The 72089-nt window shown below is 43.3% G+C and overlaps 1 long non-coding RNA gene across 1 annotated transcript; it reads right to left on the minus strand.

Annotated features, from left to right (window-relative positions):
- Positions 1–16878: 16878 nt before the first annotated feature.
- Positions 16879–30973, minus strand: LOC104656148. Its single transcript, XR_747075.2, has 3 exons — positions 30828–30973; positions 18882–19202; positions 16879–17241 (listed from the first exon to the last, which is right to left on the minus strand). It is a non-coding gene; the product is annotated as an uncharacterized LOC104656148 (long non-coding RNA).
- Positions 30974–72089: the final 41116 nt, after the last annotated feature.

A 72089-nucleotide genomic window follows, 5' to 3' on the forward strand; every position in this document is an offset into this window, starting at 1 on the left:
TCAGTGCAAGGATTAGGTCAGTGTTTCATGGGAATAAAGTTCCAAAGCTTCCAGTGGAGGCCGACAACTGGCTTGTGGATGGGCATGGCTTTTGCCCAGCATGACAACTCAGACTGTGTGGATTTTTCAGACTCCTTAGTCTGGCAGGCCGTAAGTCCCGGATGAGGTCTGTGGCTCCTGGCTCAAGAGTTTGAAACACAAACCATGGTTGCAGACCCTGTGCCTGAAAAGGCTGGTGACTGAGCCAGCAGGGCAGAAGAGTGGCTGACACCAAGTATGTTCATCTCCATGCCTGCAAGAGAGGTCACAGTGTGGGCCACCTGCAACAGATCATTCCCACACCTACAAACGGTGCAATTTTCTTCAAAATAGGTCAAAATCAGCTATAATGGGTTCTGTGTGAATTTATTTTCCTGAGATATTTTCCTGCACTGATGCTGCCCTGGTCTACACTCTAGTAGCTGGTCTGGAGCCGTAAGAGTGCATTGTCCATAAACCACCCGAGCATTTTCTGGAGCCATGTCAGGATAAATTGGAAGGATCCCCCACTACAAGGATCTTGTAGCTCCCAGCCGTGAGCAGCTCAGTGATGGGACTGAATGCCCAGAGGACAAGAGAGGAAATCAACAAACAGGGCTTTTAAACCTGTCCTGAGACCAGGGACAGAACTGTGCACCATCTGCCCCTCCACAGAGCCAGCGTTTGGAGAAATGACAGACCTCTCTGTGGGCTCCGAAACCAATGGAGCCAGATGAGAAACTGGAGCCTGGGGGAGTCTGCCTGGGTGGTCTCTCATCAGCTGTGTCTGACCCACTGGAGACGGTGTCCTGTGTCCTCTGGAAGAGGCAGTGACCCTTCCACATAAGAATGACACAGCCACACCAAGATCCCACAGACAAGCATGGACCCCAGGTTTTCCAAATGGCAGTGCTTTCTTGGTTCATTACTTGAAATGAACTGATTATCCATCCCCAGCTTGAATTACCAGGTAAACCGTGTTTTCCTGCTGAGTGTACATTTGTGATGCTGTCCATTTCATCCTGCATAACAGCAATACATTCCAGGGGCTTCAGCACCTATTCTTTACTCTCTATAGATGGGTGCGTGGGTGTGCTGATTGCATTTTAAAAACAAGAGTTTGTATATCTGCTGGATCTGGAAATAATCAGTAACTAAGGTAGCGGAGGAGAAAAAAAAATCCAGCTCTTGATGAGTAATTTAAAAACTGTGAATACTTCACAGCTTGATGTATTCCTGGGGAAGGAGTCCTTCACTCACAGTGCAGCCCGAAGTGCAACTTTTTTTGGAGACCCTGGGAACCTGGTAGGCATCATGGTACCGGGAGAGGAGGCTCTTCTGCCTCCCATCAGCCTTGTGATTTCAGAGGAGCCATTATGCTGTGGTCTGAATGGAGCGGCTCCTCTAAAATTCAGGTGTTTTGGCCAATGTGATATTACTAACAGGTGGAGCTTTTAAGAGGTGATTAGGCCATGAGGGCAACTCTCTCTCTCTCTTTTGTTTTCAGAAACAGGGTCTTTCTCTGCTGCCCAGGCTGGAGTGCAAAGGTGTGGTCATAGCTCACTGTCGTCTCAAACTCCTAGGCTCAAGTGATCTTCCTACCCTGGCCTCCGAAGTAGACGGGACTACAGGTGCATACCACTCTAACAGGCTAATGTTTTAAATTTTTTGCAGAGATGGGGTCTCACTATATTGCTCAGGCTGGTCTCAAACTCCTAGGCTCAAGCGACCTCCTGCCTTGGACTCTGAAAGTGCTGAGATTACAGGCATGAGCCACTGAGCCTGGCTACTCCTTTCTTGTGAGTAGGATTAAGGCCTTTATGAAAAAGGCTTTATGTAATATTCAACCGGCTCATCCTTCTACCTTCTGCCACATGAGGACATGGTTCTTCCCTCCAGAGGATGGAGCAGCAAGGCACCATCTTGGAGATAGACAGCACCTTCAGCAGAAAACTGAACCTGCTGGCACCTTGATCTTGGACTTCCCAACCTCCAGAAAGGTGAGAAAATAAATTTCTGTTTTTTATGAATTTCCCAGTCTCGGGTATCATTATGGTAGCACAAATGGGCGAAGACACCTTATATGTTTATCAGTCAATCTGTGAACTTATGATAGATTCCATAAACCTTGACTAAGATAGACTCCCTTAGAGAGTCTCCAAAGGTCTCAAAAAAAAAAAAAAAAAAAGACTCTATAAGTGAGTTTATCTTAGTCAAGGCTTTTGCAAGAAGCCCACGTCAGATGGGCTTGTCAAACCACAGATGAACGTGGCTCCTGTAACTAAAATTCCCAGGGGGTAGAGCTTCAGGTGTAGCTGGATCCAGGGGCAAGAATGCTGTCAGCAGGCTTCAGCTCTGGTGTTCTCTGCCTTAACCCCATTTTCAGGCAGCTTGGAGTCTCTCTTTGTGGTGGCAAGATGGCTGTGAGCAGCACCAGACATTCATCTATCTTCTCTGGAACTTCAGTGAAAAGATTCTCTTTTTACACAAAGACCTGTTATTGAGTCGGGCTGTTCTGTATTAGTTTCTATCCCAAACCGTGAGCCAATCATGGTGGCCCGTGGGATATGATGCCCTCATTGTCCTGGTCTGGGTCACTTGCCTGTCCCTGGAGCTGGGGGTGGGTTCAGCTCCACCTAAGACCACATGGATCGAGCATGGGGGAGGAGTGATTCCTCAAGGAAAATCGGGATGCTATTTCCAGTAAAAGGAGAAAAGCGGCTGGGCAGGCAAAAACAACAGATGTCCACCCCAACAGCTTTTTAGCTAACTACTCACAGACGTCCAGGAGCAAGTTATATCCAGAGAACAGAAAAGGAGGCTGATTCTACGGATTTAACTATTTATATTTTCTCAGTGAGAGGCTGGCCACAGGCTTGGGTTTCCCTTTAGACGGAGGCTGGTCACTTTCACCCTTTATTTGCAAGCTCGTAACATCTGCTGGGCTCACCTGAGAGAACTCCCAGCTTCTCTGGCTGGAGACTGAAGGGAAAGGAAACCCTCTTTTGTCACTGCCTAGGATCAGGTCTGCTGCCTTCACGGCTCTTTCTGCTCCAGCGTCTGAGTGTCAAATGCCTGCTTATGGAGTCAGAGACCAGGCTCTACAAGGGGTCCTCCCAGAGGACCATCATGTTTTCTAGTGTTCTTTTTCTGAGCCACAGCTGCACTCCCCTGTCCCTACAACCTGGATGTTGGCTCCTAGGCTGTTGTCTGGAACACATGACTCACACAGTGGTGATGGAGTCAGTCTCTCCTCCTCTAGCTCTTGCAGATTTAGCCATTTCAGGCCCCGGAAATGCTGGAGAAAGCCACACACAGCATCTCTCTCCATTCAGGGGCTGAGGCAGCTACAGATGGGAGACTTTGTTTTGTCTCTGTCTTCCTTCCTCTCTTCCCTTGCTCTTTCTCCCTCCCTCGTCTCCTTCTCTTCTCACCCTTCCCTTCCTCCTCTCCTTAATCTCCTCCCTGTGATGGATCCTGGAGGGAATCGCTGGTGCCCTCTGGGCCTCTTGGTTTCTAAGTTATGTCTTTCCATTTTCTCTGGATGGGAGTGTAGGGTCTGAGAAGGTGGAGACGAGAGAGCTGGGAGAAGCAGGTTGGAGGCTGCCCTCCTGGTATTTGAACTCCACGTCCCCCCACAGCCTCCCTCGGGAAGACCTGGAAGGTCTAAGGGGATAGATTTTTGTTGCACCTTGAAGGACGCCTTGGCTGGTTCAAGCCTGGAAATGCTCCACGTGGGCTCACTCTTCTCTCCAGGTGTTCAGTCTCTCATCCCAATTGCCCGGCTTCTCTCATCTTCCATTTGCCTTCCCCTCAGAGGCCGGGCCAAATCCCATGAGGACAATTCATAGGCAGGGAGCCGTGGCCACCTCCTTCCCACTTATTAGGGCAGAATCGCTCTGACGAAGCCGCAACAGCCCAGCTAGTGCCTCATTATTTTGGGCTTCATTGAAATGCACGGCAGAGCCATCCTCAGTACTTTATGTACTAAACTTAACTACAGTAATGTATTCAAATCATTCTGAATTTATCTAGCCTGAGCATCTTTTTTTTTTTTTTTCCTCTTCCTCCTCCTCCTCCTCCACATATATATTTTTTTGAAGACAGCAAATGTGCTTTTTGAAACAACAGCTTAGGGCCACCTATTCTGCGTGGAAGGGACAGGTGGCCCCTTTCTGTCTCCATTGTCCCCTCTCTCAGCCAGGGTCATCCAGTGCTTACCTGATGGCCGTGGCATTTTGGGACCCATAGTGCCCCTTCTGGCTCCCGTGTTCTACCTTCGTCATTCCTTCCCCACGTCCCTGCCATTGCTGGGAGGTGAACTCTGGAGTGGGGGTGACCTGTGCGGCCCAGATATCAAATTCCTGCCTGGGGAGCCAAAAAGGTGGCAACACCGGGGGTAATCAGAAAGGCACTGATGAGAATGAAGGAGTGCAGAGGGCAGAAGAGCCCAGGAAAAGGATATTGCCTGGGAGGTAGGAAATGGGTTCTCTCTCCAGTTTGGTCATTTTCCTTCTGCGTGGTTTTGGGACACTCTATCCTCTTCTCTGGGGCTCAGTTTCCTTCACATTAAAACTTATGGTGGTGAGGATGGTGGTTTTGAGCCAGGTCAGGGGCTCTTAGCTTGGAGTGGATGCAGGGGCTTTGGGGTGGTCCATGAAATTGACATTGTAAGCAACATTGCATTATTATCTTTTTGTGGTGGGGAGAAAGTCCATCACTTTCATTGAATTTCCAAAAGGCTCTTAGCTATCAGAGGCTAAGCCCTCATATATTTACAGGAGCAGGGCCCCATTCACCTTCAGATGCTTTTGTTCAGTGTCCTGGTTTTAGAGATGGGGCCACTGAGGCTCAGAGAGGGGACTGGCAGGTGCGGTGTGCCATTCTGATGGTGATCCCTGAAGGCAGATTCAGGCAGGGATCCAGGCCCAGAGAGTTTGGGAAGAACCAACTGGACTCTGTCTTAGAACCTGACCTCCCAGACAGGCATTGGGAAACCCAGGGGAGAGGAGAGACGTGGACATAAGTAAATCAGGAACCACACATACACCAAAGCTTTTGGCAAAAGTAAAAACAACTGTGTGATATTGGTTAGTGACAATCGTTTGATGTGGGTTTCAGCCTGCACCTCTCTCTTCCAGCATCAACATGGCGGCTCTGGTCCACCAGAGGGAGAGGCTATAGCTGAGGATACGTGGCAGCTCCTGGGCCCTCCTCCCTCTGGCTGGAGACTGGATTCACTGTTCAGAAAGCATCTCGTTTCTGTGGCACTGGGCATCTCCCACACACTCTTCCACTCTTCAGTGTCTAACTCTTGTGGCTACGGTCAGAAAGTAGGCTTCCTTGAGCTGATGGAAGAAAAGACCTCCTGCTCTTCCCCTCCCAGGTGGAATTATTTTGTCTTCCCTTAGTTTGCTCCTGTGGAATTTGCTCCTGCTTTTTAGCTGGAGATAGACCACCACTGGGTCACCCTCTGTCCTGGGTGGATCTGTCATCCTGTCTCTTCTCTCTTGGGGCTGGGGAAATGGGTGCATGCATGAGCTTTGAGGTGGTCCATAAACCTTTTGAAAGTGTAAGCCACATTGCATTATTATTATTATTATTGTTATTATTATTATTTTGTGTGTGCGTTGGGCACGGGAGAAAGTCTATTGCTTTCATTGATTTTCCAAACTTGGCTATCAGAGGCTAAAATCTCATATGTTTACAGGATCCAGGGCCCCATTCAATTTCAGATGCCCCATTCACTTTCAGATGGAAACAACTGAGCCTCCATTCATCTTTCCTGGACTCCTCCAGATTCCAACTGGTAAATGGCCCTGCAGTAAATACTCCATGGGAAGTCTGCAGCTACAGGTCAAATTTGGTCCCAAGCAGAAAATTCTGAACCTCAAATAAGCAGTTCAACATTCCTGTTTGCCTAGAAAACATGTTTCTCCATAGTCTTTGCCCACTAGAAAGACCTTTCCCAGGCACCTGTGCTTAGTATTTTCCCCTAATACTCAGCTAAATCAGTGCTTTCACTCTCCAGTCATGGAGGGAATATTAATCTAGAGTTGCTTTTAAAAAATTAGTTAAAAGATAGAATTCTGCTGTCTTTCAGAAAGGTAAAGACAAGCTTCCTTTGTTTATGGAAGTGTTACAGGATACCAACACTTACCCAAAGTTAACCTTTGGGTTGGGGGTTTCCTCACTGTAGTCCCTTCTGTGGTCGCTGGAAAGATGTTACAGAAAAGGGGTCCCGATCCAGACTCCAAGAGAGGGTTCTTGGATCTCGCGCAAGAAAGAATTCAGGGCAAGTCCATCGAGTAAAATGAAAGCAAGTTTATTAAGAAAGTAAAGGAATAAAAGAATGGCTATGTCATAGACAGAACAGCCCCAAGCACAGCTAGTTGCCCATTTTTATGGTTATTTCTTGATGATTTGCTAAACAAGGTGTGGATTATTCACATATTCCCTTTTTAGACCATATAGGATAACGTCCTGACATTACCATGGCTTTTGTAAACTGTTGTGGCACTGGTGGGAGAGTAGTAGTGAGGACGACCAGAGGTCATGGTGGCCACCTCAGTTTTGGTGGGTTTTAGCAGACTTCTTTACTGCAACCTGTTTTTATCAGCAAGTTCTTTACGACCCGTGTCTTGTGCCGACCTCTTATCCTGTGACTTAGAATGCCTTAACAATCTGGGAATGCAGCCCAGTAGTTCTCAGACTCATTTTACCCAGCCCCCATTCAAGATGGAGTCGCTCTGGTTCACACGCCTCTGACAGAAGTGTCATCCCATGCAATTGAGGAAGAAGTTCTATGTGCTCACCATTAAATACAATTTCATAATGAAAATTTTGTCTTATGAAGGTGAAACTTTGAGAACCTATTAGAATTCTCATTTTTCTATGCATGGCAATCAAATGACCTTCCTATACTGCCACATAAAGTATAGTTTTAAAGTTAAATGATCCAGTCAGTCATTTAACATTTTCTTAAAGAGTAATTTCTTCTATAACTATAGATGTTTACATATGGTTTTCTTGTTGGTATTTACATTTTAAGAATTGAAGAAAAACTGATGTCCCTTTTTGGAACTGTTTTTTAATAGCCTTTGTTTATTTTTAATATGTGGTGTTCCAGGCCCTTGCTCTAATGATTTTTTTCACACTGCATTGATAATTAAATTCATTCATTTTCCCAGCTGCACAATTCCTTTAAGTAAAAAGTTATGGGTAATAACACCTCTTATGTTCAAAGTACAGAGGAGAAAAGGGCAAATCAGGATCTTTCTGTCGAGGGGAGTTACACAGTTGAGCAGGTCATGGGTTAGGGCAAAAATCTGTGTACATGTTCTCAGGTATTCAGGTCTTCTTAATTCATAGATTAGGACTCGTGGGTTTTGATTTTCTGATACTGAAAAATATGCCTTTTCCCCCCTTTATGTTCTAAAGATGTAATTTATCTCCTCATATCCTGCTCAGTTTTTTAGTTCATAATTTGTAGTAATAAGTGTCATCAAAAGCACTGAAAGTGTTGGTTTCTCTTAAATGATTGGAGACTGTTTGCATGCTGTTACCAACTCGCATATCTATAAGGAGGGCAGTAAAAGTGAGCTGAGATATTTAGTGACATAAAAAGAACCATGTAGATTTGTGAAAATGTAAAACTGTGATCATGGAAGAGGTTCATGAAGTAATGAGAGAAATGCTTCGTCCCTGGGCTAGTGATTCACTTGTAGCTTCTGTAATTTCATGGATGCTATAAGGATTTGGTTTTTACACATTTTAATTTAGTCCAGAGATGTTCCTATTTTAATTATCCATACACAAGGGCACAGTATCTTTCTACGGTTATTGCTATACGTTACATTTATATATAGCAATAGCAATTTGAAAAAAAAAAAACAACAAAATGCTTTCACCTAGATGACCAAAGGGTTATACTCATTTGTTTTAATAACACTATATGGACCTTTGCATTCTTAAACAGGATTTTCGAATACACGAGATGCAAGTACTCAAGGATGTGCACGCAAACAAATACCTGTCAGAGAATAAAAAAAGAATATGTCCACGTCTCCCCTTTCATGAAGGATTTGCGGGTGCTTTCGTGGCAGCCCCTGAATGCGGTGCCTGGAGCCTCTTGCTTTTCTGTTGAAACCAGAAGGCATTGAATCAGGGAATCTGAGAGCAAAGGGATTCCCACTGAGCCTCAGTGATCACATTTCAATATCTGGAAATCCATTTGCAGGAATGTGACATTTTAACTATCATATTGGACTCAGTCTATATGCATTAGCAAGGAGCTATGAGATAAAAAAACATAAAAATAAATGCACATGCCTAAATATATATCTATGTCTATTTAGTGTCTGTTTATAAATATATATGTATGCAATGTATTAAAAGAATAGTCTGATGAAAGCACATGTTGACAAAAACTAAAATTTAAATCAGCCAGGTCACACACGCTCTGCTGCTGTGAAAGGGTGAGTCCCTAATGACCAGGGGGTAATTCTTCCACCTTCCACAGAGAACCAGCGAGCGGAAATCCGTCGCGTTTAAGCAAATCTCCTGCAAGCCCTTCTGCCCTGGGAGGCTGTGGAACTTCCCGCTGGCTGAATCAGAGCGGGTCCAGCTTCTCGGGCAGCCCTGCACGGATGCCTGGGGGACTCTGCCCAGAGGCAGGGGACTCAATGTCACAAGCTCAGAGGGTCACTTCTACTAGTAAAGACTTTACTCTCTGGCCAGATGACCTGGTCCCATAGCCCAAGGGAAAACATCGTGCAAAAGGTCCCCTAGCCCACCCTGCTCGGGACACAGTGACCTTGGCCTGAGCTTGCTAGTCCTGTCTGTTGAATGGTGTGATGCTTAGCTTGGGAGGAAGGAGAGGAATTTAATGGGTTGTGTGAGTGTCCAGGGTCCTTGGAGAAAGGGCTTTTCCCAGGGTCGTTCACACAATGAATATCTGGGGGGGGCCCAATCTACCCACAGATGTATTTTGTTTGGTTCTCAGATTATTTGAAAAAAATACGAATTTGTTGCCAGTATTTAGTAATTGGAGATTTCACATAATTATCTGGAATTCTGGCTTCATTCAAAGGTTTGGAAGTGCTGGGAACACTGGGTCCTTACCACTGTGCAGAACAATTGATTTCTTTGGATGGTGCAGACACTCCCCAGGCCTCTGCAGACCCCCAACTCCTTATTATCTGCCTGGCCCTGGTGGACATCTGACTTGCCACTGCAGGTGCTTCTGCAACATTGGTGTCACTGGGGGCCTGTGATCCTTGTTTTCTGGGATAGTTCAGCCACTGCCTTATGCAGCCTTGCCTCCCCTCACTGTGTGACCCACTGAGGTTTGTTACAAGTGACAAGTGGGCTGCAGAGTGTCAGCTATGTCGCTTGAAGGTGGAATCTTGCACGTGACCCGCTGGGGCAGTGTTCTTCAGCATACATGCAAGTCCTCTCCTGAGAACACAATCCTCCTAGACGTCTAGAAGGACCACCAGGTGCAGAAAAACCAGTCCTCAGAGGTTGATGTGTAAGGGGTTTACTGTGCAGCTTCCTCGCGCTCTGCGACAGCTGGGGTCGGGTGTTGAATCCACGCATCTGCCTCAGCTAGGAGCACATTCCTGTGGCATTTAAAGATGCTGTCGCCTCCGAAACCGGGACTTGCTGAGGTCTGGGCTCTCAACCTGCTGTGGTTCCCAGTGATTTAGTTTTTCTTTTCTTTCTCCCCCAGTAGTGGTAAGATACGTGTATCTATTGGTGTGTATCTGTTTTGTGTTCTTGCTAGGAACAGCAGGACAGAGCCCCAGGCCAAGAAAGCTAAGGTGGGGGTCTCCATTCACTCTCTTCTTGTCTGGCACAAGGGAAGTTGCTGCAGGAGTGAGGGTGGCTCCGTGCAAGGCTGTCCCCACTGCTGGGACAGAGCTCAATGGCCCTGTTTACCCACACCCTCCCCCTTCCTCTGTTGGACTAGGAGTTTCTTGAGGACAGGGCCTGTCTCATTTTCATCTTTGTGTCTAAATGCCTGGGTGGATAGATTCATGGTGAACTGGTTCCGTCTTCTCTATGTATCTGGGATGGGAAGTTGCTAAATTAGCATGGCTGCTGCAATACAGCAGGTATCGGAGGCAGTTTTAGAAGCCTGGGCTGGAGGAGGTGAACCAAGAGGGCCCATGGGCCTGCATTGGAACTTTGACTCTGCCTCTTCTCAGCCATTTTCTTACCTAAATGAAGGAGGGGCTGGGTGAGATTTTTAAGGATACTCTGCCTGTTGAACCCCTTTCTTTCCTTTTGTTTTCTTTTCATTTCTTCTCTCTCTCTCTCTCTCTTTTTGAGACGGAGTCTCGCTCTGTCACCAGTCTGGAGTGGAATGGTGTGATCTCGGCTCACTGTACCCTCCACCTCCAGGGTTCAAGCGATTCTTCTGCCTCAGCCTCCCAAGTAGCTGGGACTACAGGCACCTGCCACCGTGCCTAGCTAGTTTTTGTATTTTTAGTAGAGGTGGGGTTTCACCATGTTGGCCAGGGTGGTCTTGATCTCTTGACCTCATGATCTGCCTGTCTCGGCCCCCCAAAGTGCTGGGATTACAGGCGTGGGCCACCGTGCCCTTCTTTCCTTTCTCTTCCTCTTCCTCTCCTTCTCCTCCTCCTCCTCTTCCTCCTCTTTCTTCTCCTCCTCCTCCTCCCTTCCCTTCCCTTCCTTTCCTTTCCTCCTTCTCTCTCTCTTTCTCTCCTCCCTCCCCCCAACTTTCTCTCCTTTCTCTCTTTTTTTCTTTCTTTCTACAGGGTCTCCCTCTGTCATCCAGGCTGGAGTACAGTGGCACGTGATCATATCTCATTGCAGCCTCAACCTCCTGGGCTCAAGCAATCCTCCTGTCTCAGCCTCCCAAGTAGCTGGGACTACAGGCGTGCATCACCACGCCGGGCTATTTTCATTTTTTATTTTTTGGAGACACAGGTTCTCATTATATTGCCCAGGCTGGTCTCACACTCTTGGCCTCAAGCAATCCTCCCACCTCAGCCTCCCAAAGCACTGGGATTACAGGCATGAGGCTCCATGCCTGGCCTGAACCTCTTCTTTTCTTTTCTCTCTCCTCTACCTGTATTGTCTGTCCAACACAACTGCCAGATCTGACCCTGGAACACAGTGTTACTTATTCATTGATTGACTGGAACACCATTTTTTGTTTTTTTGGGATGGAGTCTCACTCTGTTACCCAGGCTGGAGTGCAGTGGCATGATCTTGGCTCACTGCAACCTCCACCTCCTGGGTTCAAGTGATTCTCCCGCCTCAGCCACCTAAGTAGCTGGGACTACAGGTTCCCGCCATCATGCCCAGCTAATTTTTGTATTTTTAGTAGAGATGCAGTTTCACCGTGTTGACCAGGCTGGTCTCGAACTCCCGACAAGTAATCCACCCCACTCAGTCCCCCAAAGTGCTGGGATTACAGGCATGAGCCACCATGCCTGGCCTGGAACACCATTTTCTTAAGGGTCTCTGAGACCTAACCATGGTTTGAGCTGGAGGTACGGTCACGTACCTGTCAGTGGGCAGCAGTGCCCGTCAGAAGGCCACAATGCCTTCGTTATCAATCAGACTTGTCATCCTGAGACTGTGTGCACACTCTTCTTTTCCTGCCTTCTCCATGAAGCAGCCATACCTGGACCCCACTGCAGGCGCTGTTGGTGCCAGGACTTTGCTCCTCTCAGAATGGGGGCTGACGTTCCTGGAAGCTGAACTTCAGTTGACAGCTGGCAGGTTGTTGCTGAGATAGTGGTCACTGCAAAGGTGCATTTGACCCAGATTGGTTTTGGTTTTACTGGAAATCTGTATTCAAAAGCTCTGGTTTCTGTTCATTGTGTCTAAAGAGAAATAAAAATTAATTTAGCATTTGAGACCCCAGTGAGGACAGAGCCTGTCTTATAACAAGCTCAAAAGGATCTCCATTCTGACCACACAAGAAGAAGATTTTGAGTGAGTTTTAAGGGGATACACAGGATAAGGGAACAAAAGCCCCTCTGGCCTAAGAGGTTAGGGTGGGAGAACGGTAGTTTCCTTAAATATGCCTATAATGCAGCGTTTCTGAGAACACGGAACTGGAAAAAGGAAATTACCAGGAAGCCTAGGATGAATGAAATGATTCTTAGCTGAAGCTCTTGGAGGAAGGGCTTTTTTTTTCCCTCATTGTTGAGACTAAAGGCTTGTTCCTACAAAGGTGTCAGAATAGAGGGTGGCAGGTGCATCTCCAAGGGCTACAAACTCAGGTGACTGCCCAGGTCAGGCAGGACATATGCGTGGGTGAGCATAGGAAGGCTGGGTGCTCCTTGGCCCACTCTTGTCTATTCCAGGCTGAACCCTACCAGAAGAACAGAAAGGGTAGTAACCAAGGGAGGAAGAACCAGGCACAGTGTGCATCCTTGGAGCCTCACATATATACACATCTCTGCCCTACACACCCTCTGCTACCTCCTCCCCCAAAGCTTTTGCTGCTTAACTATGTCCAAGTACCCCCCGTTCTATAAGAGCTAAGAATTAACCTTGAGTTGATGTCCCTCTTGCTGTGTGTTGCCAGAAATTGATGTATATTTGACTCCCTGCATGTCCTATCCCAGTGTACATTGACCAGATTGTAACATCTTTGACGGGAGGCTGTTTCCCTGCTCCTCCCTGCCATTGTAGCCAGGGCTGGGCAATACAGGGAGTATCCATGTATCTTTCTTTGTGGGTGGGCTGGTGAGGTCAATGAATCTCCGAGGTCTCGCAGGCCTGGGGTTCTCATTGCAAAGGCCATCCAAGACAAACAGGGAACTTGTTTTAAGCATTTTGGGTAGAATTTGAAGCAAACACTGGATCCAAATAGTCAGAAAGGTGGTTGGGGCTTCAGGCTTTCCAAACCCATCTGTAGAGTTGTATGATTTACTGAAATACAAGAATGTTCTGCTTTTACTGCTCAGAGCTCCCAATACCCAGTTATTTGTTTTACACATTTTCCCCATTAGAAAATGAAACATAGCAATTAGAAGCCAACCCAGATTGTTCTGCATTTAGGGGTTTTCACATATCTACTTGATAATTTTGTATCTGTAGCAGCTTGGGCATAGCAGCCTTAAAGAGCCTTGTTTGGATTGTTGGAATAATGTTTTCCAGTTCAAAGTAACTGTTAGAATGGTGAAAAAATAAAAATAAAAAAAAAATGCGTGGCAAAACTCAAGTCTATTAGCCTTGCCGTTCACACCTGCAGTTTCTCTCTATCCAGGTGTGGGGTTAATGCAAGCACCTTAGGTATATTTTCAGGGATTCTTTAGGAAAAAAGATTAAAAAAAAGAGAGAGAGAGAGAAACCCAAGATGCCTAATCAGAAATTACCTTACTGGTAGTAAAACCCAAATTCATGAGAATGTATAAAAATAGATTTCTTTTAAATGCCAGGGAAGAGATTTGGAAGCGTTTTGGCAGATTGGGATGCATGGACCGACCTGCGCCAGGTTCTTCTTACGTTAATAAATATTCATTTTGTTTTTTTGGGGGGGAGTCCAAGTACTAAGCAGAGGGTCCTTGTTGTAGAAGTGAGATCTATTTCCACAGTGAGAAATTTGAGAAATTCGAATTCTTAAATACCAGGTATTCTTTTCTAAAAATGTAACTCTTTCCTCGCAATTCAAATGGTGCAGGGGGACAGCTGCTCCTGGAGATGGATTCAGCCACGGCCTTTTCTTCTCTCGTGCAGCTAAGCCAAGCCAGGTATGAAAACGGTGCTCCCTTCCCCTTCTCAGACATCTTGTTTTTCTTTCTTGGACACACAGAGAAAGCTTCATTCAATATTGATAGTGTTTTGATACATTAAAATCGAAAGCAAGTCAGAAATCTTATATACAATGTACGCAGATGTCAGTTTTTCCTGGTTTCGCCATTTTTGACCAAAAGCGTCAATATTTTACAGGGATTTATTTTCCCTTCAAAGCCTGCAAGAAGTCCAATTCTCACAGAATGCATGTCCAGTTGGTTGCCCCCAACATGTCTGTGGTTCCCCCCAACATGTCTGAAACGGTTCCCCCCAACATGTCTGTGGAGATCGCGTTATTAATATTATTTGAAAAAAAATCTACTTACCACTTGTGTTCAAATTTAGCAAATTTGGAGCTTGAAAAAAAAATCTCAAAATGATTTTCCTTCATCTGGCAGAGAGTAACATTGTTCATAATAAGTAAAAATAAATGTTTTGCCATTCTAACAAATAATTTAAATAAACTAGAAGATATATTTCAAACAATATAGTTCATTTAAATTTATTTGAAAGACAAGGTAAAGAGAGAGAGAGCGAGGGAGAGATAGAGAGACAGACCTCAGTTGCAGCTGTTCCAAAGATTTCGGGTACAAATGTTCTTTCATTCCTTTGAATGATTTTGATAAAATTAGGTCAAAGAAATGTTCATTTGAAAACAGTGCTTTGTCATATTATCTACAACACATGTCTAGCAAATTTATGAATCCAGCATTCATCTGCGTGAAGTTTCAAATCCTAATGAATGGTTTAGACAGCATTGTCATCAATTTTCCGCAGGTGCAGCTGAGGCAATCAGTCAATTCAATCAAAAGCCTCCGTCAACTTGCGTGGCGCTGTCATTTTTTACATTCGGATTGCTGAAATTAACAAAAACGATCCCTCCCTGAATGCCGTTACACCCCTCCTGCCTTTGAGTGGCGCTTTTGAGCAACGCTTGCCGCTCGCCGTGCTGCAAGATCTCGCAGCATTTTTTTTAACTTTATACTAACATAATATTTCTTTTGTGATATTATGGAGATAAAATTGCACTGTGTGTTTTAACACACATTACAACAACCTCTTAAGGCAAAAAAGTAAATTCATGCAAATGAGTTATAGAAAGTGAAAAAGATTTCTTGTTCGGTGCGGTGCGCGGTGGGACCCGGCGCTGGGAAACACTCCAGTTGCCAGGTTCTGAACTTCCTCGTCCCTTCTCCTGTCAGGCTGTGCAATAGATTGCAATGCGGGCTCTCAACTTTGGAACTGTTGCTTTAAGATTTAAGAACCAGGCCACCTGGTTGCCTTTATCTTGTGTTTCCTCTGGGTTTACCTTCCACTGCCTTCCAGCAGTCTCTAGAAATCTCCAGGGTGGGCTTTACTGGTGTCGGGAGAGGCACGTTTTATTGCAACCTGGGTGATGAGAATTCTCTTCCTATCATTGCAAGCTATTGAGCTCCTTCTCCTCAAAGGGTTAACTCCTTCAAACCCTGCCACTTACCTTAAAAGAGTTAAAGATCCTAAGAAAGAAAAGCTTTGGCTTTTTAACTCATTGAAAAATAACCTTGTTTCCAAAACTCTATGGTCTAAGAAGGATTTCAGCAGTGCCAGTGAGGTAAAGAGAAAACTGCAAGAGACACTCTGCATATGGCGAAGATGAACACTCCTGTCTTCTGTCTCCTAAGAACACTACCAAGTTCCTTCTAAATCTTTAAAATATATGGACAGACAGAAAGCACTTAGCATCAGTTTCTCCATGATGAATAGAGTTAACCTTTGTAGTTCGCCAAAAGTCAGTAAGTTTTTCTTTCCCATTTGTTTCAGTCGAATGACGAGTAGAAACGCAGGTAGGACCAGATAAACTCACATTGTCTCGGCCTTTTTGCTTAATGACAGCAGCCGACTGCTTACAGCAGCTGGTAAAAGAGACGTGCTAATATTAACTTATTTAAATAATCAGGTTACATGTAGTGACAGACGCACTCAAATTTATTAAAGTGGCTTGAAAAATATTTAGATGCCTTTTCTTTGCAGACGTCATGAATGGTCAATTGCCCCAACATTTCTGTGGCTGCATTAAAAAATACACTTGGTTTCTAGAAGAATGCAAATTCCAAGGAATATAATAAAAATGTTCTTTTAAATAACTAGTTATGTCACTTTGCAAATAGCTTTGATGTAGCATTCCTGCCTGCATAAAGTTGAAGCTACATCTGTGTCAGCCATACCTGCGTTTATGATACCTTCCCTGAGAGAGCAATTAGGGGCTGGTGAGGGCTGGAGTTCTAGCTAATATTTGAAACCTACATGTGCGTCTGCAAGCTAAAGGGGGAAAAAGGACTGTGATCATCTGTGAATAGAGAAAAGAATTCTAACAATTCCTACCTTTTAGACACTTGATAAAAAATGCGGTTGGGGGTGCCTGGAGAGTCTCAAGGGAGTGGCTTTTCCGCTGAGAAATGAAGACTGCCACATAGCCTCCAGCTGGGCTTGCTATAGGAAGCTTACAATTCGGCTCTCTTCGGTGGAGTTTGAAGTTAAATGGTCCTGTCTGTTTCTTCTCTTGTTTGTGTCACTTGTTAAAGATGTCTTGAAATGCACCATTATAGTTTCTTTTTAGTTGATTGTAACAGAACGAAGCTAGTCATCTTGCATTTTGGCTATCTCTAATTTCCTATAAGGGCCCATGGACTAGATCTTTTCTTTTCTTTTTTTTTAATTCTCAAATATAAAAACATTTGACTTGCTATTACTCTTAATGTAACTGTAGATCTTGTAATAAAAGGTGAAGTGAAATGGAGTGTCCATAAATCAAGCAAATGAATACACAGAAAAGAACTAACGATACATATAGTCAAAAATATGTGTTGCCTTAAAGGAGATGCTCGGCATTGTGTGTGTGTTTTAATATTATGCTTTTCATTAGGCTGGACTCTGTTTTACAGGGAAGACAAGTATTTCCATATTTGAATTTTTCTTTCTCTCTTCCAATCCAAAAGAGAATTTCTTTTGTTGTTGTTGTTGTTAGTTTCTTTCTGAAAGGGAAAGAAATTAACATCGCTTTCCCCCCATAAATATATGTGGTGAAAAGCTTGCAGGGTGTTTTGACGAAGCATGCAAAATGTTTTATTAATCAGAGTAATAGAGTAGAAATGAAGGCAGTATGTCTTTAAAAGTGCCTGGGTGTCCAGGTATGCGGGGAGATCCGTAAAACCGTTGACCAAGCACAATGTACGTAGACAAATGTCTTCTCATTGTGTGATGCGTGAAGGCCATGATAGATGGCTTCTAACAACAAAGCGTGGCCACAGAGACAAAATTAGTGTTGTTTTAATTACCAGTGTCTGTAATGTTATCTATCCATAACTGCCTGACATAGACCGTCACAGAGGGTCAGAAGGCGACCCGAGCTCATACTTCCACACGCAGCTTCCTTATCGGTTCTGGAGTTATAACAGCAGTGTGCTTAAAAAAAAAAAAAAAAAAAAAGAAAAGAAAAGAAAAGAGAAAGAAAAAGAAGAAAAGAAAAAGTTTAATTCTTCACTTGAAACATTTATTTATAAGAAAAAATTGTTTCTTGTTTAAGGGAAGTGCCTTTATCTTTTTCTTTCAAAGCAGATCTTATTAAATGCTATTTGGAGGTCAGAGTAATGGGCAGAAAATGGGACTGGCCTTGACATTCTTCAACTAAAGTTTACACTCTCGGAGCGGTGTTTTTTGTCAGTCACAAATAGCATTATGACACTAATAGGAAAGAAGGTTCTTTATTTTTGAAACCTCCTTGAGCTGAGATGGGCTGCTCTTCAGACATTAGTAAGTGTGTATATTGTGAAGATGAAGTATCCCTTACTTTCTGAGCTTGCGGGAGATGAAAGATAGGCCAGTTTTTGAAAATGGCCTGCGTGGCACATGCTATAAATGAGCAGGGAAAGCAATCGAGCTAATAGATTACAGTAATTATCCAATCTTTGGCTAGTTTGTATTGGCAAACTATAAATACAGTACACATTAGAACAAGGTGCTTTCAGAATGTACATGAAAGGTCATTGTAATTTGCAAGTCGCTAGTCATTAGAATATGCTAAAAACCATTGCTTCAGGGCTCAGATTTTAATGATGAATACATTGATTATTAAGTAGCAGAGGAAAAATGTACAAGAGCGGCTGTGGTGTAATGATAGGTCGCTTTATTTTGGGAAGGAAATCAACTCAGCTTCAGAATGCAGGCATTGAGGAATATAATTGCAGTGAGGAAAATTCCTCAGAGGAGCTTGGCACATATTAAAAGCAAAAACTTGAGACATGTTTGTGATAAGATTACTAATAAATCTCTGGTAAGTCTTAGACTCCTGACAATAATACAGCAACAGAGTACTTCATCTTCTCCAAGCTTTAGAATTTAAGATCAGTCACAAACAATCTAAATTACGACTGATACTAGGCAGATGCAGTACTGGACGATGTTGCTTGTCATAAATCTCTCGTTCCTTATATGCAAATTAAACTCCATTTTAAAAGATAATTTTTCACATGGTGATCGCCTTTATTTGCGAAACGCTGGTGATTTTTAATGGGGAGAGAGAAAAAGCCAGGCTCTACATCCGGGAATGATTTCGTGCAAGAGGGGAGGCAGGAGCCTGTCATCTGGATGCTTCGGGTGGGGCACCTTGACCGGCTTTGGAGAGAAGTTAGGGACCAAGTTGGGCTTAAATACAGCCACACTGTGCCTAGAAGCTGCCTTGGCTGCTGGCTGCAAGGGGAAGTCCCTGGGTTGCATCTGTGTTGCAAGTCTTTCTGACTTTTATATTTCAGAGTGGTGTGCCTGTTTCTGCTTGTTCTGGGATGGAGGCATTTTCTCTGACAGTCACCCACCTCCTGCCCTCCTCCTGCCCTGTTCTATCTCTGCTGAGGAGTTCACCCTCTGCCCCTTGAACCTCATTTCTCCTAGCTGGCTATGGGCCGAAACCTGGAGTAACTCCTCACATGGCTGTCCTGGGTATCTTTTCCAAAAGAAGTCAACATGGAAATGGCCTGTAGTCCTGAGTCCTGTACCAACCGTTATCACTTTTTTTTTTTTTTCATTTTAAGAGCAAAGCAGCAGCTTACCTCTGGGTCCTGATAGATAGAGAGGGAATGGCTTGCTTTTCCTCATCACAGTCTGTACTCATGAAATGTTTGTCTCTGAAGCCCTGAATTTTTACTGCAGGGCTGTTGATAGGAAACTTGGAAAGAATAAAAAAAAAAAAAAAAATTAAAGAGTGGGAAGCACCTGCCTTTTCTGAAATCCATCACTCCGCTATGTCATCCATGGACCTCGAGGTTTATAGGAGATGCTCAGCCTCTTTGTTGAAGCCACAGGGCAGTGAGGCCAGGTGTGTTGAAGGCCTTTCCAGGGCCCCAGAGACAGGGATGCTGGCTGGCGTTTATCTGGCAAAAGAGTAAAGCAAACGGATTTTCACACCGTACTGGGTTCACTGGGGTAGTTTGGGGGCAGGGTGCTTGGGATAATCTTATTCTATATACACCTCCAAGGAAATATCAGGACCAAGGCGCCAGGTGGCCAAGTGTTTTCTAACGAGTAGCAGCACCACCCTGGAAATCTGGGTCCCATCAGAGGTTGGGCAAATTCTTCTTTTCCCCTGGTGCTATCAGGATGGAACTCCTACTATTTTTCTATTGTTTTCTTGGAAATACATTGGCAGGTCCCAGAGAAGTGTTGGGAAGTCTGTATTTGTGCTTCCTTTTGTCTTTCTGTCATTCTACCCCCACACCCTGAACACACACACTCTCTCTCTCTCCCCTCACCTTGCTCCCGTCTCTCTCCACGTCCTCTCCAAATTAACAAAACTTAAAACAAAAACCAAGTGCTTGTTGATCAGTGCTGACAAAACCTGCTCCAGGAGGAAGGGACTAGTGGCTCCTTGGGGGCAGATGCGGTGGGAACCAGGTGGAGCGGCACATCCCTCTGGGTCCTGTGTAGCTAGTCATTTTATCAGCCTGTGCATTAAGGGGCAACACCACACAAGGGTAAGAGTATAAACATGCTTTACAATTCTCAGCTCCCTAGCATAAGAATACTTCCTGCGTGGATGTAAATTTACAACAGGTGCTTATCAAATGTGAAAATGCTTGCAAATCAGAAACAAACTTAAGGGTGAACATATCTCAGTGACGGCTTTTGCAACGGCTGTGCTTGATGTTGGGCTACAATGTTGTTCCTCTTTAGTTTCCACATGAAGTGTCTTTCCATGGTTTGCCACAGGGAGAATGATGATGGCTGAGCCTCAGACACTGGTGTGAAGATGCAGATTTGTTTAATGAAATCCGTATTTACCATTGGGTTACAAGCACAGCTAATATGCCCTACATTCAAACGAGAGATCTTCACTCTGAGAACTAATATTTTCATTAATTGTGTCTTTCTACCAGAAGGCAGACATCATCTAACCATCTTTGCAGCGTAACTGCACCTGTGATAGAAACATTTTTCAACCGTCCCATTCTCGATGACTAAAATGTGTTGTATTTGTAAATAAGGCAATAGCTTCTTTTCTTGGTTTGCCTGTCCTAAGTGGTGAATTCTCCAGTATAATCGGGCTGCGTGTGCTTTTTCTGAATTGCACTTTTTGTTTTGCAGCTTTAAAATAGTCCCCACCCCTTTGCCCCCCAAATCTTTCAGGTTTGCTTGTAAGATGTACTTGTTGTGCAGGAAGTAATTAGCCTGTTACAGAGATATTAATTAACATGTTGAAAATGTTTTCTTTATTAATGAGAAATTCACACATTCTATTTAAATTAATTTGTATAGTTTAAAATTAATTTATCGTGGCCTTTGATGACCTCAGATCTACGAAGACAAAACTGGAGTATTGTACTAACTGTTAAACCATTCATTAAACATTTTATGCAAATAGTGTTTGTTTATAAACAAATTAACTGCAAGGATTTTCAAAACAGGTGCTGTGTTGTGAATGCGTACTAAATGATGTGGTACTGAAAGAATTAATTAGACCTTCAAATGTAATTAGTTGCAATAATTTGCGTGATTAGCGGCTTGGTTAAGAAGTAAGACACACACATTGTAATGCATGGGAGAGTCACTGCAGTAGCTTTGTTTTTCATATGGTGAGGATGAGTCTTCTCCATGTTTAGGAAATTTTTCAAAAAATTGCTGACATAGCTGCAGTTAATTGCCAAGTATCCTGTGGGGGGTAATGTTGTTGTCGTCTTTTTTTTTCCTCTTTCTCCCTTGGCTTCTTGCAATGCATAGCCACTGGATGCAATGCTGTTTATTTGCACCTTTATGAATTTTTAAAAGAGAAAGTTGTTAACCCCAGATCTTTTCATCCCCAGAGGATATGACAATACTTAACACTTTGAGGGTTAAAAGACAGTACACAATTATTATAAGCCAAATGAAACATGTCCTGCATTTCAGGAGCGGCTGTTATCGCTCAGGGAATAGCGACAGTCATTTTTTTCTTGATGTTGCAGTGGAAGTGTCTCTTCTGTTCTTTCAGAAGATGGGCTGCCACTGTGAACAGTTTAGTCCGATGGGCCATGGAAACTGGTCCTTGTCACTGCTGATGGCTTGTTTACACGTGGCTGTTGTTCTAGAGGCAAGGCCATTGAGATCCCTGGGACCACAGCTTTGAGATGGATTTATTCTCTAGGGCCATGTTGCTGTGAGATGGCGCTCAATGTCTTAGGGACCCTCAGACCTCTAACCTCTATGCTGAGACCTTCCATAGTATTGTCCTGCTTTGAAGGATCCTGGTGAAAAATAGACCAGAGTGATTTCATTTCTTCATTTGTTCAGAAATATTCATTGCGTGCTCACGAGGCACCAAGGCCCTGTTTTAGGCTCCAGGGGGATGCGGTAGTGACTCATATAGATGATGTCCTTTTCTCGTGCAGCTTCATTGGGTGCAAAGGCAAACAACCAGGTGCCAAGTCTCAGACAATTTCAGCTATGAAGAAATAGGAACTTGGCTGATTTCTCCTTACTTAAGTACACAATTCCTATTGACGCACCTTTGAACAACTGTCACTCTTGTGCCCTCACTGGGCAAGAGTGACATCCTGTACTGGAGGAGATGGGATAGAGGGAAGGGTAGTTGGTTAAGGGGTGAGCCAGAGTTCTAAAATAAGCCTGTTTTATGCCTGTGTGTGTGTGTGTGTGTGTGTGTGTGTATGTGATGTATCCTGCTGTTCCCGAAACCTACTAAATGACAGAAAGACTTGAAATGCATGGTTTCACTGGTTTCACATTTTATGAAGGCTCCTTTACCCAGGGGGAGAGTTGAATTATCTCGTCCCTTCCCTACCACACTGAATGACCTTGGGCAGGGCTGGGGTGAAATCTGATTTCCCTTCCAGCTCTATACATCAAGGATTCTACTCTCGGCCTTGGAGAGGTTGAGGATCTAGAGACAAAAAAACTTGTGAGTTTCCGTAAGACCACGGCTTTTCCTCCTCTGAATTTCTTGGCAGTGTTTGATTCTGTTCATCCTCATTTTCAGCTGGTGTTTGCAAAGCAGTCTTTAAAATAGGCCCTTTTTGGATGATGTTTGAACTTGAACAAAATTAACATTTGCGTGTCATCAGTAGCCGCAGTGCATCATTCTGGGCAGTGAAGGATGAAAAGTCAAGAATGTGGGCCGCTTGATTAAAATGAACAATCCAGGAAAGTTCGGAAAGATGGATACGGAGAGCTTGCCTGCTAATTTATGTGGACTCGATTCCAATTGCAAAGGAACATTTTTTTCCCCTTTGAAACTTTTAAGAAATTAGGTTTTAAAGCTGAACTGGTGCACCACTCAACTTAAAATAGAAGAGAATTTGATTTTATGTGGTGCCTTTCACATTCCTGCACTCTATATAATAGCACACATCAGAGCTCCTGGCTGCAGGGTGGCTGGCAGGCCGGGCTAGGTTGAATGATTTCCTGAGAAGGGGATGAACAACCATCCCCTTTGCAAAATACTTGGAAAGAGCTTCCTGTGGGGTTTTAAAGCTTCTCTCTTCGGGGCCTTTGCACATTTTCTCCCTCCCTGGACTGTGAACATGGAGCAAATATTTACTGGGGTCTTAGGAGCTCTGCACACAAATTGTCCTCTGTGCGCAAATATCATCCTAAATATTTACTGGGACCTTAGCACCTCTGCCCACAAATTGTCCTCTGCATGCAGATACCATCCCGTCCTAGAAGATTCAACTAGAATGTTGTTTCCTACTCCCCAAGGTAACGTTAATAGTTCCTTCCTCTGAAGTAACCTCTACAGTAGTATTATCAATTATTGGGCTCTGTTGTGTGTGTCCTTAGGAAAATGAGTGCCCTTGACTGAGCCTCACCTGCACATTGGAGCCATGCATACAATTGCCTGAAGGTAGAGGGAGAAAGCTCAAACTAAATGCCCAGTGTGCAGGCTCCTGATAAAAGTCAACATACCCTCTTGCTTCCTCTACCCCTGCACTGGGGAGGAGTGCTGATGAGCAGACAACAGGCAAATGAAACCTATCTCCCTGTCCACAGGCTAGAAGGGGGCTGGCGACAAGTCATGGAAGGTCCCATATGTCAGCTATTCTTGAGTTCCCAACTGATTGCAATAGCTACTGCCTTTTGAGAACAGACACTTTGTTCACATATTACCAAGCAAGACACAAATAGACACCTAACTGTTCTCCTTACTGGTGTATGTATGACTTCTCTTATGAGCCTCAGTTTCCCCAATTGTGAAATGAGCCGTTCTGGTGCATTAGGGCTCCTTTCCATTCTGATACTTTAGGAACCTGTATTTGGCTTTGAAATAATTATAGAATCAGGAGATAAATTAGACCAAGATATTTCCTTTGCCCTACGATTTTTTTTTTTTACAGATTCAGTTTGAGTTATATTCTCTCTCTCTCTCTCTCCCTCCAGTGTGATATATGAAAAAACAGACTTTAAAATGGACCTTGTAGAATAATATTTGGATTAGAACAGAATGCTATTCAAATATGCGTTCAGGTGATTTCTGCTTAAGCATGTTTTGGGTAAAAAAGTTAAAAATGGGGAGATTCCTTAGACTTAGGGAGCTGGAGCTGGAGGTAAGTTGCGAGGAAGGAGAAAGTGGCTGTCCAGAGGAATCTAGGATGTCTCTGAGGGTCTCACTACCCTGGATACAGAAATGGTGGCTCTGTGGTAGAGGGCTTGAGCAATGTTAAAAACGAGGAAATAATCTGAGCAACCACAATGATTAATACAACACTCGTCTTCAAAAAGCCATGAGATCTTTAGTATCTACAAAATATATGAGGCTTCAGTTGAAGTTTTTATCAGAGAGATGCAGCTGGGGTTTTATTTCATCTTCACTCAGCTGAAGGCAACCTTGAGGGCTGGATGGAAGGGGGTGAGGTGGGCGGAGAGAGGTCTGAGGATAGAGAAGCAATATCCCAGCATAGGCACCTCGGGAAGCTTGGCGTTCTGTGTTGGCATACAGAAAAGTACAACAGGGGGCTTGTTTGGTGTCAGACACTGCTGGCTTGAATGGTATCAGTCCTGGGTGTCACTCTCTCCTCTACCACTGACCTCTCCCAGCCTCAGTTTCCTCCTTTGTTGTTGTTGTTGTTTTTTTTTTTTTTTTGAGATGAGGTCTCCCTCTGTTGCTCAGGCTGGAGTGTAGCGGTGTGATCTCAGCTCACTGCAACCTCAGCCTCCCGGGTTCAAGCTATCCTCCTGCCTCAACCTCTCCAGTAGCTGGGATTACAGGCATGTGCCATGATGCCTGGCTAATTTTTGTATTTTTAGTAGAGACAGAGTTTCACCATGTCGGCCAGGCTGGTCTCGAACTCCTGACCTCAGGTGATCCACCTGCCTTGGCTTTCCAAAGTGTTGGGATTGCACGTGTGAGCCACTGTTCCTGGTCACTTTCCTCCTTTGAATACTGGTAATGTGTAAGCCCTACTGTGCAGGTTTCTTTTTTTTGAGGACTGGAGAGAACCTAGGGCAGGGTCCTATGCATAAGTGGAAGTCACCTGAACACATATTTGAACAGCATTCTGTCCTAATAGCATTCTGCCCTAGACAGTGCTTGCAGAGAACAGACACTCAACAAGTGTATGTGAATGTGCATAGTAACGTTATTCCCTTGGGTTTTCAAGTGCACATTTCCATTTGGGGCCTGGCCCTTCCCTGTTTTCTCTCTCCACTCTGTTTTGAAGAGCTCATTGCTTTTCGAAGGAGCTGTTGATGGACTGTGTTATGTTGTAGGTTCCAGCCTGAACATCTCCAAGTAACAATTTTGGAAGAACACACGTATATACAAAGAAGTTAGACGTGTGAGAAGACTAGCATTGGAGAGAGGCTCAAAGAAGAGGCCACGTCATCTGATTCGTGTAAGAATTCACTGATTTTGTCTCCAGGAGGGACTTAGGGTCGGCATTCCTTCGTTTGGTCGGTTTCCCTGGAAGGTAAGGGGTGAACCCATCCAGGGCAGTGCCGTTGCGAAGCAGTGTGTTTTTACTTGGAAATTCCTTTCCACATCTGAGGCACAGTGATGACTCATCTGACTCTCGCTTTTCAACTCATTTCCTCTGGGGCAATTCTCTCTGGAGCCTGTGCCCAGATGTTTTTTTTTTTTTTTTCCACCATTGGCAAGATGGAAGGGATGCTGGAGAAAAAGTTTTTCTGGTTCCCAAGCATCAGCAAATTCAAGTGAGCGTCCAAAGGTAATTGTATTAGGCAACATACTAGTCTTACTCTAATGGTCTTACGAGCCCCAATGATAAAGTGTGTATGTTCCAATGATTATAGGAATTTTATTTTCATCTGGTTTTCATATTGCTATAAATATTTTGCATTTACCAAATAAAGTGGTTGCTATGTAGAGATCATAACTTCTGAGACCTAAATTTGCTTCAGATGATAGGCAAATTATAGAGTACAATATGTGATCAAACAGCAGTACGGAAAACTTAAATAGAGTGAGCCCTGAGGACGAAGCCTGCTTAAAACTATGGGGGATGGAATAAATGGGAGTTTTAGCAAAGCTATCGCTGATTCCAGCAGATAAATTATGCTCTGCCTTTTGTATCTCTTTGGGACTGTACTACATAAATTATGACCAAATATAATTTAGGCTATCAGCCTATATTTCTGAACATCCATCTTGTACATTTTAAGTACAAAATTACCATTTTGCAGAAGTATAAAATTGAGACAAATTTTTTTCCATCTGTGCATTTAACTTCTGCATACTTTATAGCAGCTAACGGGTTCGAGAGGACCTCATTACCATCCGGAGGGGACGTTAGCCCCGCGACTATATAACTGTATTAAGATCTACATAAACGGGAATAAAGTTCGAGGGACAGTGGAATGTGGAATTATATATTCTTTCTTAAATGGAGATGTAACTTTTATATAAAACTGCTCGTCGCTGCTTTTCTGAATAAGAGTCGCTGTTTATACATTCAAACTTCCTGATGGAGGAGGCTGTGTTTAGGAAAACTCCTTTCAAAACATGCAGAAAAGGGCAGGCTCTTGGTGGCAAAGGGGACCTTCCAGAGATCCCTTGGCCATGGGAGCGATGATCTGGTCTTGAACTCTGGCGTGGCCCATGGAGATGACAGTGACTTCTTGGAGCCTCATTCTACTGCCCCTCAAGTACCGCCTCCTCAGATTTCTGAGTGATATGAGTGGGCAAGTCAGACAGGGCCTGTGCCCACCGATCAGGGTTGAGGCTCCCTCGAGTGACTTTACCTCACTGGGAGGCCTGGGTCTGGGTGGGGGACTGCACTGGACTATGAAGCAATGAGAACAGGCAGGGATTTGGGGGGCGGGGGACCAAGTTCACTTTCCCTGACAATTGCAGGTCTTCTGACGGTGCTTGACAAACCTTTGGCCAGGGACTGGGGCAGTCCAGGTTTCTTCCATGCAGAACTGGGTTCTTCACAACCCAGGGTAACATTGCTCTGACAACTGTTGTTGCATCTGAGGACAAGTTTTCTACTTTTGAGCTTGCAGCATTGTTTGAGCTGGAATGGAGCCTCTTGCAGCTCATAGCATGGGGCAGCGGGAGGTGCAGGTGGCAGGGGGATGTTAAGACTTTGCACCCTTTGTGCCAACTGGACAGCACCATATAATCCTCACCTCATGTCCTGTCACTCCTTTATAGACAGCCGTTCGTTTTTGAAAGATCTTAGAGAATTTCTCCCTTTAATATTCTTTTGCTTCTATATATGATTCATTTTCCCCTCTCCCTTAAACTAGTTTTTTTTTTTTGTTTTCTTTTTCTTGTGTCTTTTCTCTGCTCCTGGGTGTGTGTCTTTTCCCTTCCATTTCGTCTGTTTTTCTGCCTGTCTTCTTTCTTACCCTCCCCCGATGGCCAAATTGCAGAATGAACTTATATTTCAGCCAAACAAGGTGGCTTAATGGTCTACTTGATATGAGGTGTTGCAAGCTTAGTTCCTCAAGAGGCTGCAATCCAAGTGAAGAGCGGCTGACCAAGTGCACAGGGAACAGACAGTCAGGGCTCCCATCTAGCCGGAGGTCTGGGCATCAGTCACTGCTGTGGAATGTTCGGAGATGGGAGTGATGATACCAGACACGGATAGGAGTCATTGCACAGGTCAAATAACAGGACAGATCCCTATTTCCTCACCTGTTTTGGGAAAATACTACAGAGAAAGAAGGGCTTATGCAGAGATGGGTGCCTGTCTCCGCTCTACAGGAGTGGCTTCGGAAGGACAGAAGTCCCAGCTCTGTTTGGTGGTTGAGCACACTGCTCTAAGAAGGCATCAAAAGGAAATTCTTTCATGGGTAAGGTCTGGTCATGTTTACAATGGAAGATTCCTCCTTTTTTTGAGACAGAGTTTTGCTCTGTCACCCAGGCTGGAATGTAGCGGCTGCAGTGGTGCGATCTCGGCTCACTGCAATCTCTGCCTCCCGGGTTCAAGCGATTCTTGTGCCTCAGCCTCCTGAGTAGCTGGGATTATAGGCATGTGCCACCGTATCTGGCCAATTTTTGTATTTTTAGTAGAGATGGGGTTTTGCCATGTTTGCTAGGCTGGTCTTGAACTTGTGACCTCAAGTGATCCACCCACCTCGGCCTCCCAAAGTGCTGGGATTACAGACATGAGTCACTGCACCCAGCTACAGATTTCTCATTTTTTATATGGGAAAATTCACAGGGGTACCTTGGGGGCTGTATCCAGGGCTGGCTCTCCTGAAGGCGCTCAGAGCTCACTGTAGGCTTGACACTGTCTTGGGTTCCCCAAATCCAGGGAAAATGCATCCAGCAGGAGAACTTCGACTCTTTCCATCATTGAGGAAGTGACTGGCAAAGGAGGCGACAAGAGGCAGATGCATTGAGACCTGGGAACCAGGATCTATCAAGCCCGGGTGTCCCAGCCTCGGGCAGGGATGTCCACTCAATCATCCCCTCATTAGCTATTCAGTCAATGTCTATTGAGGACCTCCTGTGAGCCAGGCAGGTTCTATTTCAGTGACTAAGATACACCTATACCTTGCAGATCACCAGATAACAAGCAAGCAGTACAATACATAAATTTAAAAACTTCTAGTTGGTGATAACTAGAAAACTAGCATTGGAGAGACGCTCAAAGAAGAGGCCACGTCATCTGATTCGTTTAGGAATTCCCTGATCTTGGCTCCAGGAGGGACTTAGGGTCAGCACTCCTTGGTTTGGTCAGTTTTCCTGGAAGGTAAGTCTGAGAATTTCTTCAAAAAACAGAGCAGAGGCATCATTTAGAAAGTGCCTCGAGTTGGCGGCTACACTGGGGTGAGTGGCGGGAAGTCCACTCTGAGGCAGTGACTCCTGGGCTGAAGCCTGTTGGATGAGAAGGAGACGGCCATGGAAGCGGGGAGCAACAGAGGGGACCACGTCGGGAAGGCCAGCGTGAGGATTGCGTAGACACCACCCCTGCTGGCTCTGTCGTCCTCTGGGCTCACTCATGACAGCTCTGAGGGTAACCACAGAAGAGCCTTGAGTCAAATCGGTGAGGAGGCAGGGTGGGATTGTGGTAAATGTCCAATAGGTAAGCCTCCTGAGGTTCAGAAGAACTGGTCACTGTCCCAAGGTCACGCAGCGAGTGAGTGACAGAGGGGGCATCTGAACGACAGCTTCCTGGTTAGACTTCCTCCTACTGTTCCTTCTGCATTTTCAAGTCCAGATGGGGTATCCAGGAGGTGCTGCCATAAGAGGCATGTGCTGCGTGTCATTTCCCATTCAGGACCTTGTAAACCATGGGCAGCAGTTTTGAGAGTTGAAGCAACATTAAACCTTGAGGAGGATTTGAGAGTTGAAGCAACATCAAACCTGCTTGAAGAGGGTGCTTCTTCCCAGTGGCTGCCTACCACCACTCCCCCAGGTTGTGACACTGCACATTGTAAGGGCTGCCTCATGTCTAGCGGGATGAATATGGATGGGGACCCTGCCCTGTGCACCGGGGTGCAATGATCCTATGACTCAAGCATTCCCATAAGTTGCCTGCAAATAGTGAGCCCAGAAGAGCTGGGGGCTGGCTCTGTCCATACATCAACACTCAACTGCTCTCTTAATGCAGAGCTCGGGTTCAGAACAGGTGCAGGTAGAGATTGGCTTTGAGCAAGGACAGATGGACACCACCACACTGTATCACAGACTCTGTTCATTCCCCCAAAGCCCAAGGTCACACCTTTGGCAGAGCCTGGGTTATCAGAGCTGAGACCAACTCTCACCGCCTTCAGGTGCTGGGGAAACTACCCATTCATTTGCTGAGAGAAACACAACCCCCCTGACCTGGAAATGTACCCATTGGCTTTATCAACACTTTATTCTCGTGATGGATCACCCCAGGAAGCCAGGCTGTAATCCGAAACCACACTATCAAATCACCCTGGGAAGCAAGATTGTGGGCCACTGTCATGAGCATATTCTTTTGCTGAAGACAACTGGAGATGTCCAGCCAGTTTGGAGCTAAGCCTGAGATCTGTGGGAAGAGCTGGGGTTAGCACCTGGAGTGACAGATAAAGCTATGGCGGGGGAAACGGGGCAGATTGTCGGTGGAAGCCTGGGGACCACCACCAACCAGGGAAAGGTCAAGAATGAGGAAGTCATGGGTGGAGCTGAGCTGGAGTGGTCATGGAGGAAGGAAGAAAACCCGAGGCCAAGCGGGTAGATAGTTTCAAGATGACAGGAGTGTTCAGTGGTAATGAACACAGCAGCTATGTTCAGCCACACAAGGACTGAGGAGTGGGTGTCCATGAGATCTGCCTATGGGAAGGTCACTGATGATGGACTGAGTGAGAGGGAGGAGCTCATCACGTTAAAGGTGGTTAGTTTGTTGGTTTATGGTAGGAGTGCTTTAGCTGGTGGTGATGGGGAGAACAGAGTGGAGGAGAGAGAAGACCGTGGGTGACAGGGAAGAGCAAGGAGGGAAGGTTGGTCTTCAGTGGTTGGTTAGACAGGCAGGAAGGTGTCTCCATGAATGTTGCTAAATTTGTAGGTGGAAGGATGAGGTCATAAGAGCACTGGGAGGAATGAAAGAGGAAGCTGAAAACAGAGGCGGAGAGCCCTGATGGAGGGACCCAGGGCGCAGCGGAGATGGGGGCCCACATGCAGTGCTACACAGTGGAGAAATTCTTACCATTAGCTCTCAGTCACATGGGAGGAGGAGGGGCGAGCAGGGTACAATCTCTGTAGGTTTAAGGACAAGGAAGAGATGTAGAATAACTGAGTGCCCAGCTGAGACCAGTGTGTCTTATGAACCAGTGTGGGTTCTGGGCTGTGTGGGAGGGAGGAGCTGCCAGGAGGGACTGATGCAAGGTGCAGGGGGCTAGTGTCACTTTCCTGCAGGTCTCTGGGAAGAAAACCCGGTGTCTGAAGACTGGGAGCAAAGACGGCTGTGGTCGAGGGGAGGACGTGGGGATGTGAGAGTTCTGAGACCTGTCCCTCCACCCTGTGGTGGCGACACTATTCTGGGACAGTGCTGGGCGAGGATGACTGAAGTGGAAGAGCTCACAGGCTTGAATCCTGGCTTTTCTGCGTGAGATCGAGCGAGATACTTCACCTTTTGGGCTTCCCCAAATGATGGCGGTAATGATGGTGCTTCCATGATAGGATTGTGTTACCATGTGGCAAAGCAGAAGCAAGTCGGAATCCGGAAGAAATGATCCATGTGGTGCCTTAGGCCAGGGCAGTGCTTAATAAATGATTGCCACTATCGTTGTCATCGTCGTCATCATCATGATGTCATAGAACCAGGGTTCTAGAAGGCTCTGTGGCAGGGAGTAGGATGGTAATTAGGAAAGAGGACACGCAGGGCCACAGTAAGAGGTGGAAATAAGAGTAAGTTTAGGGGCCAGGTATGGGGAGGAAGCATTGCAGGCCCCCCTGACTGTGTGTGTTATGGAGTTGGGAGCTTGTTTGCCTCCAGGTTTCTGATCTAGGCCCAGCCAAGGGTCTGTGGTAGAGCCTGGTCAGCTGTGAGGGAGACGGCGAGTGCCTCTGCAGGTGGGGCCTGCTCTGGGTGTCTGGAGCATGGATGGACCCGCATGCCTGAATATACTGTAAGGCAGGGCCATGTGGTGAGGCAGGGATGGGCCGCAGGAGAGTTTACCATGTGTAAACCCAAGTGCTTCTTTCTTCTTTGCCCTGTGCCTCAGTTTCCCCACGTGTGGCATAAAGAATTGGGGAAGGTGATGTTTTGGTTCCTTTCTGTACTGCCATTCTCTGATTCCAAGTCTCCCTTTCCTGATGTTTTTCTGAAATGCCACCGCACCCTCTCACCCTGACAGTGGTGAGAAGCTCAAGTGGACGAAGTCACACAGTTCTATGGGCACCAGGTGCTTCCTCTAACAAAAGGATGGTGCTTCTTTGATGGCTGTGAGTAAACCATTTGCATAGATCAGGGCTGCTGGAATACAGAGTGGAAACACGTTTGGGGGAAATAAGCCCAGTCCTCGAAGAGAGATGGCTCCAAGGTGAATTGTACCCATAGGATGGTGGGGAATGTCCCATAGGTTTTGTGGGACCTCCTTGAGCAGTGTCTGTGGTTGGTCTTACCTGATAAAACCAAGGGGTGAGTAAAAATGGATGTGGGTTTGGGGAGGGAAGGAGAGGCAGTGCAGGGCATGGCCTCACTGTTCCAGCTTTCTGTATCGGCTTTGAAGACGTTGACCTCTGCTTCAGACGGCAAACTCGATCTTGCAAATTGGTTAGCAGGTGGGGATTTTTGTCCTCTCCAGTAGGTCTGGGGGCAGAGGGAAGCATGTCTTATATCATCGACCCATTTGTGGAGTCCTAGGAGGTCTTGGCAACTGGACTTAAGGTCACTGAGAGGAAGTGGAGCCCTTCTCGCTGCTTCCTAACATGCACACCCGAGCCTGGACGCTTGGGACATGAACTCGAAGAAACAAGGAGATCCATCTGGAACAGCAGGACAAGGAGCAGGGAAGTGAAATGCAAATTGAAAATACCGGTTTCCTCAATGAGATATCATTCGACACCAGTCAGACTGGCTATCACTAAAAAGTCAAAAAATAACATATGTTGGCATGGATGTGAAGAAAAGGGAACACTTATATATTGTTGGTGAGGATGTGAATTAGTTCAACCTCTATGGAAAACAGTATGGAGATTCCTCAGAGAAATCATGACAGGGCTACCATTTAACCTGCAATCTCAGTACTGGATATCTACCCAAAGGCAAATAAATCATTATAGTATTCATCAAGTATATATTAATCATTATAATGTATACTTATATTCATTACAGCACTATATATATTATATAATGTATTCATTACAGCACTATTCACAATAACAAAGTTGTGGAACCAGCCTTAGTGCCCATCAACAGTTTACTGGATAAAGAAAATGTGGTACATACACACCATGGAATATCACACAGCCATAAAAAAGAATGAAGTTATGCCTTTTGCAGCAACATGGATGCTGCTGGAGGCCATTATCCTATATGGATTAACGCAGGAACAGAGAACTATACACCATGTGTTCTCACTTATAAGTGGGAGCTAATCAGTGGGAACACACGGACATAAAATGGAGATAATAGACACTGGGGACTTCAAAAGGGAGTAGAGTGCGAGTGAGGCAGGTGTTGAAAAATTTCCCATCAGGGATAATGTTCACTGTTCGGTTAATAGATACACTAGAAGCCCAATTCTCACCAGTATGCAATATACTTATGTAGTAAACAGGCACAGGCACCTCCTGAATCTAAAATTAAAAAATAAATCACACACACACACACAAAAACACACAAAAGAAAATACCAATTGCCAAAACCAAATTCTCCCAGAGCAACATCGCCTGTCCCTCTGGGTCCCATCTCTGCCCGGCACAAAGGCCCCACGCACCAGGGTGCATGGAGGGTCAGCACATACTGCTGCTTCCAGAAACCAAAGCCTTTGGATGAGGTTGGGGAGCCCCTGCTTCTTCCTCACGCTACTTCCTGTTTTTGTTTCCCATCCTATGCTTTGCTGCAGGAGCAGGGCCTGCTGACAAGGAATGGGTCCCATAGAGGAATGCAATCCTGCCCTTGTTTGCCCGGCGCCCTGTTTGTTCCCCGCGCAGAACAATGACCTCTTGTAAGCCAGTGCTTTCCAACCTCATCGAGGGTTACTGTGCAGCCCTGATTCCTCCCCTGATTATCTTGACGCCTGTCAGACTGTGAGGTTCTCCCTCCCCTCTCTGCTCTTTCTTCCTAATAGACATGAAACAGTCCAGTCAATAATATTTTACTTGTCTTCCCACTGCGTGTCTCTTCTTCTGATCAGTTTAGGCGGGTTTGACTGCAGAAAGTCAGAAGGGAGGTTAAGATCTGAAAAGTTCAGCCAAATGTTATCAGCCTCAGAGATGTTGCTAAGGGAAAGGCCCCCGAGCCCTTGGTGACCGGAGCCAATAATAGCTGCGATTCACTGATAGCATCAACGCCTGTCAAAGATCCAGGCGTTTGTGGTTCGTCTGTAAACGCAAACACCTGTATCCAGTCAAGCTATGATGGTTATCCTCTCTTTCCCTGTCATTCCGATCGGTTCCTTGAAGGGGCTGCCAGGATGTTCTAAGCTGTGAGTTGATTTATAAAGTGAAGAGTCTCTCCAAAACTTTGGCATGGATGGAGAAATTGACGAAGGGGGCGCCTTTCTTTTAGGGGGTGATGTGGCGTTTTGACAATGATGAAGTTGACAGTCTTCCTTTAATTGCATTTTTGAACCCATGGCACCCGTGGCCCGAGCCGTGGGAAACATGGGCTTAGGCGTACTTTTAACTACCTTAACACGTCTCCCTGAAAGGACGCTTAGTGCTTGTTTGAGATTTTTGCATGTGATGAATTAGATCAAAGTGACTAATAAATAGTGTTCGGGTAAGCTCTTCAGAACACAGTATATGCATAGTTGTGATATTTTCAAGATTCAACAGGCAAGGTCCAAACTGTTAAATAAACTTCAGTAAGTGCAAGGAGAAGACAAAGCCTGTGCTGACCCTCCCAGTTGGGGCGAGATTGTGCGGGGCATCAGATCTCTCTCAATGAAAGACTTATTGACTTGGATGCTTGGGTGGTCAGCCATGGTGGCCTGGAAAACAGAGAGGAAACGTGGTCACATGGCATCCTTCCCAGGCCGCATCCTCAGCCCCTCCACGTGGGTGCTTCTGTGGTTCCCTGGGAGCTCTACCCCTCCTCTGCTGGGAATGTCCACATGCATTTGCCTTCAATAAGCTCTGGCTTCCCATTCCAGCAGCATGAAAGTACAACTGCCCCAGCCACTCAATCCAAGCGGTCCCCTTGTCCACATGACTCTGCAGTTGGTACCATCTTGTCCATCTTGTTTGTTTGTCTTCTCTCATCAGCAGCCTGCAGCTCAGAGTAGAGGCTGGGGAAGAAGGGAAAAGAAAAAAGACTGGGGAACTAGGTCAGGGCAGGGCACTCAAGGGTATCAGCTAGCAGCACAGTCCCTGGAGTCAGAGCTGGGACAAGCTGGGCTTGACCACATGCTTGGACCACACTCTTCTCCAGCCTCAGTGTATCCACGTATAAAAAGAGGACAATGACAGTATCGGTTCACTTGCTGTGAGGATGATAGGAGACAACATAGTGGGTCAAACAATATAAATGTGGGACCCATAAAAATGGCAGTTTCACAGGGCACAATGTAACACGAGAAGCACTCAGCAAAATGCCAGGTGCTTAGCAAAATCACTCAGTATCAGCGATTTCTCTTCTTCTTCCTCATACTCATTATTTTTGTTTTCCTTCTTCCCAACACTTCTAGGTGAGAAAAGTCTAATTTGGACCTGGGATAAGTGAAAAAAAAAACCTCGGTTATTCGACTCATATAAATACAAAGCATACAGTAACAAAAAAATTACAGTGATTTAATCAAGAGCAATTCAGTGCAATTCATATGTAGGCATCACAGGCTCCCTTTGAAAGCCTAGCAGGAGGCAAGGGACATGTGGGCCAACCCTGTGGCCAGTCTCCACGAGTGATGCCCACGGGATCTGGCTGGAGATGTTCATTATAAGCTGAGTATTTAAAAGCTCACAAGCCAGATGATTCTCAGTGCCGTCAGGGTAATAAAAACCTAATTTGGATTTTATTTATTTATTTATTTATTTATTTATTTATTGCCAATAAAGAGAATGTTGAGATGCATTGGTTCCATCCTTTTTAAATTGTTCCTATATATTTTAATTCAAAATAAAAGGACTACAGTGAGTTGATGCTCTGGCCACATGTGCCAGGGAGGAGGTGGCACCCCATGTTGGATCCTCAGGTGAAATAATGCTTTTGATGGGGTCTGGGGGTAACTGGCGAAGATTGTATAAATGACTGGATTGGAACGATTTGCAAGACCTCTGTGGAGAAGGGTCTGTTTACTCTACCCCTTGTTTTCCATTCCTCTCACTTAAGCCCTTATTGTTTTATGCTTCAAATTGTGCAATAGCCTCTGAAAGCCTTCAGTCTTCTTCCTGCAGTATGAGGTGGAAATCGTTCTCAGCAATGATTGACGTGGTCTCACTTCTGCTCAGAAGCCCCATGGGGCCGGTTTCCCACAGCCTGGTGAATGTACTTGTATATCTGCTACTACAAAACCATGAAACTGTATGATATGGTTTAGTTCTTTGTCCCCACCCAAATCTCATCTTGGATTATAATCCCCACATGTGGAGGGAGGGACCTGATGGGAGGTGATTGGATCATGAGGGTGGGTTCCCCCATGCTGTTCTCATGATACTGAGTGAGTTCTCATGAGAGCTGATGGTTTTAAAGTGTGGCACTTCCTCATTCTCATTCTTTCTCTCTTCCTGCTGCCTTGTAAGACGTGCAAGCTTCCCCTTCCCCTTCCACCATCATTGTAAGTTTCCTGAGGTCTCTCCAGCCATGCAGAACTGTGAGTCAACTCTTTTGTTTATGTCACCCAGTCTCAGATAGTATCTTTATAGCAGTGTGAGAAAGGACTAATATACTGTGTTTAATTGACCATGGTTTGGTAGGCTCAAACTAAGATTTACGTGTTTACTTAAAGAAGGCAAATGACTCTATGGCTTGCAAAGGACTGGTTTTAGCACTGAAAGCCCTCTGTCCTGGGAAAGCCCTCAGTCCCAGGAAAACCAGGATGGCTGGTCACTCTAGGTTAAAGAGAAAAGCATCTGGCGGGGCACGGTGGCTTATGCCTGTAATCCCAGCACTTTTGGAGGCTGAGATGGGCAGATCACCTGAGGTCAGGAGTTCGAGATCAGCCTGGCCAACATGGTAAAACCCCATCTCTACTAAAAATATAAAAATTAGCTGGGCATGGCGGTGCACACCTGTAATTCCAGCTACTTGGGAAGCTGAGGCAAGAGGATCACTTGAAACCAGGAGGCGGAGGTTACAGTGAGCTGAGATCATGCCACTGCACTCCAGTCTGGGTGACAGAGTGAGACCCTGTCTCAGAAAAAAAAGAAAGAAAAAGAAAAGCAAAACATCTTACACTTTTAAGTTTGAAGGGGGAGAACAAACAGGAAATAAGAAAATGAGAGTTAAAAACACATGGACAGGTTCAGAGAGTTCAACAGAATCAGGTACAACTGGTTATTTTTGGACACTCTTAACAGAATATATCAAAATTCCAACAGCAAGTGAATTGCTGTAGTGTGAACTAGAATGAAATTTCATTTTGATTGTGAAATAAGTAATAAGAGAAATTGTGTCCTGTCGCCTCCCTACCAACCCCTCTAACTACAGTTTTTTTTTTTTTTTTTTTTTTTTTTTTAAGAGACAGGGTCTTGCTCTGTCTCCCAGGCTGGAGTGCAGTGTCATGACTATAGCTCATTGCAGCCTCTAACTCCTGGGTTCAAGTGATCCTCCCCACTTAGCCTCTCGAATACCTGGGACCACAGGTGTGCACTACCACACCATGCTAATTTTTTTTTTTTTTTTTTTTGTAGAGACAGGGTCTCACTCAGTTGCTCAGGCTGGTCTGGAACTCCTGGGCTCAAGTAATCCTTCTACCTCAGCCTCCCAAGGTGCTAGAATTATAGGCGTGAGCCACTGTTCGTTTGTTCTTTCTCTCTTTCTTTCTTTTCTTTCTTTCTTTCTTTCTTTCTTTCTTTCTTTCTTTCTTTCTTTCTTTCTTTCTTTCTTTCTTTCTCTCTCTCTCTCTTTCTTTTTTCTTTCTTTCTTTCTCTCTTTCCTCTTTCTTTCTTTCTTCTCTCTTTCTTTCTAGCTGTGGGTTTGCCCTACAAGGTGCATGCCCTTTGATAGCAGCTCTGAAAGTCAGGTCTTTAGGGATGGGCAAAGGAGTCTTTGGATCAAGGTTGGTGTCCCCACTTGGGTGTCCAAAGCAAGTCAGTTTCTGGATGAGGGGCTACAGCTACATAGCAGGTTCCCCCTCGCCATCCCCTGGGGGCACCCCAGCCTTGAGTCAGCTAAATGGGGGCAACTGAATATAGAGAGAAACAGCTCAGTTCATGCCCAGACTTTTCCTTTTCGGGTCTTTCAATTAATATTGTCTTCTAAAGTTAACATGTAGATATAAGTCATTAATGCATCATGAATAAGTATTCTGTTGTTGATAAAACATTCTCTCTCTCTCTCTCTCTCTCTCTCTCTCTCTCTCTATCTCTCTTTTGAAAACTGAATCTCTGGGGAATTTGAGCCCACGAAGATTTGCAGTGCAGATGAGGGAGCACGCGGTGGTAACCGCTTCTAGCTTCAGCCCCATGGCTGCTATGGTTGCCGCTCCCAGGGGCTCAACCAGAAGATGCAATCTTTCACATCAAAGTAGAATTCACAGTTGCTGCACACCAGCCCCTTGTTCTAACAGTGAAACTCCAGTCACCTAAAGGGTTCCTCCGTAGCTGTAGAAAGTGTGTGTCTTCCCTCCCCAGCACTGGTCTCCTCCTTAATAATTGACCTTTGAGACTGTGTGTTCAGTAATGTCTCCAGTTTTGCTTGGTTAAACATGGAAAAATGTTCCTCTAGATAGAACCAGCTCCCCATTTATTTCAGAGCACCCTGTCTCTGACGTAATGTTGCCTGGTTTATGGCCTCGTTGCTCTGTGTTTCGAGTTGAGTAATGCCTGCTGGTGCAGGAGGCACCACCTACGTAACCACAGGAAGGGGCATCATCCAGGCGAGGCTTCCAGGCATCTGTTGGGAAATAGCTTCCTTTGTGCCAGACAAATGAATGTTTTTCACATTTCTCACAAAAGGAAAAGGGTTGCATGGCGGAGGTTAACATAACAATCTTCTCTTATTACAGTGATTTATGTGTGCATAACTTCAGCAGCAGAATGTCATCGAGGAGGTCTTTAATTGGCAGACTTCAGGGACCACAGAGGGAGATGACAGAGTGAGCTCTGGAGAAATGAGAGTGTCGGCTGCCATTCCCAGCTCATCCCTGCAGAGGAGGTCTAAATAAATCTCTTGGGGAAGGCAGTCAACTTTTAAACTTTTTATTAACCTGATCTCAGCTAATGAAATACAAAAAGGAGGAGATGATCTCCAACTTCAGATGATTTGGATCTCGTGATGCGGCAAATGACTGCCTAGGTTTCTCGAGACAACGAAACACAAGTCCTCTGGCAATTTTCATTCAAAGACAACAATACTGCAATTTGCAGCCTTTATGACTTCAATGAGTCACTTGGTCTCGTCTTGCCACAAAGGATATATTCACGTATTTTTAGGCATGTCAAAAGATGTATTTTCTTTTGTGAACAGATTCTGAGCCCTTGGATAGAGGTGTTGTTTTTAAATGAAGTCTTTGCTGCTTTGGTGACGTGATGGGTTTCAGACAAGAGTCTTTCCCCTCTCAGAACGTTGCGAACTGTCTAGAAGGTCAGGCATGCAATGGAATAGAGAGGGACTTCTTTGACAGCACCATCCTAATATCTGTTTCACTGTTAGGAATGCTGCGGTCTTTCCAAAATCATGATTAACGACTTTGGAAACATCTGTGTTTACATGCCCTCAGAGATTGTGTGGGCCTTTCTAGGCATTAAACTCCAGTACCTGTGATGCAGTGGTTCCCAAACTGTGGGCCAAGTGCTTTTATGGGTCACTAGGTTTTTGAAAGAGGACTAAGCATTTCTACGCTTTCATTTATTTTCCAAGTCACAGTACACTAAAAATACAGTGTCTTTAAGTTAGGTTCCCCCAGAAGCAGACACTGTTATAAGAATTAGAGTGCAAGTTGTTTCTTTCAGTGGTGGTTGCAGGACACACTGGTAGGGGATGGGGAATGGAGGTGTGATGGTTAATTTTATGTGTCAACTTGACTGGGCCATGTTACCCAGACATTTAGTCAAAATTGTTTTGGATGTTTTTGGATGAAAGTAACATTTATATCGGTAGACTTTGAGTAAAGCTAATTGCCCTCCATAAAGTGGGCATCCAGTTATTTGAAAGTCTGAATAGAACAAAAGACTGACCTCCCCTAAGCAAGAGAGAATTCTGCAGCAGACAGCCTTCCAACTAGAACGGCAACATTGGCCCGTCCTTGGGTGGATCTCCACCCTACAGGCCTAACCGGCAGATTTCGGACTTGCCAGCCTCCAAAATCACATGAACCAACTCCTTCAAGTGAGTTTGGCTCTCCATATACAATCATGTATTGCTTAACCATGGGGATACTTTCTGAGTAACGCATCCTTAGGTGATGTCCTCACTGTGTGAACCTTGTAGCGTACATACACAAACTTACATGGTATGGCCTACTACACACCTACACTATATGGTGTAGCCTGTTGCTCTTAGGCTACAAATCTGTGAGCATGTTACTGTACTGAATACTACAGGCAACTGTAACGCAGTGGGAAGTACTTGTGTTATCCAAACAAATTTAAACATAGTGCATTCTGCTATGATGTTGTATTAATCTGTTTTTGTGCTGCTGATAAAGACATACCCGAGACTAGGTAATTTATAAAGAAAAAGAGGTTTAATGGACTCACAGTTCCACATGACTGAGGAGGCCTCACAATCATAGGAGAAGGTGAAAGAAATGTCTTACATGGTGGTAGGCAAGAGAGAAGATGTGCAGGGGAACGTCCCTTTTATGAAACCATCAGAACTCATGAGACTTATTCACTATCATGAGAACAGCATGGGAAAGACCTGCCCTCATGATTCAATTACCTCCCACTGGGTCCCTCCAATGACACAGTGAATTATAGGAGCTACAATTCTAGATTTGGGTGGGGACACAGCCAAACCATATCAGATGTTATTGACAGTCATGAAGGCTAATACATCACTGAGCGATAGAAAATTTTCAGCTACATTGTTATCTTATAGGAGCACCATGGTAGATGTGGTCTGTTGTTGACCAAAATGTTATTATGCAGTGTGTGTATACACATCCCACTGACTCTGTTTCTCTGGAGAACTCTGGCTAATATAGGTGGTCTTTAGGCCCGAATTCCATCTAGCCCGAGAGGAGAAGGGAAGGGAAGGGGACTGATACAGAGTGCATTGAATGAGCAGGTTGCTTTGCCTGGCAGCCAGGAGTTCTGGGAATGTAAACAAATCCTGAGTTGTTCCAAGTAAGGGAGGAAATGGCTGGGTATCAATCTATCAACTCCTATCTGCTACTGCTGGAGTGGAGGGCTATCCTGGGGCATTAGCCCTCTGGTGCATGCTTGCAGCAGACACCTTTGATGCCTGTACTAGAAATCTGAGTGCTAGTGCAGGGCACAGAGGTGATGTACAAATACTACCATGTTAGGGTCTGTACAACGTTATGCTTAAGGGACTACTCTAAGCATACTGTACATTTGGGGGAAGGGGGCTCTGGAATGCAGGGTTGCAAGAATATATTATGGGCTTTGTCTTTAGGATATGGGATATTCTATGTATGACTTTGCATGGCTTAGTGTTGCCTGGGTTTGGTGTGGTCCAGCATAAGCAGAGTGGTCAGTACATCCCTGATGTGAGCCAGTGGGTGGAGAGATTGCTACGGTTTATTAATGGTCCATACGCATGGCTGACAGGTATCCGGATCCAGAGAAGAGTTGAACCTAGTGCTGGTTATATCTAAAGGCACCAGGGGTATATATCTTGAAGGATACAATTCATTGGTTGAGGTGGGTGTTTGGTTTCTTCATTGTGGGCAAGCCCTTTATTTTCATCTTAATGTCAGAATACCTGCAGCTAAAGTAACTCGCCATCTAAGTCTTTCAGACAGACTCTGTTTCTAGCCATGTATTTCTATCAGAGTCTCTTCCGCCTTTCCCTTTTCCCAGCCAGGACCATGGGGGCAGCTCTGCCTCTTTCCTGCTATTTCCTCAGCCAAGTAATCTTAACACCCCATTCGTCTTTCCTTTGAAGAACCTCTCCATCCATTACAGTCTTTTTTATTTTATTTTTCCAAGTTTCTACATGCAGCATTCATTTTTATTTTATTTTTTTCAAGATTATTTTGGTCTTATTTTATTATTTTTTTGAGACAGGGTCTCATTCTGTTGCCTGGGGTGGAGTACAGTGACACCATCACAGCTCACTGCAGCCTCAAACTCCCATGCTCAAGTGATCCTCCTGCCTCAGCTTCCCAAATAGCTGGGACTACAGGCATACACCACCATGTCTGGCTAATCTTGTTGTTGTTTCTGAGACAGGGTCTTCCTCTGTTGCCCAGGCTGGTCTTGAACCCCCGGCTTCAAGCAGTCCTCCTGCCTCGGCCTCCCAAAGTGTTGAGATTACAAGGGTCAGCCACTGCGCCCAGCCCATCCTTACGATCCTGACTTTTGTTATTATTGGAGAGGAAGATGAGCATGCTACCCCCCATTTTACCTTAACAAAATCATTTTGCTCATAACCAGAATCTCAGATGTTTCAGACGTCTACCAGGCGGAAGTATGATCTGTTTTCATGTCTGCCTCTCTGGGGTAATGGCTACACCATACCTACCTATAAATACTTGGAACAGCCCATGTATAATAAGTGGTAAAATACACCCAGAGTAATAATTCCATATGTTTAATAACCAATGTGCCAATGAGACTGCTGCTCCTTGCCTCTGCAAGCTCCAAAGGGTGCCATCATTTTGTAATCTTGTGGGCTGGTAGAACAGGCCCTTTAAAACTCAAAGTGGTTGGGGTGTTCTAATGGCTCTCACTTTCCTTCTGTAAAAACCCATGTGTCTGTGGGGCTCGTGTGCCACTATTCACAAGGTGACAGCGGTGATCAGAAATGTAATTTTCGATATTTATGATTGAAAATGTAATTTAGAAATGAAAGAAAGGGCACTTGTTCCTCCTTAGCTCGAAGTGAAATCATTGTTTTGAGACGTGTTCTTTGTACAGTTAATCTGGCCAGTGTAATTTACCACACCATGGCTGAATTGTAAGTCTGGTGCTCTATTCATCAAATAAGAATTATTTGTGCAAAATGCATTTGAATTAGTGGGTGTTGGGTGGTGCAGTGGTGATTTGATTTCAGAAATCTGGCAAAGGCAGGAGTTCAGTGAGCTAAGTCTGCAGTGTCACCTCCAGGGCACTGGTTCCATAAAAGGGTCAACAGTTGAGGTTGGCCATGTGTGGAAGCTGCCAGGTCAGGGTTTCGGGTCCTTCTCCCATTTTGCCTGTGAGGCACTAGCCCACTTGGATGTGACCAAGGGATGTCAACAAGCTTAGAAAACTTATGGCTTGTTGAGCTATGCGACTTGGCCTGCACTCTGTGTGTGTGTGTGTGTGTATGCGTGTGTGTGTGCATGTGTGTGTTTAACTTTCCATTTTTAAATAATTTAAGCTGCACACAAAGTTGTAAGAATAGCACTAAGAGAAGAATTCTCACATATTCTTTCCCCACCTTCCCCCAACGGTAACATCTTACGTGACCATAACACATTATCAAAACCAGGAAACTGGCATTGGTACAATATTATTAACTGAACTATAGACCTTATTTGAATGACATGTGAATGTTTTAAAAATTGAATTGGTTGTAGGGTGAGGCCATGCGGAAGTAAGAAGATTTATTCATACAGAGCCTGTGTTCTGCAGGGGAACAGCAGTGAGCACTGAGTCACAGCAGCCCCTCCTGGAGAGGGACAGGCTCCCCAATTTGCTCTGCTCCTCTCCACCACATAGGGACATGCACCTTACTAGCTTTGGTCATTTACTCTGCCTGCTGTGTCCTTGTAGGGATTGAAGTCTGCAATGCCTGTAATAATAGCTGCAAGTTCCCCAGTGGTAGCTGGAGGCTGAGAACCATGCCCTTGCAGAAGAACCTCTGCTTTAAGGAGTGGCCACACCAGGGGCCAGGGTCTCAGCAGAGGAATTCCCTTTGGAGAGCGGTGGACTTTTTCTGTACAATACACAGACATAGTGGATAGTGGAACCACTCACCACTCACCACAAATAGTGAGATGTTCATGAGATGTGTGTGTGCTCATGGCCAAACTACAGATGCACAGATGCAGTTTTACCAAAAGCCTCTGGTATTGCTGGGGCTAAAGACATGTTTCAGGGTGTAGCAGTGCCCCTCCTGGCTCCTGCTAGCCCTCTGGCTGAACTGCATGGCATTTTGTGGTCCTTGGTTATCCTTTTGCAAAGCCATGGAATAGATTTGGAGGCAGATATGCCCTTTCACACTCCTCTTGTGATGGCGTTTCATTCATAAGCAAGATAGGCATTGGGTCCTGGTTCTAAGAACAGTCTCCTGTCTTTTCAAGGACAGGGAAGATGGAGGACTGGATGCAGGTGCTGTTGAACTGAAGCCTCTGAGACACTCCCTGGAGAGGTGTCAGTGCTGCAGAGGGCTTTGTAAACATAGAGCCCTTGGCAGGGGCCATCCTCTCCTCCCCCAATTCAGTTCAGCAAACACTTGCTAATGCCAGTATGCGACAGGCACAGTGTTCCGTGTTGGGGCATCACAGATTAGTAAGTCATAGCTCCTATCTTTGGGGAGCTCTTGGGGCTCTGGGAAAGAACCATTTACACCACGAAGTAGATGAAAGGCAGGGTGCTATTTCACCAGAGCGCAATGGGAAAGCAAGTGATGCAATGCATGCTGCCGGAACATCTGAGGTGGAGGCTCTGTGTATCCCACCAGTAGGCTCCCATGCATGCAGCATGCGTGCTACAAGAGCAAACGCCAAAGCAGCAAGTACTTTTTTTCTTTTTAGAAGGCTGTGACGGAAAGCAGGTGGGTGAGTGGTGATGGGAGTGAGGCAGGCCACAAAATGAACATCTGGAAAGAGAGACAAACAGAAACTCCCTTTCTCTGCAGAGCGGCTGTTCCTCCCCGGCCTCACAGTGCTAGAGAATTAGTTCTGGATTCTCTTAGTAATTAATAGCATTTAAGTTCCAGGGTAGTCAGTTTTGATTAAGCAAACATTAAATTAATCCAATCTGCAAACACTTACTCTCTAAGCACTGCTGGGGGAGAGAGGCGGCTGGATGGACAGATGGATGTGTTCTCATTGGATTGCGGGCCACCTCCGAGTAGTTACAGCTGGATCAATACGGCTCCTAGAGCTATAATAGAATGGCTTCGACATGCTCATCTGTGGCTGAGAACACAGTATACACATTGATTTCCTGGCCTGATATAACCCATTTACCTATTCAGCTACTCCGTTCAGGAAGGTGGAGGGGTCCCCAGGCCCAAGGGAGCAATGATGCCTGTAAGTAGGTTAGCAAATGCTTGGGAAATGTCTTAATCGGCGACATGGTTCCTTTTTTAGGAAGGCGTGTTTCTTTGTAAAGAAAAGGCCTTCTTAGAATCATATTGGCTTTGTCTGGGGAAGCAGGGGAAGCTGGGGTGTCACCGTTTCCACTCATCAGGATTTGCCCTTCTCATCATTGAAATCTCAGGTGTTGAACAATTATCTTAGTTCACGGAGCATTAGGGGCTTCACTTTGGAGTGCATTCCAGGTGTGTCTTTGACTCTGACTTAGGTGGGTTTGGGGAGCTCATAGAAAATGCACCAGTATCACTCAGAGAGGAAGGATGCTTTCCTATATCTACTTTTGCTTTCCAATTTAATTTATTTTATTTATTTTTACTTTTTGAGACACGGTCTTGCTCTGTCACCCAGGCTGGAGTGCAGTGACCCGATCTCTGCTTACTGCAAACTCCGCCTCCCAGGTTCAAGTGATTCTCCTGCTTCTGTCTCCCGAGTAGCTGGGATTACAGGCATGAGCCACCACATCTGGCTAATTTTCATATTTTTAGTAGAGATGGGATTTTGCCATGTTGGCCAGACTGATCTTGAACTCCTGACCTCAGGTAGTCTGCCTGCCTTGGCCTCCCAAAGTGCTGGGATTACAGGCATGAGCCACCGCAACTGGCCCACTGTCCAATATAATTTAAAAAGAAATAGCTGGACTCAGTGGCTCATGCCTGCAATCTCAGTGCTTTGAGAGGCTGAAGTGGGAGGATCACTTGAGGCCAGGAGTTTGACACCAGCCTGGGCAACATAATGAGACTCTGTTTCTACAAAAATAAAATAAAATAAAATAAAATAAAATAAAATAAAATAAAATAAAATAAAATAAAATAAAAAAATTAGCCAGGCACAGTGGTGAGCACCTGTATTCTCAGCTACTTGGGAGGTTGTGGCAGAAGGATTGCTTGAACCCAGGAGTTTGAGGTTGCAGTGAACCTATTTTACCACTATACTCCAGCCTGGGTGACAGAGTGAGACCCTGTCTCTTTAAAAAAAAAAAAAAAAAAAAAGGGCCGGGCGTGGTGGCTTACGCCGGTAATCCCAGCATTTTGGGAGGCTGAGGCGGGCGGATCACGAGGTCAGGAGATCGAGACCATCCTGGCAAACAAGGTGAAACCCCATCTCCACTAAAAATACAAAAAATTAGCACGGCTGGTGGCGGGTGCCTGTAGTCCCAGCTACTCGAGAGGCTGAGGCAGGAGAATGGCATGAACCTGGGAGGTGGAGCTTGCAGTGAGCCGAGATCACGCCACTGTACCCCAGTCTGGGAGACAGAGCGAGACTCCGTCTCAAAAAAAAAAAAAAAAAAAGAAAGAAAAAAACTCATAAAAAGAAATTTTGCAGTTGTGTTTAGCTCATCATTTCCAAGTGAAGTTCAGCCATGAGATATTCACAAACTCTTTAACATGTTAAAGTTACAGAGAACTAAAGACCAGGTCAACCAAGGACCCATGACATCCCTCCTTAACTGACTAGTTAAGGGTCAGTTAACTGGTCACTTAACTACTCAGTAAACTTTCTATTTTTTGAGACAGGGTCTTACTCTGTCACCCGGGCTGGGATGCAATGGTGTAATCCCTGTTCACTTTAGCCTTGAACTCCTGGGGTCAAGTGATCTTCCTGCCTTGGCCTCCCAAAGTGCTGGAACTACAGGTGGGCACCACCACATTTGACCAAGGCCTGGTTAATTTTTCTTCCTTCTGTGGAGCATTTATTAATATTAACATCTTGATTGTTCTATGGAACAGAGTTTGGAAAATGATACTTTAAGTTCACATAGAATTTGTTCTTTGCCCTAAAATGATAGTTAATATCTGTTTATCATTTACTTTTGAAGAGATAGTGTGCTGATTTGTGTAAACTAGCTCCTTCAGGCCTCACAAAAGAAATCCTAGGAAGCAGGGGCCATTATTATTTTTCATTTTATCTCTTTTGAGACAGAGGTTTGCTCTGTTGCCCAGGCTGGAGTGCAGTGGTGCGATCTTGGCTCACTGCAAGCCCCGCCTCCTGGGTTCAAGCGATTCTCCTGCCTCAGCCTCCTGAGTAGGCATTACATTCCTCCTGAGTAGGAATTACAGGCGTGCACCACCATGCCTGGCAAATTTTTGTATTTTTAGTAGAGACGGGGTTTTGCCATGTTGGCCAGGCTGGTCTTGAACTCTGGACTTTGGCCTCCCAAAATGTTGGGATTACAGGCATGAGCCACTGCACCTGGCCACAGGGGCCATTATTGAGGCCCCATGTCACAGTGAGGAAAGTAGCATGTGGAGAGACTCAGTAACTTGCCCAAGGTCACAGAGCAAGGGCGTGGCAGAACCAGGGTTTAGTCCCCGGAAGTCTGCAATAGGACCCAAGCACATGGCCACCAGTTTTTTTCTGCCTCAGAACTGCTTGTTTTTACATTAATAAGTAACAACTCGAAGTTCTGTTGAACTGGCTCAAGTCAGAGGTTGAATGCTTGACTTAGGAAAAAAATAGATGACTTGTTCCCAACAGAAGCATTCTTCCTTTGTTTCTAGAGGACACACAAAATACACTGAGGACTCTTCATCCTTGCACGCATTTGTTCATACTTTTGGAAATAGCTAGGGGCACGTGGTGACAAAGTGTAATGTGCTGTTGGATGGGCTGTGGGCACTGTGGCCTCACCATCTTTCTGTGGCTGTTTAACTTTGCCCTTGTGGATAGAGGTAGTGAGTGAAGGTAGTTTAGTGGCATCAACCTTCCGCCAGCTCCTTTATTCTAATCTCCTAAATGATTCTCGTGCATGTTTGATGTTAACTCTGCCTTTTAATGTGGCATCCTCTTTATTAGGCGGTATAGAATACAGCTTTTAATATCAGTGTGTGTCTTACACATGTGTTCAGAGAACACATTACATTAGAAGGTGCTGGGAAGGAAAAAGAGGCTAGTGATCTTAAATGCGTCCAAGTGCCTTTATGAGATGCAATCAACCATGTCTTAATTCCCTCTATCCATCATTAGTTGAGTGGCGAAAATATATGCAAAAGAAAATGAAAGCCAGGCAGTAAGGTGGTGAAGAGGTTTTACAAATTAAATTATTTGAGTATATGATTCCTCAGATAGAAGGATATTGTCCAAAGGACTCTTTAATTATTATTCACTTCCTTTGGTGCACAAGAGAATACTGTCAGGGCCACAAGAGCACTTCACTGCAGTCGAATTAAAAGGATAACTATCTGACATAGGGCTGTGTCTACACTGGATGAAATACGCTGCAGGCGGGGCTTCTCTATGCCTCAGATTGACAGGCCTTTGCTTTTGTAAGAAAGAGCTGGCTGCTGATGCAGTGATCTTGGTCAGATGTCTCATTAATGGCTGGGTGATTGTCCTGAACCTTCTCCCTCTGCAGACAGCTTAGTTGTCCCTGAGTCCTGATCCCCTTTGTCTTTAAAAGTCATGTATTCTGACCAAACAAGCTTCATAATCATCTAGTCTAATGTTTACTCTGGAGAAAGCCCAGTGGTCCAAAACTCTTTTCCATTTTTAACAAAAAGTATGGGATCTAAGTGTAGAACAAAGACAAAACAGTAACAGCCAAAAAAAAAAATTTGATTTCTGTCCTTTGCATTCTTCCAGCAGGGGAATTCACCTGTTTGAGTGTGCTTGAAATGGGAATGCTATGGGGATACAAGGTCATGGCTGTGGGCGCCTGGACTCCCCTACCCAGGATGTTTTGGAATCGGCCTGCAATTTACAATGAGTTTTGGGCATGATCAATGCATTTTGATGAAAAGCACAACCTAGAGGTTGTCCCAAAGAGGTAATGGGAGATCAAACCATCCCAGTGTCAGTAACGGGCAGTGGGCCTAAGACACTGCAAAGCAGGGCACCATAGAAAAAAACAAATCTGAGTGGCCATCATGGGCATAAATCAAGACATTTTGGACTTTCTTGAACTTCACTTAGGTTTACTATTAAGATTTTAGGTTTTTTTTGTTTTGTTTTTGTTTTTGTTTTTTTTTTTTTTGAGACGGGGTCTCACTCTGTTGCCCAGGTTGGAGTGCAATGGCACGATCTCGACTCACTGCAACCTCCACCTCCTGGGTTCAACCGATTTTTCTGCCTCCACCTCCTGAGTAGTTGGAATCAAAGGCATGCACTACTACGCCAGGCTAATTTTTGTATTTTTAGTAGAGGTAGGGTTTCACCATGTTGGCCAGGCTGGTCTAGAACTCCTGACCTCAAGTGATCCACCCACCTTGGCCTCCCAAAGTGTTGGGATAACAGGCGTGAGCCACCATGCCTGGCCTACTATTATGATTTTAAATTACGCACTGTTGCAGAGGGCACCAGGGAGCCCTGTAGTCTTTCAGATCATCTTTCTGGGGCTCAGCCTTCTCTGGGATGAATCTGATACTGGGCGAGACTCACAGGCACCCCCATCCCTCCTGCTCTTCTCTCTTACTCCTGGCTTCTGTTTTCAATGACTCCCAGGGCGCAGGTGGGTAGCTCATCTTGCCATCAGGAAAGAGACTGAGAAAGAGAGAGTGAGAAAATTGCTGATAGGTGGTTATTAGCTGCACATAAACTGTAATCTTGACTCACCTTATGGGTGTAATAATTACCAAGGCGCCCCTCTACAGAGCACTGTGGCTTTGTGAAGGAATTAAGTAAGTGCCTTTATTAACCCTGCAAGACAGGGTCAGGTGGGTGTGCACAGCTGCTATTATCCACACCTGCGAGGTGTGCTCATTTGCTGGGGGTTTTAGATGTGTTCTTCTACCTTTTAGGTGGCTTCAAGCACAGTCCTCATTCACATCCTGGTGTTCATAGTGACAGAGAGTTAAAATTTTGAAAAAAGCTGATCAATGGCAAAAAAGCAACAAGATGAAGAAATACCTGGAGACTTCATATCTCTGAATTGAGGTGCCTCCACACCATCTTTGTTATTGAGCCTTAGCTGCCGTATTTTTTATTTGGAAATCTTCACCTTCCTCCGGATTGGCTCTAATGATGGCTCCATCTGAGATTTTCCTGTTTACCATTTACCTGGGCATTGATTTGGACAAAGAATCGTCTCTCTGCTGCCAGACAAGTTAGGTCTTAATCTATTTTCTTTATGTTTAAAAAATCTTCCCTACTGACATTTAGGGCAAATGGGTGGTGGATGATGGGGGACAGAGAAAATACCCACTCTCTCTCCACCTTCATGTCCCCACAGCTTCCTGGTGCTGATGACATTCTATGATTCTCAGCTTATCATGAAAAAAGAACAATCTTTTTTCCATATTCATAACTAATATACGCTCACTGAGAAAAATTTAGAACATGCATAAAGAAAATTATAAAATGAAAATAATCTGTAACCTCAACACTCAGAGATGGTCACTGAACCTTTTGAAATACATCATCCTGGCCGGGCGTGGTGACTCATGCCTATAATCCCAGCACTTTGGGAGAAGGCGGGCGGATCACTTGAAGTCAGGAGTTTGAGACCAGCCTGGCCAACATGGTAAAATCCGATCTTTACTAAAAATACAAAAATTAGCTGGGCATGGTGGCAGGTGCTTGTAATCCCAGCTACTTGGGAGGCTGAGGCAGGAGAATTGCTTGAGCCGGGGAGGCAGAGGTTGCCGTGAGCAGAGATTGTACCATTGCACTGCAGCCTGGGTGACAGAGCAAGACTTCTTCTCAAAACAACAACAACAACAACAACAACAACAACAAAATCATCCTGTTTTTTCCTATACATATACATGAATACATGTCTACGTATATATTAATTTTTAAAAATAGATCACAATTACATTCAGTTTTACAACATGGACTTTTCAAAAATAGTAAGCAAGGTTCTCTCTCCCCCATATTCAATAGTTTGATAACCCATATTATTCACTTATAATGACTATGATTTCATATCATCAATATTATTTATAACATTACTTTTCATGGCTAATCATTGTCTATTGTGTAGAAATTCCCTTATTGTTGTACGTTTCTATTGTATAATTAGACTGCCTTTCTTTGATTTCTGAGATTGCCTACTTAAAAGTGTTTATTGGACACTTGTATTTGTAGTTTTTGAATTTTCTGTTTTTCTGTCTCACACTTGCTTGCCCATTTGATTTGGAAAAGCTGACTACATATTAAAAATACAAAATTTTTATCATATATGTTGCAATAAATTTTTAGTTAATGGTATTAAAACCTTTTTTCATGAAAGATACCATGTAGAGAAAAGTGCACAAAACAAAAGCATATAGCTCAATAACAATCATGTTCTGAACACCCATGTGACTACCATCCAAGCCAGCAATCCAAAATCTCCTTGTACTTCACAATCACTATTCTCTCGTCCCCAGCAAAATCCATGCCAAACAAAAAGAGCATGCTGACTTTTATGGTATGCAATTCCTTGCTTTGCTTTATAGCTTACCACATAAGCATGCATCCCTAAATACTATAGCATAGTTTTACTAATTTTCTGAACTTGATATAAATGGGAACATGCACTCTGTTCTTATGTGTTTGTTGCCTATAGCTGTAGTTCCTTCCTTGCCATTCTTGCAGTTCATTCCTGCAGTCTTCCATCTTATGACTATAGCACAATGTATTTTTCCATTATTCTGTTGATGGACATTTAAGTAATTTCAGTTTTGGGGGCAATTGATAATGCAGCCATGAATATTCTTGTATGTGTCTCTTGGTTCACATACATGTGTATTTCTTTTGCGTATGTAACTAAAATTGTGTTAAAGTATGTATAAGTTCAGCTTTGGCATACACTGACAAACATTTTTCCAAAGTACTTGTACAAATTACACCCCACGTGGAGTGTCTGACTGTTCCTGTTGGTCTACATCCTTGCCAAAACGTAGTGCTGTTAGCTTTTTATTTTATTTTTATTTTAAAATTCCAACCATTCAGGTGTGTGGATTGTGGTATCTCATTGTGGCTTTAACCAGCATTTCCTAGGTGACTAATGAGGTGGAACACTTCTGGTCTGTTTATTTGCCATTTGGAGATCCTGGCTCGTAAGTGCCTGGTCATGTCTTTTTGCCATCTGTCTATTCTGGCTCACCTGTCTTTCTTCCAATAGCTTTGTGGTTTTGGTGAAACGCCTTTGTTAGTTTCATGTGTCACAGATGCGTTCCCATGATCTGTCTCTTCTGTTGGAGTGTTTTGATGAACAGAAGTTCTTAGTTTTAATGTAGTAAAATCTACCCTAAGGTCATGAATGCACTCCCCTATATTACTTTTCAGTGGCTTTATTAATTTGCCTTTTATATTCAGGTCTAAAATCTCCTGGGTATTGATTTTTGAGTATTGTGTAAGGTAGGGTCAGTTTTGTTTCCTGATAGATATCTAGTTGTCCCATTGTCGTTTCCTTCTAACTCTCAAGTATGATTTTTCTCCTGTAGAGCAAATGCATATATACATGTACATATATATACACACACACATATGTACATACATATATATAAACTCAGTCTTGTTATCATTCAGTTCTACTGGCTTTGAAGAAGCAAGCTGCTATGATGTAAACTGACTATGGAGAAGGTCACGTGGCAGGGAATTGGGTGCAGCCTCTAGGGGCTGAGTTCTCAATCCTACAACTGCAAAGGGACTAAAGTCTACCAACAACCACCTGGGCTGGGAAGATGACCCAGGTCTCCAGACGAGAACGCAGCCTGACCAACACCTTGAGTGTCGCCTTGTGAGACTCTGAGCAAAGACCCAGCTAAGCCACACTTAGACTCTTGACACACAGAAAATGTAAGATAAGGAATGTGTGTTTTCCAAAGCCACTGATATTGTGATAATCTGTTTCGTGGCAATAGAACGTTGATACAATAAGCTTGCCAACTTCTAAAAAAATACTGTTGGAATTTCTATTGTGATTGTATTGAATAGATCATATTGGGGAACACACAGTATTTTACAAAATCAAGGTTCCAGTTCATGAACATAAAATATTGCTCTATTTATATTCTTTTATATTTTTCTCAATGATGTATTATAATCTTGGATGTGGAGATCTTCCACTTTTTTGTTTGGTCTATTACTAGGCTTTTGATATATAATTTTATTTGCTGTTTGTTGTAATGATGTTAATTATATTTGTAGATGGTATATAAAAATACATATTTTAAATATATTGCTCTTATATCCAGCAACTATGCTAAACCCACTTATTATACTAATTTGTACTTTCTTTTTTTAAAAAATATCCACAACTTGTTACTTCACTTCCAAATCCTCTTTTGTTTATTCTTTGACTTAATTCTTAATTTCAAAAGCAATATTCCAATATTTTATCATTGAGATCCAGTTCCTCTACCGAACCTTGTTGAAACTTGGGCAGCAATCTTCAATACTTTTTTTTGGTGAGTCTATTAAAAGCACTTCTCAGTCTTCCTAACTGGAATTGGTATATATCCCCAGGTGAAAAAGGTAACCTCAAATTCTGGGCCTCCTGGGCCTCCATTTCCCATTGGTCATGGATTGTTAATTCTTCTATATTTTGTTAGTTCTGTATTTCCTTAAAGTACTTTAAAAAAATTTTTAATATGTTATCTAGTTTGTCTAGTTATCATGGGGAAATGACAGTTCAAATAATCTATCATACCCTTATCAAAAGTGGAAGTACTACAATAATTTTTTAGCCATTTTATGGAGGTATAATTTACATAATTTATAAGCCAAAGCATCCAATGATTATAAGTGTACAGTTCAATGAGTTTTAGTTTTATGTATAAATGTATAGAGTCATGCAACCACATGTCATGTGGCCACAATCAAAGTTCAGAATATTTCCATCACTCCTAAAGGTTTCTTCACAAGTTGTAGTTGGTTTCCATTCTCAGCACTTAGTCCCAGGTAACCATTGATCTGCTATCTATTGGTATAGATTGGCATTTTCTAGAAAGTCCATGTAAATGGAATCATACGATCTGTGATCTTTTGTGTCTAGTTTTATTTCACTTAGCATAATGTGTTGAGGTTCATCTGTGTAATTCCATGTAATGATTTATAGTTTTCAGCATACAAGTTTTTAGTTGTAATTTTGTAGTTTCAGTATATAAATCTTTTGTTTATTCCTAAGTATTTGTTTTGATACTAAGGTGAATTTTTTTCTTAATTTTATTGTCTATAGACATACAATTGGTTTTTGCATATTGATCTTTTTATCTGTGACTTTGGTGAATTCTCCCAGTAGTTTTAGTACCTTTTCATGATCTGTAGAAATGAATAAAAATTTACTTCTTTTGGCCAGGTGCGGTGGCTCAAGCCTGTAATCCCAGCACTTTGGGAGGCTGAGACGGGCGGATCACGAGGTCAGGAGATCGAGACCATCCTGGCTAACATGGTGAAACCCCGTCTCTACTAAAAAATACAAAAAACTAGCCGGGCGAGGTGGCAGGCGCCTGTAGTCCCAGCTACTCAGGAGGCTGAGGCAGGAGAATGGCGTGAACCCGGGAGGCGGAGCTTGCAGTGAGCTGAGATCCGGCCACTGCACTCCAGCCTGGGCGACAGAGCGAGACTCCGTCTCAAAAAAAAAAAAAAAAAAAAAAGAAAAAAAAAAGAAATTTACTTCTTTTTCAATATGCATCTGACCCTTGAACAATGTGGGAATCAGGGGCACTGACTTCCCTGCATAGTTGAAAATATCATAGAACTTTTGGTTGCCCCAAAACTTAACACTAATGCCCTACTGTTGACTGGAAACTTTCCCAATAACATAAACAGTTGATTAACACATATTTTATATATGTATTATTTACTGCATTCTTACAAGAAAATAAGCTAGAGAAAATAAAATGTTATTGAGAAAATCGTAAGAAAGAGAAAATATATTTACTATTCATTAAATGGAAGTAGATTCATCATGAAGGTTTTTATTCTTGTTGTCTTCACACTGAGTGGGTAGAAGAGGAGAAGGAAGAGAAGAGGTTGCCCCTCTCAGGGGTAACAGAGGTGGAAGAAAAGACATGTATTAAGTAGACTTATGCAGTTCAAGCTTGTGTTGTTCAAGGGTCAACTATGTATGCCTTTGATTTTTTTTCTTGCTTTATTGCACTGGCTTGGTCCTGTACTGCAATGGTGAATGGAAAAGGTATGAGTAGATATCCTTGCCTTATTCCTGATCTTAAGGGGAAATAACACAGTCTTTAAAATCAGTCATGTTGATAGCTGTAGGTTTTTCATAGGCTTCCCCAACTTGATAAAGTTGGGGAAGTTCCTTTCTAGTCCTGGTTTGCAGAAAGTTATTATTTTAAATAGGTGTGGTTTTTGAAAATTGAGAAAATCATGTGAGCTTTTGGTCCTTTATTTATTCATATTGTGTATTACATTAATTGATTTTTAGATGTGAAACCAATCTGTGTTCCTGAGATAAATATCACTTGTAATATTGTATAATAATCTTTAAGAAAACTGGCCGGGCGCGGTGGCTCAAGCCTGTAATCCCAGCACTTTGGGAGGCTGAGACGGGTGGATCACGAGGTCAGGAGATCGAGACCATCCTGGCTAACACTGTGAAACCCCGTCTCTACTAAAAAATACAAAAAAACTAGCCGGGCGAGGTGGTGGGCGCCTGTAGTCCCAGCTACTCGGGAGGCTGAGGCAGGAGAATGGCGTAAACCCGGGAGGCGGAGCTTGCAGTGAGCTGAGATCCGGTCACTGCACTCCAGCCTGGGCAACAGAATGAGACTCTGTCTCAAGGAAAAAAAAAAAAAAAAAAAAAAAGAAAACTGTAGCTGTGTTCAATTTTTGAATATTTTGTTAAGAATAATTTTTTTCTATCTTCATTAGGAATATTGATCTTCATTTTCCTTTGTTGTACTGCCTTTTTCTGGCTTTGACATCAGGGTAATACTGGCCTCATAGAGCGACTTGGGGAGTGTTTCCTTCTCCTCTGTTTTCTGAAAGAGTTTGTGTAGCCTTGGTATTATTTCCTTAATACTTGATAGAATCCATTAGTGTGGCCATCTGGGCCTGGGCTTTTCTTGTGAGAAGACTTTTAACTATTAAACATATTTATTTACTTGTAGTTTTATTCATGTTTCTATTTCTTTGTGTCAGTTTTGGTGATTTGTGTCTTTAATTTTGTCTAAGTCGTCTAACTTTGTTGGTCTAAAGTTAATTATAATCTTTTTAATTTCTGTAGGTTTGGTAGTGATGACACCTTCTTCATTCTTAATTTTGGTAATTTCTATATTTTTTCTTTTTAGGCTCACTCATCTAGCTAAAAGTTTATCAATTTTGCTAATCTTTTCACAAAACTAAATTTTATTGATTTTCTCTATTGTTTTCCTGTTTTCATTTTCATTGATTTCTGTTCTGATATCTCTTTTTTCTTCTACTTGTTTTGAGTTTAATTTGCTCATCTTTTCTAACTGTTTTTTTGTTTTGTTTTCAAGGTGGAAGCTTAGAGTCTTGAGATTTTTGTTCATTTCTAATGTGAGCTTTTAAAATGCTATAAATTTACTACAAGGTGCACATTTTAATAACTTTATTGAAGCATAATTGTCATATACTAAGCTGCACATATTTAAAATGTACAAATTAATATTTAATAGATTTTGGCATATGCACATTGTAATGTGCAAGAAATTACAATGAAAATAATATACATATCTGTCTTCTCCAAAGGTTTCCTTGTGCCCTATGTAATTGTCTGCAATCCTTCCCTGATGCACTAATAATTCTTATGTTTTGTTGTCATTCTCATTCTGTTTAAAATATATTCTAATTACTTTTGTAATTTCCTTTTTTTCGCCATTGGTTGTTTAGAAGTTTGCTTTCAAATTTCCAAATTTTCAAAATTCTTTGTTTTTAATTTCTAATTTAATTCCATTGGAGATAGAGAATATACTTTAAAGGATTCAGGTCATTTTAAATTCATCAAGACTTTTTCATGGCCTAGATATCATTCATTCTGGAGGATGCTCTTCATGCACTTGAGAAGACTATATTCCCCTGTTGGAGTGTTCTATGCTGTACATGTCAGTTAGGTCAGTAGGGTTGATAGTGGTCTATATATTTATATCTTTGCTAATATCTTGATATGTGTAAAGTTTATATATGTATATTTTTACTAATTTTATCTATTCTTTACAGTGGCTTATTGAAATCTTCAACTATAATAATTGACTTACCTATTTCTCTTTTAATTCTGCCAGATTTTGCTTATTGAATTTTGAGGTCTATTATTAAATTCATAATACATGTATTATTATACATATTATTAGATTCATAATACACATTGACCACACTCATTCCATCTTGATGTATTAAAGCTTTATTATTATGAAATATTTCTCTTTATATCTAGAAAAATTTCTTGTCTCAAAATCAACTTTGCTTGATTTTAATGTCGTCACTCTAGTTACCTTATTGTTAATACCTGTATGTTATATCCAGGTTTGTCCTTTCACTTCTATTTATTTGTCTTTGAGCCTACAATTGTCTCTTATTGATAAAATAGAATTGGATTTTGCTTTTTTATCCTTCAGATAATCTTTGCCTTTTGTTTAGAGAGGTTAGTTCTTCAGTACTTAATGCAATTATTGATATGACATCTGCCATTTTGCTATTTGTTTTCAATATGTCTCACTTTTTTTTAGTTCCTCTGTCCCTCCTTTTTTTTGTCCTTGTCTGTGTTAAACAAACGTTTTTAATGTGCCATTTTAATTCCTCTGTTTTTCTAATGATGGATTTTTAAAATTTTTTCAAATACTTTTTGCTCTGTAGGTTTAAAATATATCTGTTGAGGTATCACCATATACTTCAGGGTAGTACTGACCTAATTCTAGCAAAATAGGCCACTTTCCTATAATATAGCTCTATTTCTTCCTTCTCTTTTGTGGCATTATTGTCATATATATTTTAGCCATGTGTGTTAGAAGCCAAAAAATACAGTGTTCTAATTCCTCTTTGAAATCTTGTATTTTTGAAAAAAATAAAGCAGAATATATATTTAATCATTGTTTTATATTTAATCATTTATTTACCATTTTTAAGCTTTTCATTTCTTCCTGTTGATTCAAGTTACTATCTGGTGACATTTCCTTTCAACCTGAAAAATGTCCTATAGCATTTCTTGTAAGATTGGTTGGCTACTAACAGACTTTCTCAATGTTTACCTAGGAGCATCTTTCCCTTCATTTTTGAATAATTTTTTTTGATTCAGAATTCTTGGTTAACAGTTTTATGCCCACCACACCCCCAGCACATTGAGTATGTTATTCTACTGCCTTCTGGACTCCATTGTTTCTGAGGCAGAGGGCCAATATTCAACGTTCTTAAAGAAAAGAATTTTAAACCCAGAATTTCATATCCAGCCAAACTAAGTTTCATAAGTGAAGGAGAAATAAAATCCTTTACAGATAAGCAAATGCTTAGAGATTTTGTCACCACCAGGCCTGCCTTACAAGAGACCCTGAAGGAAGCCCTAAACATGGAAAGGAACAACCGGTACCAGCCATTGCAAAAACATGCCAAAATGTAAAGACCATTGATGCTAGGAAGAAACTGCATCAACTAATGAGCAAAATAACCAGTTAATATCATAATGACAGGATCAAGTTCACATATAACAATATTAACCTTAAATATAAATGGACTAAATGATCCAATTAAAAGACACAGACTGGCAAACTGGATAGCGTCAAGACCCATCAGTTTGCTGTATTCAGGAGACCCATTTCACATGCAGAGACACACAGAGGCTCAAAATAAAGGGGTGGAGGAAGATCCACCAAGCAAATGGATAACAAAAAAAAAAAATAAAAAATAAAAAAAAAAGCAGGGGTTGCAATCCTAGTCTCTGATAAAACAGACTTTAAAACATCAAAGATCAAAAGAGACAAAGAAGGCCATTACACAATGGTAAAGGGATCAATTCAACAGGAAGAGCTAACTATCCTAAATATATATGCACCCAATACAGGAGCACCCAGATTCATAAAGCAAGTCCCTAGAGACTTACAAAGAGACTTAGACTCCCATACAATAATAATGGGAGACTTCAACACCCCACTGTCAACATTAGACAGATCAACGAGACGGAAAGTTAACAAGGATATCCAGGAATTGAACTCATCTCTGCACCAAGCGGACCTAATAGACATCTACAGAACTCTCCACCCCAAATCAACAGAATATACATTCTTTCAGCACCACATCACACTTATTCCAAAATTGATCATATAATTGGAAGTAAAGCACTCCTCAGCAAATGTACAAGAACAGAAATTATAACAAACTGTCTCTCAGACCACAGTGCAATCAAACTAGAACTCAGGACTAAGAAACTCAATCAAAACTGCTCAACTACATGGAAACTGAACAACCTGCTCCTGAATGACTGCTGGGTACATAACAAAATGAAGGCAGAAATAAAGATGTTCTTTGAAACCAATGAGAACAAAGATACAACATACCAGAATCTCTGGACACATTTAAAGCAGTGTGTAGAGGGAAATTTATAGCACTAAATGCCCACAAGAGAAAGCAGGAAAGATCTAAAATGGACACTCTAACATCACAATTAAAAGAACTAGAGAAGCAAGAGCAAACACATTCAAAAGCTAGCAGAAGGCAAGAAATAACTAAGATCAGAGCAGAACTGAAGGAGATAGAGACACAAAAAACCCTCCAAAAAATCAATGAATCCAGGAGTTGGTTTTTTGAAAAGATCAACAAAATTGATAGACCACTAGCAAGACTAATAAAGAAGAAAAGAGAGAAGAATCAAATAGACACAATAAAAAATGATAAAGGGGATATCACCACCGATCCCACAGAAATACAAACTACCATCAGAGAATACCATAACCACCTCTACGCAAATAAACTAGAAAATCTAGAAGAAATGGATAAATTCCTGGACAATTACACTCTCCCAAGACTAAACCAGGAAGAAGTTGAATCCCTGAATAGACCAATAGCAGGCTCTGAAATTGAGGCAATAATTAATAGCCTACCAACCAAAAAAAGTCCAGGACCAGATGGATTCACAGCTGAATTCTACCAGAGGTACAAGGAGGTGCTGGTATCGTTCCTTCTGAAACTATTCCAATCAATAGAAAAAGAGGGAATCCTCCCTAACTCATTTTATGAGGCCAACATCATCCTGATACCAAAGCCTGGCAGAGACACAACAAAAAAAGAGAATTTTAGGCCAATATCCCTGATGAACATCGATGCAGAAATCCTCAATAAAACACTGGCAAACCGAATCCAGCAGCACATCAAAAAGCTTATCCACCATGATCAAGTAGGCTTCATCCCTGGGATGCAAGGCTGGTTCAACATACACAAATCAATAAATGTAATCCAGCATATAAACAGAACCAAATACAAAAACCACATGATTATCTCAATAGATGCAGAAAAGGCCTTTGACAAAATTCAACAGCCCTTCATGCTAAAAACTCTCAATAAATTCAGTATCGATGGAATGTATCTCAAAATAATAAGAGCTGTTTATGACAAACCCACAGCCAAAATCATACTGAATGGCCAAAAACTGGAAGCATTCCCTTTGAAAACTGGCACAAGACAGGGATGCCCTCTCTCACCACTCCTATTCAACATAGTGTTGGAAGTTCTGGCTAGGGCAATCAGGCAAGAGAAAGAAATAAAGGTATTCAGTTAGGAAAAGAAGAAGTCAAATTGTCCCTGCTTGCAGATGACATGATTGTATATTTAGAAAACCCCATCATCTCAGCCCAAAATCTCCTTAAGCTGATAAGCAACTTCAAGAAAGTCTCAAGATACAAAATTAATGTGCAAAAATCACAAGCATTCTTATACACCAGTAACAGACAAACAGAGAGCCAAATCATGAATGAACTTCCATTCACAATTGCTTCAAAGAGAATAAAATACCTAGGAATCCAACTTACAAGGGATGTAAAGGACCTCTTCAAGGAGAACTACAAACCACTGCTCAGTGAAATAAAAGAGGATACAAACAAATGGAAGAACATACCATGCTCATGGATAGGAAGAATCAATATCGTGAAAATGGCCATACTGCCCAAGGTTATTTATAGATTCAATGCCATCCCCATCAAGCTACCAATGAGTTTCTTCACAGAATTGGAAAAAACTGCTTTAAAGTTCATATGGAACCAAAAAAGAGCCCGCATTGCCAAGACAATCCTAAGCCAAAAGAACAAAGCTGGAGGCCTCACACTACCTGACTTCAAACTATACTACAAGGCTACAGTAACCAAAACAGCATGGTACTGGTACCAAAACAGAGATATAGACCAATGGAACAGAACAGAGTCCTCAGAAATAATACCACACATCTACAGTCATCAGATCTTTGACAAACCTGAGAAAAACAAGAAATGGGGAAAGGATTCCCTATTTAATAAATGGTGCTGGGAAAATTGGCTAGCCGTAAGTAGAAAGCTGAAACTGGATCCTTTCCTTACTCCTTATATGAAAATTAATTCAAGATGGATTAGAGACTTAAAAGTTAGACTTAATAAAAACCCTAGAAGAAAACCTAGGTAATACCATTCAGGACATAGGCATGGACAAGGACTTCATGTCTAAAACACCAAAAGCAATGGCAACAAAAACCAAAATTGACAAATGGGATCTAATTAAACTAAAGAGCTTCTGCACAGCAAAAGAAACTACCATCAGAGTGAACAGGCAACCTACAGAATGGGAGAAAATTTTTGCAATCTACCCATCTGACAAAGGGCTAATATCCAGAACCTACAAAGAACTCAAACAAATTTACAAGAAAAAAAAACCCCATCAAAAAGTGGGGAAAGGATATGAACAGACATTTCTCAAAAGAAGACATGCATACAGCCAACAGACACATGAAAAAATGCTCATCATCACTGGCCATCAGAGAAATGCAAATCAAAACCGCAATGAGATACCATCTCACACCAGTTAGAATGGCAATCATTAAAAAGTCAGGAAACAACAGGTGCTGGAGAGGATGTGGAGAAATAGGAACACTTTTACACTGTTGGTGGGATTGTAAACTAGTTCAACCATTATGGAAAACAGTATGGCGATTCCTCAAGGATCTAGAACTAGATGTACCATATGACCCAGCCATCCCATTACTGGGTATATACCCAAAGGATTATAAATCATGCTGCTATGAAGACACATGCACATGTATGTTCATTGCAGCACTATTCACAATAGCAAAGACTTGGAATCAACCCAAATGTCCATCAGTGACAGACTGGATTAAGAAAAGGTGGCACATATACACCATGGAATACTATGCAGCCATAAAAAAGGATGAGTTTGTGTCCTTTGTAGGGACATGGATGAAGCTGGAAATCATCATTCTCAGCAAACTATCACAAGAACAGAAAACCAAACACCGCATGTTCTCACTCATAGGTGGGAACTGAACAATGAGATCACTTGGACTCAGGAGGGGGAACATCACACACTGGGGCCTATTATGGGGAGGGGGGAGGAGGGAGGGATTGCATTGGGAGTTATACCTGATGTAAAGGATGAGTTGATGGGTGCTGACGAGTTGACGGGTGCAGCACACCAATATGGCACAAGTATACATATGTAACAAACCTGCACATTATGTGCATGTACCCTAGAACTTAAAGTATAAAAAAAAAATTGACTATTTAAAAGCGTACAATGCAGTGGCATTTAGGACATTCACAATTTTTCTAAAACATTTTCATTACTCCATAAAGAAACCTTATATCCATTAAGCAATTGCACCTTATTTTTCCCTTCATTCAGCCCCTGGTAACCACCAATTTATGTTCTGTATGTCTGGATTTACCTTTTCTGGATATTTCCTATAAATGGTGTCCTATGATTTGTACATTTTGTCTGGCTTCTTTCACTGAGCATAATGCTTTTGAGGTTTATCTACATGGTGGTGTATATCAATGCTTCATTTATTTTCGTGGCTGGATAATATTTCATTGTGTGCATATACCATGATATCTTTATTCATTCATTTGTTGATAAACATTTGGCTGTTTCCACCTATTTGCTATTGTGAATAGTGCTACTATAACTATGCATGTAAATGTATTTGTTTGAGTACTTATTTTTAAACCTTTGGGGGATATATGTACTAGTGGAATTGCTAGGTCATATGATAATTTCACGTTTAGCTTTTGAGGAAATGACAAACTGTTTTCCACAGTGTCTGCATCATATCACATTGCACCAGTAATGTAGAAGAGTTTTGATTTCTCCACATCCTCACCGTGTTCTTTTCTGTATGAAGCGTAAGGTTTTACCTCATTGTGGTTTTGATTTCCATTTTCCTAGTGACTAATACTGTTGAGTATTTTTTATGTACTTGTTGGCCATTTGCATATCTTTTTGGAGAAAGGCCTATTCAAGTACTTTGCTCACTTTTTAATTTGGGCATTTATTTTTTTCTTGTTGAGTTACAAGAATTCTTTTTTTTTTTTGAGACGGAGTCTTGCTCTGTCGCCCAGGCTGGAGTGCAGTGGCTGGATCTCAGCTCACTGCAAGCTCCGCCTCCCGGGTTTACGCCATTCTCCTGCCTCAGCCTCCTGAGTAGCTGGGACTACAGGCGCCGCCACCTCGCCCGGCTAGTTTTTGTATTTTTTTAGTAGAGACGGGGTTTCACCGTGTTAGCCAGGATGGTCTCGATCTCCTGACCTCGTGATCCGCCCGTCTCGGCCTCCCAAAGTGCTGGGATTACAGGCTTGAGCCACCGCGCCCGGCCGAGTTACAAGAATTCTTTACGTATTCTGAATGCTAGATTCTTATTAGATATGTGCTTTGCAAATATTTTCTCCCATTCTGTAGGTTGTCTTTTTGTCTTTATCGATAACCTCCTTTGATACAAAAAGTTTTCAATTTTAATAAAGTCTAATGTATCCATTTTTCTTTCATGGCTCATGCTTTTGGTGGCCTATCCGAATCCGTTGCCAAATCCAAGATTATGATTAACTTCTATGTTTTCTTCTGAGAGTTTTATGGCTTTAGCTCTTATATTTAGGTTGCTCGTCCATTTTGAGCTCATTTTTTGAAGAGTATGAAGCAGTGATTTTTCTTTACTTATTTAAACATAGTGTTCTTTGATGCTTTGGATGTATTTCTGGATTCAAAGTCCAGAGTGCTCACCATTACACCATGAAAACATGAATGTATTTCTAATAGCTGCTTTGAACTCTCTGTCTACTAAATCCAAATCCAACATCTGGGCCCACTCAACATCAGTTTATATTGATTCTTTTTTTTCTCCCTGAGTAGAATTTATACTTTACCACTTCTTACAGGTTTTTTTTTTTTTTGTTGAAAACTGTACATTTAAAATAATATTTTGTGCAACTCTGAATTGTAAAATTTCCCCTAAGCATTAAAAAAAAAGTAACTTGCCTGGACTTAATATATGAAATCTGTCTTCTAAGCATGTGTGGTTGATATATCTTTTTAGTTTCTTAAATTCTTATTTCTATTTTTAGCCTGAATTCCTAAGAGTTGCCCCTGTGTCTGCATAGGTTAGTAGTCAGTCAGTCACTGGAAGATGCTCAGTGCTTCCATACTCTGTTGATTAATTTGTATATGGGTTGCAGCTTGTACCCCGTATCCAGGCAGTTTTCAAATCTGCCTTAAGATTTAGTTTTACTTTCTCCTGGGCTCCCCTGAGTATTCCCTGCACATGCTAGAGGCTCTCTAGGTAGCCCAAGATGTGTGGATAGCTTAGTTAGCTCTTCCAGGATAATTAAATTTCTGGTTATCCATTCACCCCATTCATCCCAACAGGGACAACAACTTTACATTAGCAGGACTGTGGGTTTTCCTCCTTCATCTTCTTCTGAGTTTGCAACTTTTACTGACAACACAACCAAGTACAGGTTTGCTCTTCACTCCAAAACAGATCAGCTCCCTTTGGCAGTGAAGATGCTGTTTTTCTAGCCAGCTTTGTCCTAAAAAAAATACCATGCCAACTTAGCTGGGGAAGAGAATGGAGCAGCCCTGGGCAAGAAGGTCACCAAATCCTACTGTTCTTACTCAAAATTCTTGCAGTTTTCATGGATAAATGCTTCCAATTTATTGTTTGCTTTGCGTCAATGTTATGGAAAAAGTTTGTGTCTCCCCAAAATTTATATGTTCAAACCCTAATCCATTGTGATGGTATTTGGAGGTGGAGAGTTTAGGAGGGGTGGAGCCCTCATTAATGGGATTAGAGCCCTTATAAATAGAGCCCAGAAAGCCCTCTCACTCTCTTTCTGCCATGTGAGGTCACAAAGAGAAGTTGGCAGTCTACACCCTGGAAAACAGCCTTCACCAGAACTCGACCTTGCTGGCACCCTGATCCTAGATTCCCAACCTCCAGAACTGATATAAATTTAGGTTGTTTGTAAGCCACTTAGTCTGTGTTACTTTGTTATAGCAGCTGATCTCTTTTCTCCACCATGGCTGAAAATTCTGCTACCACAACAACCGTTTTTAAGTTTGAGTTTTTCATTTTTACCTGGTTGAAGAGATCAAAGTTTCCTCTATGGCTATGCCCTTAGTTTTCTATTTAGGATTTCTTCATCCCAAGATTGCACTGTAATTAACAGAAATTTTGTATTATAGTGTAAGAGTTTAATTTTCCCTTCAAATGTTTAGTCATTTCATATTTATTTATTTCATTGTAATGAGGCAGGACTCTAGCTCACTTTTTCTTTTGTTGTTAGCTAGTTGTCCATACCAATCTTTTGAATAATTTATTTTCCTGTTGATTTGGAAAGCAACATTTTTAATGTCTGAGTGATATATTTTTTTACTTGACTTTTTATTCTGTTCCATTGATTAATTTTTTTTATTGATACTTTCTTTTTTATTTTTTACTTTTATATGTATTGATTTATTTGAGATGGAGTCTCACTCTGTTGCTGAGGCCGGAGTGCAGTGGTGCGATCTAGGCTCACTGCAACCTCTGCTTCCCAGGTTCAAGCAATTTTCATGCCTTGGCCTCCTGAGCAGCTGAGAATATAGGTATGTGCCTCCACACCCTAATACGGCAAATTTTGTATTTTTAGTAGAGATGGGGTTTCACTATGTTGGTCAGGCTGGTCTCAAACTCCTGATCTCAAGTGGCCTGCTCTCCTTGGCCTCCCAAATTGCTGGGATTACAGGCATGAGTTACTGAGCCTGGCCTTGTATTCACTCTTTCTTAGAAACGCCACATTGTTTTAATTATTATACCTCAGAATGCCTTCTAATATAGGGTATGGCAAGATCCTTTCCCCTGCCCTTTCACATTTTGAACCATACAGTGGGCTCCCATTGTCCACACTGCAGAGTTGGTGTTTATTGATTCATTAATTCCTGCATCCCACAGATGTTTATTGAGCTTGTGCCCTGCATCAGGCAATGTGTTGCTTAGGGATTCCATGGTGAGCAACAAGGCCTAGTTTTTGCCTTGCTGAGATTTGCAGGTTGACATGCAGACAGGAAAAAAAGGTAAACAGACAAACTCATCAAATACCTGAAAATTCTAACAAGTAATGTGAGGCAAAGAATCAATATGGGAGATTTCTATTCCAGAAACTAATGTTTAAGTCAAAGTCTATAGGATAGGTAGGAGCCATGTAGGAACCAAACATTGTTTTTGTTGTTTTTCTTCCCCCAAATGCTTGTTCATTTGTCCTAACACCACTAATTACAGAATTTCTCCTTTTCCCATAGGGGTGGGAGGGAGCAGTCCATGTGAGGGGAATGGGACATGCCCCAACCCTGACATGGAAAGGAGACAGAGAACCTGAAATACAACCTGCATTTATTCACTTAGGAGAGTGTCCTGACCTGGCATGTGGGAGGGGTTGAGATGGTCAGGGAGGGGAGGGGAGCAGTGGGCAGATCACACTGGCCTTGTAGACCATGGAGGGAAGTTTGGATTGTATCCTTAGGGCAGTGGGAAGCCCCTTCAGGGTGTCCCCAGGGCAGCGATGCACATTATGTTTTAAGACGACTGTGCTGTGTGCGGTCTGGATAAAGGCTGAGTGCCTGCAACAGTGAGTGAGAGGGGGGTGGGGTCCAGACTGAGGGAGGGGAGCCAAGGTGGGTGGCCAGATGATGGACAGCAGGTCCTATTGATGGGCCAGACACGGGGCAGATGGAAAGGAGGGCAATTCTGTCCCCTTGCAGGTTCTGGCAACAGGCCTTTAAATTATGAACTGGAGAGGGGCAGAGAGGGAATCCCTGCTTAGGCTCCTGTGGGTGAACAGAGCCCAACAAACTGCCTTTCTGTAGGCAGCATCTACCGTGAGATGGGAGCATCCTCCGTGAGTGCCTTGGGAGATGATTGGTGGTGTGGGATGCAGCACACTTCTTTGGAAATCTAGCGGTGTGGATGGCGAGAGGGTGACACCCGGCCTCTTGCTAAGCAGCACGTACCAGGGCTGGGGAGGGCCGAGAGCACGGCAGAAAAGGCGACCGGTGCAAGAGCGAGACGTAAACAATTGACAGAATGTTATGGGCTGAACAGAAATGTCAGGGTATTAAAGTGGGTGTCTGAGAAAACAGAGAGTTGCTATCTGAGATGATGAATAAGCCAGTGCCAGTTGTCACAAATGTGTGAGGCGCCTCTGTGAGCAGAGAGGAGGCTGAGCTGCACTTTAGGGAGGCAGGCGGTGGGGGCCCTGCACTGGGCCAGGCCCTACTGCTGTGGGGATGGAGCCAGACGCCCTCCCACAGTGCCCGCTCTTCCGCGCCTGCCTGCCGCCCTTCCAGTTACATGCAGAGTGTATCTCCCTGACTGAAATGGAAGTTCCATCAGGACAATGTGTTATGCGGTCCTCAACATTCCTGCTCCCTGGTGTACACGCCCAACCTGACCCCTTCCCTGGGTGTGGGTGAGACCTGTGAATGTGGTGTGGTGCATGGCAGAAGTGAAAGGATTTTTAAAAATTGTATTGATTGATTTATTTTGTATTTTAGATTCAGGGGTCCATGTGCAGGTTTGTTCCACAACATATTGCATGATGCTGAAGTTTGAGTTTCTTTTGAACCCATCACCCAAATACTGAACATAGTACCTGATAGGAAGCTTTTCAATCCTTGTCCCCGTCTCTCCTCCCCCACTTTGGAGTCCCCAGTATCTCCAGTGCAAACCATGAGCTTCTCTTGCTCACTGCTGGGTGTCCAGCATCTTCACACAGTGTGCTTGGCACACTTCAGTTCCCAGATACCTCTCTGTGGCATTAAGCTGTTTTCCCTTTGGTCCTCATTTCTCTGCATTCAAACAGCTTGGCTTGTTCCTCATGATCTCAAAGAGAGAATCCCCCTCCACTGTAGCCATCATTTAAAAGGAGGGGACAAAATTAAGTCTGACGAAAACAGAAAAATGGCACATACATACAGCATCAAGGCCAGAGAGCAGGTGGAATAGAATATTCCGGAGGGCGCTGGGTACCAGCCTTGATGCAGTCCCAGCACTGTCTGGGAGGCCACGAGGAAACCAACTCAAACCTCTTATTGTGGCTACTGTCAGATTAAATGATCCCTTTAACACAAGGATTCAGATTCTCTGAGGGTTAAATGTGTTTGTCAGCAATATTTAACACTACAAAGTTACAGGACAACCAATGGTTTAGCTAGTTACTTGGAATTTATTACAGAGGGATTTCATTTATACAAAAAGAAAAGAGATTTCTTTTCCAAGGGTGATGCAAGTATAACGGGTGAAATGGGACAGCACTGAAACATGTTTCGGAAAGCTTGTGATTGAAAATACTGAGGCCTTCTCCTGCTAACCTTGTCATTCCCTCACAGAGCTAAGAGTCCTCAATTGACAGCCATACCTTGTTTTATGCCAATGTTATTGGATATTTCCATGTAAGCCAACACTTCAGACATTGAGTTAAATACACAAGTGATGCTTGGTATTTTTTCAGTACTAGATGTATCAGACAGGAAAACACAAATGCACATACCCAAGCACAGGGCATGTCCAGAACTCATTGTGAATATCTCAGGTAGGAAGAGATTTCATGTAGTCAATGCAATGCTTCCAAAACCATTTGAAAGTTTGGAGGAGTGAAGGTCAAGGAACTGGCTGAAGTTCTCAGACATGCCACTGGCTTTCAGAGACTCCAGACTTTGCTACAAGCCACCAGCAATGACTACAGTTGCCTCTAGCATATAGCTGGGAACTTTGCAGGCTGTAAACTAAGTTCATCCTGCAGAACCCACCACTGTGAATCTGCCACTGCTGTCCCAGGAAAAATGATACAACTCCTGCCCATTAAATACTGGGCAACTGTCTCCCTCATTGGCCCATTCCATGAGGTTCCAGAAAATGCAGTTTCCAGGTTTCTAGTCCCTGTGGTAGAGGGGAGAGTGGAGGAGAAGGGTAGTGCCTCAGAGTCACCAACGGACAGCAATGAGTCCAGAAAGCTGCAGGAACACAGCAAGGAGCCAGAGTGTGGCTTGCCACAGAGAATGCAGTTAACTCCAATAATTTTTAGGCTCATGGATGACAAAGTGCCCATTAATTCTTCTGATCTCCTAGGGAAACGGATGGCAGGAAAACCAATGTCAAGTCCATGGAGGCAGCAAGGAGACAAGTGCAAGGAGGGTATGTGATTCCTAATCAATGCTGGTGCTGGAAGCAGAGCCCAGGCCTCCTGGATTCCGTCTTACCCTCTTTCTCTGTCCCTGTATGGCCATCCCTGTGATGACAGTAGGAGAGAAAGCAGTAGCCACAGAAGGAGAGAAGACATGATGGGGGGAAGAGAAAGTGGGGGTGGGAATGCAGATCTGAACAGAGACTGCAGCTATGTGATCACTTTAATTTGCATAGCTCCATATGGCAATTGGAGAGTTCCAGAGAAAGGAATTCTCTAGTGAACCAGGCTTGGGCAACCCTGGGGAGTTTTGGAGGAGAGATGTAGAGCTGTGCTTGCATATGTGTGCTTGTGTGTGTGTGTGTGCATGGGTCTGTGCTTATGTGTGTGTGTGCATGTGTGTGTACAGTGAAACAAGCAAGGTAAAATAAAGAGGCCTCTGTATGCCGTGGTGGCCATGGGCCATACTCCAGCCAATTAATACATCTGTGCCTGTGAATCAGCCTCTGGTGCTTTTTTCCTCCTGATTGAGATCCCGCCTGGCTCCTGAAGAAATCTGGGAGGAATTCATTGTCTCAACCAAGTCCGTGCAGCACAGTGCTGGCTCCTGCAGAGCACATGGCTCCAAACTAACAAAAACATCAGGGAAGGTGTGAAATACTTAGCCTTTGAGACCAGAGTGGTTCAGCTATGGGAGCTACCTTTCCCTTTGTCTAGATGAACAAGCTTGAGTTTCTGCTTTGTGTTCAGCGGCTGGGAGCAGGTGAGGTGCAAGGAGGCTCTCTGTGCTACCCGGAAGCATGGGTGGGTTCCACAGGGAAAAACTGAAGTGAGGAGAAGGGGAAACCCGGGGGCCTCCCCTTAAGGTTCAGATGGGTTTTCTGGATCTGTTTCATTGAGATGTCCTCTCTGGAGGAAAGCTGTGGATATTGAGCACTGGGATGGGTGGGGATAGGTCACTTGTCACAAGCAGGGCAGAGGAGGGGACTTTGAAATTTGGAGGTCAAGTTCCAAGTTCATGCCCCCCCGCACCATGTGAATTTGACTCAGGATGTAAAGGGTGGTCAGAGAGACAGCCAACCGACTCAGGATGTAAAGGGTGGTCAGAGAGACAGCCAACCCATCGAGTCCCTCATGGCCGCGAGCTCTTCCCTTGATGGTCAGGCATTTTCCCATGGATAGGAAATGAGAAACAAACAGCTACTCCAAGTCGCTGTGGGGGAAAAGGAATCTTGAAGGCAGAATCCACAACCCACTGCAATTGTGAAGTTTCTCTGTCACCTCGTGATTGATTTTTAAGTCATGCAAAATTTGCATTCTATTTATTACTATCTATGTCTGATTTATGTAAAAGTTAAGCTTCATTACGTCACACAAAGTGAACTGTAGGAAGACAGTTTTGCCCTGTGGCTTCATCCTTTGCTTCTCCCCTGGCTCCAGGTGCCACCCCTCCACCCCGCCTCCCATGGATGGGAGTCCTCTGCTTTGAAAGGCTTTGTTGAGAGGGTGGTGTTTTGAGAATGCTTGGATCTAAGCCTCTCTCAATCCTTCTGCAAGGTTGCAGCAGACTGGTACTAAGGTTCAGGCTGTGATTTTCAGGGCAACAGTTGTATTAGTCAGGGTTCTCCAGAGAATCAGAACCTATCAGATGAATGGGTAGATAGATAAGTGATAGATATAGATAGATAATAGGTAGAGAAATAGATGATAGATAGATGATAGATATAGATAGATAGCAAGAGATGAATGATAGGTATAGATAAGTAGATAATAGATGAATAGATGATAGGTGGATGATAGATTAAATAGGTAAATAGATGGATAGATAGATGAATGGATAGATGGATGGATGGATAGATAGATAAATAGATGAATGGATGAATGGATGGATGAATATAGATAGATGGACAGTTAGATGGAGGGATAGATGGATAGATGGATAGATAGAAAAATAGATGAATGGATGGATGGATGAATGGATGGATGAATATAGATAGAGGGATAGTTAGATGGAGGGATAGATGGATGGATGGATAGATAAATAGATGAATGGATGGACGGATGAATGGATGGATGAATATAGATAGATGGTTAGATGGAGGGATAGACGGATGGATAGATAGATAAATAGATGAAGGGATGGATGGATGGATAGATGGATGGATGAATGGATGGATGGATATAGATAGATGGATAGTTAGATGGATGGATAGATAGATGGAAGGATGGGTGGATAGATAGAGAGATACTTGGATAGACAGATAGATTTCTTATAAGGAATTGACATGTGATTAAGGAGGCTGACAAGTCTGAAACCTACAGAACCGACATCTCGGTTTGAGTCTGAAGGCCAGCAGGCTGTTGTGAAACCACAAAGAGCTGATATTCCAGTTTGAAGGCTGGCAGGCAGGAAGGGTTCTCTCTTACCTGGGGGAGGTCAGCCTTTTGTTTTTAATTCTGGCCTTCAATGAATTGGATGAGGCCCCACCCACACTGGGGAGGGTCATCTGCTTTACTCAGTCTACCTATTTAAATGCTAATCTGATCCAGAAACACCCCTGTGGACACACCCAGAATAATGTTTGACCAAATATCTGGGCACCCTGGGGC

This window comes from Rhinopithecus roxellana, chromosome 12 (genome assembly GCF_007565055.1).
Source record: "Rhinopithecus roxellana isolate Shanxi Qingling chromosome 12, ASM756505v1, whole genome shotgun sequence".
Taxonomy (NCBI): domain Eukaryota; kingdom Metazoa; phylum Chordata; class Mammalia; order Primates; family Cercopithecidae; genus Rhinopithecus; species Rhinopithecus roxellana.